This window comes from Cheilinus undulatus, linkage group 24 (assembly GCF_018320785.1).
Source record: "Cheilinus undulatus linkage group 24, ASM1832078v1, whole genome shotgun sequence".
NCBI lineage: Eukaryota > Metazoa > Chordata > Actinopteri > Labriformes > Labridae > Cheilinus > Cheilinus undulatus.
In genome coordinates, this window is record NC_054888.1 from 22,419,022 (window position 1) to 22,483,132 (window position 64,111).

The 64,111-nt window shown below is 39.5% G+C and overlaps 2 protein-coding genes across 6 annotated transcripts in view; both read right to left on the reverse strand.

Moving 5' to 3' along the window:
- The window catches only part of LOC121506172 (protein NLRC3-like), a 25,606-nt gene extending 20,802 nt beyond the window's left edge, over nt 1-4,804 (reverse strand). For 3 of the 4 annotated variants that reach the window (XM_041781816.1, XM_041781817.1, XM_041781818.1), the window contains exon 1: nt 4,631-4,804. The gene's annotated coding sequence lies outside the window, so the exon portion shown is untranslated. The remainder of the gene's footprint in view (nt 1-4,630) is intronic. The other variant, XM_041781815.1, reaches the window with a different exon arrangement.
- Nucleotides 4,805-16,133: 11,329 nt separating this feature from the next.
- LOC121506171 (protein NLRC3-like) lies at nt 16,134-46,417 on the reverse strand. 2 transcript variants are annotated; one of them, XM_041781813.1, is made up of 15 exons: nt 46,260-46,417; nt 41,294-41,404; nt 39,067-39,177; nt 38,566-38,676; nt 38,035-38,145; nt 37,517-37,627; nt 33,609-33,684; nt 33,268-33,484; nt 31,189-33,067; nt 30,939-31,106; nt 29,855-30,022; nt 29,608-29,781; nt 24,930-25,097; nt 24,409-24,455; nt 16,134-20,188 (listed from the first exon to the last, which is right to left on the reverse strand). In XM_041781813.1, the coding sequence occupies exons 2-15, from the start codon at nt 41,398-41,400 to the stop codon at nt 19,656-19,658; spliced, it is 3,981 nt and encodes a 1,326-aa protein (XP_041637747.1). In that variant the 5' UTR covers nt 41,401-41,404; nt 46,260-46,417; the 3' UTR covers nt 16,134-19,655. The 2 variants fall into 2 exon arrangements, with proteins under 2 accessions (XP_041637747.1, XP_041637748.1); XM_041781814.1 differs by lacking the exons at nt 39,067-39,177; nt 41,294-41,404; nt 46,260-46,417 and adding an exon at nt 38,833-38,843.
- Nucleotides 46,418-64,111: the final 17,694 nt, after the last annotated feature.

Here is a 64,111-nt window from a genome sequence, read left to right on the forward strand (position 1 = left end):
CCTCCAGCAGTGCTTCAGGCTGAAGTTTCTGTGTAACAAACAGAAAGAGGATCCATGTGATCATTTCAAAGAGGCAAATAATGCAGTAAATAAAGAAATGAAAGGGTAATAGATTATATCGTTTGAAAAGGATCTCTTTTTCCAGCTGGACAGGACGCTTTATGAGATAATCCATGAGATTTAACAGGCTGAATGAGATAAATCTGTCCTTGGGAAAAAAAATATTCTCAGCAGGTATGTTCATTATGACATGGGCATTTCTGTGTTTATCTGCACCGTTAAACTGCGCTGCCATGCTGTGAAACTTCTGCCTTTAAACTCCTGCCTCCTCCTGTACATCAGGCTTAAACACGCAGCAGACAGAATAAAGTTTCTGTGCAACAACAACAAAAAGGATCTATGAGATCACAACAGGCAAGAAATATAAACCTATTACTTGTATTGATATGAACATAGGCACGTTACGCTAAAGTCATCCCGTGTTCATCTGGGTGTGACGTTCCCACTGGAGCCAATCGGAGGCGAGCCGACAAAAACCCGTGTCTATTGCAGGGTCAGCCGACCCGGGTCTGAATGCTGGTTAGAGCCTTTCCCGCTGCTGACAGGAGCCGATTGTTAGCGGGTTTAAATGGGTTTTTCGGCCAGTGGGAAAGGGGTATATAAAACAGTGATGATGATGGTTGAGAAGGAATACCTTGATTGATCAGCAGTGGATCTTAAATGACTCTTTGCCAAGCCCCTCACTAAAATAGCCACTGTTCAATCATATGCAGCATTGGTATGAGTCTATTTTCAGATGCATGCTCAACTCTGATGAAATGACCATATCCACTGTTCTTCCTATTAAGGTATGTTATTTTTTTATAGGAACTTCAATTTGAGCAGAATCCATATCAACAATATTCCACCTCATCAAAGCTCAGAATTATCAACATCAAATGTCCATTTCACTGAGGTTACTCAGGTTCACACAGATGAAAAACTCAGTGTTTTCCCTCATGGACCTGAATGCAGTTTCCTGTCTTTATCCTTACTTTAAGCTAGAGCTCCATCTACTGGTCAAAGTCAAAATTACACTCAAATTTTTTTTTTCATCACATTTTGGCTGCAACACTTCTTAGTAGCTGGATCCCATGTCGCTTATAGATCGGTCCTCGATCCTACGGATTCGCGCGAACTGGAATTTGTTTCCGATCCGCCATCTTAACGACCGTGCCAAAGCGCTTACAGGGTTTTAAGACTCAAGCCATAAGACCGAGGACTGAGATTTGAAGACCGATGAGCAAAGACACATGCGAGCAGGCTTCCCGGAACTCTTCTTACTCAGAGGCACACCCCTTTATAGGTTATTACTCTTGGATTGGACACTGCTGGATGTCAGTGAAACTTCACAGCACCAGCAGAGATTAAGAATGGAGGAGAAACGGAGTTTATAACAGATGATGAACGGACTCAACAGACTCTCAAGAGTATATAAACATCAGAAGTTTTAAAAGGCTCAATAACTGATGGGCTGGGATTTAAAAGAAGTGTTTGAAATAAGCATTTACATTGAAATATTGAGAGTATATTTAATAAAATCAATAATAAAGAGTGAATCATTATGGAGTTTAATATTTGATTAGTTTTCTGATACCGTCAAACATTTTAACATGTTAAAAGCTCATAAAATCTAAAGATTGAGATATAAATCTTCCCTTTCCCACCAAACACTGGTTTAGGTATTTTTTTCTACATTTGGTTCATCATAGCCTTAATTTGGTCAAAAGATAGTCGTAGAAAATTGAGCCATGTTTTGTCCGTCTGATTTTGTCCAAATGTAGCCCAATAATAGTCTTTAAAAATATGAACATATTACAGCAACGTCTTTATAGAGACGTCTTTTCAACGACCTGAAAATGACTGCATTTCACTGTTCACTTTTCAATTAAATCTAGACGTTGATTAGACAGAGTGGAGATGTTTTTTAACGTCTTTGCGACTATTTTTTGCTGGGTGTTATGGCAGTCTATTAAGTAACTTCTGTTTATTAGATCTAGAAGAGAATTAAAGTCAGACAGCAGCATTCTGTCAGGAAGAAACACGTTTAAATCATCGCAGGGTTAAAAATTTCAATCAGTCTGATACTGAGCGTCAGGTTTGATCATCAGCCTTCACAATGAATAATTATGATAATGAATAATTTGTAATATAGCATTTGCTGGTAGAAAGAGTCCGCAATCCGCATGTTTTTGATATTAAAAAATAGTTGAAAAGACATTAAAAAACTTCTCCACTCTGTCTAAACAACATCTAGATTTAATAGCAAGGTGAAAGGTGAAAAGATGTAAATTTCAGGTCGTTGAAAAGACGTCTACGTAAATATGTCACTGTATGGTCATATTTTAAATGACTATTATTGGGCTAAATTTGGACTAAATCAGATGGACAGAATAGTTTAATAACTTTCTACGACTATCTTTTGACTAAATTCAGGGTTATGATGGACCGAATGTAGAAAAAAAAACTCTAAATATTGTCAGTGTTTGGTGGCAAAGGGAAGATTTATGTCTGATTCTGTTGATTTTAAGCGCTTTTAACATGTTTGATGTTTGAAGGTGAATCAGAAAACTAATCAAATAATAAACTCCATACTGATTTACTCTTTATTATTGAATTTATTAAAGATATTCTCAATATTTCACTGTAAGTGCTTATTTCAAACACTTTTTAAAATCCCAGCCCATCAGTTCATAAGGCTTTCAAAACTTCTGATGTTTACTGCAGGTTTCTCTTCATGCAGGTGTTTTCTGATCCCACACTGAAACCAAACACTGTAAATTTTGAGAATTGTTTAGAAAAAATACAGTACAAATTATGCAGACACAATCAGCTGTTTATGCCTCCCGACAGCTGATTGATGATCAGCTGTCACCACTGTCCAATCATATGCAGCATTAGCAGTCGTCCATTTTCAGACACATGCTGAATTCTGATGAAATAACCATATCCACTGTTCTTCCTATTAAGGTATGTTGACTTTAAATTTGTTTTAATTTGTGCTTTTTGGGAAAATTTGATATTTAGTTATTTAGTTTAGAAGTCCAGAAGGACAAACATGTACCAGTAGAAACTCATTTTGACCCTTAAAGCCTGTTGTATCCTATTTAATACATACTTATATGATACTTCTATCTAATCAATATGATCATAGATGACTAAAAAAACTTCTAAATACAATCTGATAAATTATAAAAATTCACTCAAGTGTTTTATCATTTACCAAAAACACCTACTGTATCAAATGAGATTTATATATATATGGAAAAAAATAAGTAATAAATGTAAATGGAAATTTAGATTTTTTTTTTGGGGGGGGGGGGGTTCCATTGGAAAGCAAAATAAACATTTCAGTTCCAAAAAATTAGAATTTTCTGGCTATAATTTGTGTTTTCAGGCTTTAAAGGGTTGTGCCACAGACTGCCACAGATTTTTTCTTTTTAGACAAAACTAATATCAAAGCTTTCATCAGGAGGTCAGACCATTTAAATTAAAGCACAAACCAGATAAAGACAAAAACATTTTTCATAGATTTAGCCTCTTAATTCCACTCTCCAAGTGCACTAAATTGATGTTATAACCTTTAAAATTTACACATTTTTCTCCCTGGGGAGCATGCCCCCGACACCCCAGAAAGGTCAGCGTATGTATGATCAGAAAGGCACTATCTCTGCCTCAATTTGAGACAGGAAAACCCTGGAAAATATATTTACTCAGGGCTTTTATTGTGAACGACCTCAACAGGAAACAAGCTGTAGTCAATAGAAGCTTGACTCAGCTCATCATAACAGAAGTGAAACTCAAAACTAAAGGAGCAGTTACAAAGAAATGAATATACAGAGATTTCAAAATCATTTTTCTGTCATGTTATGCTCAGATATGAGTTCTGCAGCCTTCAGTGTAAACTGTCCTTGCAGTAAATTTAGAGCATTTTATTGAGACCAAATTACAGCTTGCTCTTACCCATAAGATAAATTCAGTCGGTATTTGTTAAAACTAATTCATAAAATAAAACAAAATCATGTTTTGATTACTTCATTAGTCATTTGTGTGTGTGTTTTTAAACAAGGCTAAGAAAAAAAATGTTTGCACTGTTTTGAACGGGCACCTGTATTTTCTTTTCCATTTCTACGGCTTAAAACTTAGTTTGTGACACAAACACCTTCCTCGTGGCCTTAATGCTCTGCAGACAACAATCAACTGTTACATAGAGCAGCAAGTGTTACTGCATTTTAGTGCAACTTAGAAAGTAAACAAAAGTCGTTGGAAGCCACGCCCACTGTGTTTCAAAATAACATGGAACATGAAACTTGCTGCTCCACTGATAACAGGCCTACAATATGGCGTCCGCGTGTGACGCAGTTAATCGTGTTCATAAGTGTGTTAGAGGAAATGTTCTTATTATCCAGTGCTATATGAGTTAGGCCTCAGATAAGGCAGTTTTTCCTGGTCTGATAAAATAATGTTAGTTTTAGTGTCTGAGTTAGTGTGAATGGAGCCTCTCTGAATTATTAACTCCTCCGCCTCAGACTAACTTCCTTTTAGAAAGTTTAGTTCAGTTAGTTTTAAAATCCGACTTCTAAAATCATACCTGGCCTTCCTCTGACCCCCAGAGTGCCGTCAGACCGAGGTGCCGTCCCACACCGATTGTGTTGTCTTTTTTTAATCCGAGTTGGTCCGGTTTCCAGTAGAGGTGAATTTTTCTCACCGCTCCAAACCTTCGAGACGTTTCTGCTTGAAATCGAAACTAAGTTTAGTGTGGGGGATGGGAGGGCTGCAGTCATCTGCTGCTGCATTCACAGGTAGTCGGACATTAGAGAACAGTCTGATATGTCCCAACTTTTGTCTGAATTCAAAGCTGTCAGCTGGGGTGTAAGTTTTGTTTAATTTCCTCCTTGGTAGATACATCCTCGAGCATCCGGACAGCACAGAAACTACAGCCCTCAATAGACTCAGGACCAGGATCCAGTCACAAACCTGCTTGGACTATGTCTGTCTTATCCTGACTTTGTTTACATGGGCGTGATCATATCCCTGTAGAAAAACTGATATCCTGGTTTCTGATCACTGAATAATATCTGAGCGGGCATCTGATGTTATTTTTAAAACACAAAAAGAAGTATGTTTGATTTTGAGAAAATTAGATCACTGCTGGTTATTTTGGGGTAAACACAATTAAATGCCGACATTGTGTTGCAGAAAGGTACCCACCTTGTTCCAACAACGGGAGAAAAGAAAATTAGTTTATATTAAGAGCATGTGCTTATATATAAAGCATGTGCAAAAAGAGACTGAGAGGATGGTAAGGAGGTAAACAGATATCTTCAACGAATATGCTTAGTTTTACTTGATATTCCAAATTATTATTATTTTTATCATTAGTCACTGAAAGTTCGCAGAGACACCAAGAAAAAGCAAAGCAATCCTGCAGTGGACTGACTGCACTAAATCTGTGATTCTCAACGTGGGGGTCGGGAGACCAGGGCCAGCCCAAGCTTACTCCGGGCCCTCAACAAAGTTTGGCTGGGGGCCCCCCACTGTTACTGATGCGGTCAATGCTAGATAATCTGCACATATACAACTAATCCAAAACCCAGAGGAGAAAAATGAAGTAACAGAACTTGAGATTTTGTTCATTTTATTTCAAAGCACATTATAGATATTAAGAGAAATTCAACATACAATGCCACCTACATTACTTTAGTTAAAGCTGAAGTAATTTGTCTCAGTTGATTCTTTAAATCAGTGGTTCTCAACTGGTCGGGCCTCAGGACCCACCAGTCTGTCTTACAAAAGATCGCAACCCAACTTTCCAAAAAAATTTCAACAACACATGTTAAGTGAATTGAGTATGTTGCAGTTTGGAGCATGATTTGGTCAAAACACCTGATATAAAAAAAGAAAAGGACAGAAATGACAAATTTTATACCCTCTTTCCCCATCGTTTTTGTATGTCAATCTTTTCCAGTTTTCCAGAGAAGTTGTGCAATTACTTCATTATCATGGGAAAAGTAGCTATTTATTGCAGAAAAAGCAGGTAAATTAGTTGAAATATTGACCAAACATTTAAATTGACCAAATTTCACAGTAAACATGGTAGGAAAAAAAAAAGGTATCGATGCGCGTCCAATAAGGACTTCAGGACTTTTGCCACCATTTTTTGTTTTCAGACACCTTCTCGCGATCCACTGAAAAATGCTCCAGGGCCCACTTTTGGTCCCGACCCACCAGTTGAGAATCACTGCTTTAAATGAGTTAAACTAGACTCATGTATTTGACCAGTGTGTCTGAACTGTCTATTTAGTCCACTGATGATCATCCCTGTACATAATGGTAGTGACTATTAGATCCACACTGGGCCCACTGGCATGGATGCAGTACACTGAGCTGTGAGCTGGACTGTTGTGGACCTGGAGAGGACTGTGATTGTCTCTGGGAGATCAGGAAGTCCTCCACTCCTCTGTCGGGATGCTCTGGGTTTTACCTCTCTGCACACAGATGAAGAAAGTTTCCTGTCTCCCGTCTCTTTTCTGGACTGTTAGGAGACGGCTGGAGCCCCTTAAGGTCCTGAAGTCTGTAGGAGTGGACATTTGTGAAGGAGATGGACTTCTTCCTCTTTTTCTTATCTGTCAGCCATTCTTTTGGAGACCCGCCTCATCAGCATGCATCCAAACTAAAAAATAAAATATATTTTTTCATTGTGTTAATGGTAAAAACTTACAAAACAGAAATCAGGGGTGGAAAGTAACTAATTACATTTACTCAAGTTATTGTTATTGAGTAGCTTTTTGTGTACTTTTACTTTCTGAGTACTTTTCAAAATCACTACTTTTACTTTCACTTAAGTACATTTTGATGGAAGTATTGTACTTCCCTACATTTTAAAAAGCTTTAAGTACAGAATAAAAACAATAACAATAATAACACCAACAGCCAAAATGAGGAGATTTTAGCTTCCAGCCAACAAGAAAATGGCCAGAAGCAGAAGTTTGACTTTCACAGCACATGACAGTCAGCAGAGAGAATAATTCCACGTTTCATCATAAAACAGCTGCTGCATTTGACTTTAGGTTAAGTGTCACCTTATAAAAACAACCTGGTTATAGATTCATATTCTCTTGTAGCTGTTTTAAATTAAGAAAAGATAATATTATACTATAACTACCTTAAGATATCCAAAATAGCTACTTTAAGTACATTTTAAATGACTTACTTTTAACTTTTACTTGAGTAGATTATTATTCATTTATTTTACATGCTTTTAACCTCAACCATAAACCCTATTACAGCAACAGTCAGCTTTTTTTATGTAACATGCGTTCACTTTTACAGCTTTTTAAAGTGTTAAGGTGAACCCCAGCTCAAAGCTAACTCCGCCCGCTTCAGTAATTCAAAAGTTGTCAGTTTGGTTCTGAGAGGAGGGAGGGGAACAGGATGGAGTTTTCCAGAATAGGCGGGAGTGACAGTGACCTCCCCTTGTCAGATAGAGAGTCCCACGGCTCTGCTGCCTCATAGCGATCTTTTGAGGTGGAGGAGTTGTTCCCCTCCAGAGTCCCCTGAAGCAGGCTGTTGTACGGTGGTGGACTGTGGTGGTCCTGAGCACTACCTGTTCGGTCCGTTGGCTCCAGCAGCAGCGTTACTAAAACCTGAGCTCTCAGCTGGAGCGGTGCAGGAGAGGATGGGAGTGGTCTGAATGATAAAGTCTTCCCTTTTATATAACGTTTGTGACATAGAAAATAAGCCCCGCCTTTTCAGGAAAAGATTTTTTAAAAGCCATAAAATGCAGATTTTTATCAGTTTGGTGCAAATGTCAGAAATAACAGCAGCACTGATGCATTTCATCACAGTCCAGTCAGATACTTCAGTGAACAGATGAAAATGTTAAAGTGTTCACTACTTCTTTAATGATCAGTACTGACATGAAATCCCTCCTATAGTCAGATACATGGACTAGCCTACAGACTTGATGCAAGCTTCTTCATTAAACGCAAAAATAACAGATCTATAAAGTCGTGTCGTTACTCTAAAATTATGTTCATCATAATCTGGATAAATGCATTAAACGTGTTTTACCTGTGATCCTGCTGTCTGCAGATGCTGTCTGTGTCCATGGGGGCATGACGACGAGCCTGCTACCGTTTATCCTTTTTTATGTCCTTTTTCCCGGTCCGTACAAAAACAGTTAGATCCTGCACAGCTCAGCTTCCCGCTAAGAAGAAACGAAACTGCGTGTTGAGTCATTTGGTAACAGAAATGTGAGAAAACCACGAGTTTAACGGGACTCTAGTTTGCTCTCAGTATGCTGGTAACACTTCTCTGGTGCAGAGTCGCTGTTTGACTGTTGTGTGGTGCGTTCAAGAACATCGGGTTATATTAGTTTTGATGAACAGACTTACAAAAACAGCCTAAAACAGCGTTATAGGAATCCCCCGATGTAAAACACCGACTTAAACGATTAAATCTAAGGTGGGGCTCTGTTCCTTCCTGAGTTTTACTCTCAGCATCTCATTCCCCTTCACAGTTTGCTGTAATCACAGTAGTTTGCTTCTAAACTGCCTGTGAACATTCACTTCCTCGCCTTTAGGGGCCCCCTGGTTGCGACGGAGCCCTAAGCAGCCGCTTATGTCGCTTATGCCCCGGGCGGTCTCTTTAAAAAACGAAGAATGTGTTATTAATTACACATTTGCCACTTCATACCAATTTTGCAAAATTTCTACCTGTTTTCAACACTTTTCCTTCCAATTTTGCCAATTTAAGCACATTGTTGCCACTTGAAGCTCATTTATGTCTACTTTAAAGTCTTTCCACCACTTTTCCTGCCTAGTTTTGTCACTTTTGCTCTCTACATAAATAAGCAGAGGAGCATCTGCACTCCTCTGCTTTTCACTTAGTTAATTTTACTGGAAAAAAAACAGCAGAAATACTGAAAATCACTGCAAAAATAATAATAATAAATGGAAAAGTCATCATGAGACATGATTAAAATGTAAATGATTTGAGCTTTTATAGCCAAGCAACAGAATTTCCTTGTATTAATGATCTATTATTATTATTATTATTATTATTATTATTATTTGTATTATCTCTCCAAACAAGCACATACTAACTGATGGTGACATGATCTTAGTTGTAGTGCATCTTTCTCATCTGGAGGAGGTCTGTCTGTCTGTCTGCTATTAAATATCTAGTAGAATGATTAGATGCAGTAGCTGTGTCAGACAGGACTCTACAGGTTAAAACTTTGTGTTTTCATGTTCTGGTCAGATTAGAGGTTCTGGTCTATTTTGCATCCATGTCTTCTTCCACTCTAAAGAAAGAAAACTTCCAAAAATGCACATAGATGGTGTTTATTTTGACTTTCCTTTGTCTGTTTGCATCTATGGATTTCCACTGAATCCTCCAAACAAGCTCCTCCACATATTTAAACTGTCTGTAATTTACTGGGGAGAGTTTGATGATGATCTGTTTTAGTTCCCTTATTCACCTCCAATGCCTTGGCAAATGTGTGCAAACGAGCGCATTTTAATTTAAACGCGCATAATTAGCATATCAATGCGGCGACTTTGATGATGGATTTTTAGATACACGTATCTCTATTCACCTGTAGTCTCTCCCAGGTGGACGTCCTTCCCTCTGCAGCATCACGTGATGCGACGTTAGTTATTATTTATTATTCAGTGTGAAGGCTAATGATCAAACCTGGCGCTCTGTAACGTCAGACTGATAAAACCCTGCGATGATTTAAAACGTGTTTCTTCCTGACAGACAGACTGCTGCTGTCTGACTTAAAGTCTCTTTATAATCTAATGAACAGAAATAACTGACAACTAACCCACCCAGCAAATGTTAGTCGGAAAGACGTTACAAACGTCTCCACTATACGTCTAAACAACGTCTATATCCAATGAAAAGTGAAGGTGGGCCAAATGGGCTAAATTTGGATCAAATCAGACAGACAAGACATTGTTGTGTTTAACAGACATAGTAGGAATTTTAGGTGAAAAAGGACAGAAGAGGAACAAGTTAAAGAACAATGGCTTCCTTTATTTACACTGGTGTCCTTCTGCTTCTCTGCCTCTTTCAGGCTCCATTACTGAACACACAGCACTCTAGTGGTTGGAGTATCGATACTAAAGTATCGACATATCGATATTTACAAAGTACTCTTTTGGTATCGATACCAAATGAGTACTATAAAACACGTCTCACAACCGCTCCTCCGCCGAGCGCCTCCCTGCCTCTCTCTCTTCCAGACTGTTTTGGCTTTACTGCCAGTCTGTGTCACGTGAATTTGGAGACCAATCAAACATGTCTTGCCTGCTCGGTGTCACATGGCTTTAAGGATCAATCAGACATGACCACATGACATGTCGATCCTGCCGTACAAGGTGACTTCGAGGCTTTGAGGACCAATCATTAATGAGTAACAGATTCAAGCAACTCCACTTGCTCACATATGAAGTCATTTTATAGTTTGTGATGTGAACCTGGCTGTCTTTCTCTCTCATTGTGGTCCCTTAGTAAATTTTAAAATTGTGAGAAAACATAAAAAAATACTGACTTGTGTTTCTTATATTTTTGTATCAAAGTAGTTGGTATAGATGGCTAATATAGCCTTTCAATCTGAATTTAAAAAAAGAAAATAAATTGGTTATGTTTTGGCTATTTTAATTCTATATACAAGGTTGTGCTATGATATGATATGATGTTTATTTTATTTTTATTAATATTAATAGTATTTACTTTTTAATTTATTTTTATTTTATTTTATTTTATTTTTTACCTCCTAAAACATTTTATTTTATTGAATTTCCCCCCCAAATTAATTTCTGAATGACCTGCATACACCTTTTAACTGCCTGAAAAGTGTAACTTTTGAAAGTTTGCAAGTCCAATATTTATTCTTTCTTCCAAAGTATCAGTATCGGTATCATTATCGATAAAATTACATAAAAAAGTATCAGTATTGTATCGAATTAAAAAACACTGGTACTGCCCATCTCTACAGCACTCCACAGTGCCTTACTGCCACCTGCTGGTAGTTATAAGTAACAACACTGAACCTCAGAACAAGATTGGCATTTAACAATGCATCCTTCTGTTTTCTTACTACCACGCTTTTTTCTTTAAACACAACACACATAGCTCAATTTTCTGCGACTATCTTTTGACCATATTAAAGCTATGACCAACCGAACTTAGCCTGAAAAATCCCTCTAAATGATGTCAGGTGTTTGGTGGGAAAGGGAAGATTAATATCTGAATCTTCTGATTTTATGAGCTTTTAACATGTTAAAATGTTTGAAGGTGAATAGGAAATCAAATATTGAATTCCATACTGATTCACTCTTTATTATTGATTTTATTAAATTTATTTTCAATATTTCACTATAAATGCTCATTTCAAAGACTTTAAAAATAATCCCAGCCCATCAGTTACTGAGCCTTTTAAAATAGCTGGTGTTTATATTCTGTTTAGAGCCTGTTAATCATCTGTTATAAACTCAGTTTCTTTTCTTTCTTTCTTTTTTTTTTTTTTTTTTTTTTTTTAGATTTATTTTTGGGCATTTTTGTGCCTTTATTAAATTTTGATTGATTGATTTTGATTTTATTTATTTATCTCGAACATACAAACAATAACAAAAAAAAAAAAAATTAAATTAAATAAATTAAAAGAAAATAAAGAAAATATATTGCTCAGTGTAGTTGTGTCAACTTGCCAGTTCATCATCATACACATAAATTAAAAAAAAGAAAAAAAGAAAAATATATATATACATATATGTGCACAACCCTACATTGTTCCAGAGGGGGCAGAATGAAGCACAATGCTTATCTAGTCCTGCCCCTACCTTACATAGGGGAGGACAGTGGATAGAGTCGGAGACAGGGTCAAGAATGGGGGAGAGACATGCGGCAGAGGGCCCTAGGCCGGATTCGAACCCGGGCCGCCCGTGTAACCACTAGGCCACCTGCTCCCCATAAACTCAGTTTTTCCTCTATTATTTATCTTTGATGATGCTGTGAAGTTACACTGACATCCACTGTGTAGCAGCGTCCAATCAGAGATGGACGCTATTGGATAGTGATATCAATAGGGGGGCGTGTCTTCGATTTAAAAGAGTTCATGGAAGCCTGCTCTAATGTGTCTCTGCTCATCGGTCCTCAAATCTCAGTCCTCGGTGCTATGGTGTTGGTCTTGAAACCACTTAAGGGTCTTTGGAAAGATTTAAATCAATCACTGAATCACTGAACATTGAAAGTAAAATTAAAGAATACAAGGTAAAGTTGAACTCGTGGCTCCAAAGATACTTATCAATTTTGGGTAGAATTTATTTAACAAAGACGGAAAGCTTATCAAGGATTATTTACCCATCCTACTCAATAACCATCCCAAACAAACTGATAAAAAATCAACAGCATTAATCTAGATTTCATTTGGAAAAATAAACCACACTTCATGAAGAAAGGCAATATGGTAAAAGAAAGAAAAGATGGCGGCCTGAAAGTGATTGCCTTTGACTGTCTTATTGGTCCTCTAAAAATAAATTGGCTTAAAACTTGGATGGAGCAAGGCCAGTCTTTTTGGTACTGTATCCCAAATCATTTGTTCAGTAAACTAGGTGGACTAAAACTTCTACTTCTTTCAGACTCAGATAAACTACCTATTAAATTGTCAGAGTTCCATAAACAAATACTACTGTATTAGAAATACACGACTTCTCACCACATTCTACCATAATCTGGAATGATAGATGTATGTTACACAGAAGCAAGTCATTGTTTTTTCAAACCTGGTTTGAGAAGAACTTGTGGTCTGTTACTGATTTAATGGACGATAATGGAAATGTATCAATTATGAAAATTTTTGCGTGAAACAAAACTTCAACCCCTCAAAATGTTTCCATGAACGCTTCATGAAGTGAACATATCTGACACTTTCACAGTTTATACCACAGACAAACTGAGAGCTTTAGCATGTGAATTTGTCGCATTAACAATAAAATAAGGGTTTAACCAGGGTTCAACTCAAACTAGATTAAGTGAGACAGCCGGGGTATGTTGATATGATTTGAAAATACACCCTGATGTTTTACAAACAGATTTAACAACCACAGAACGATCTTTATACAGATTAGCCAAATTAACAAAAAGTAAATTAATCACTAAAATACAGCGCAAGAGCAAATATTACAATGTTTATGCACAATAACCACAGACAACTTCTCTTAAAAGCTATAATAAAATTTATTAAACCAAGCACAGGGTCTCTGCAGGTTTCACCAAGTCAAATTTAAGACTTTGTAAAGACCATAATAAATACAGTTCAAGACCCATTTCACATCCATACCGGCAAAAAAGGAAAAAAGACATGAAGGGAAATCGGAGGCCCAGAAGTACTTGCAAAGTATATGTAGGGCCCTATGAAATCTGTTTTATTTTTTGCCAAATTCCGTTTTTTCCGTTTTAATGTTTTTTTGGAATCCCGTTTTTAACCTTTCCACTAATTTTACCAGAAAAAAGAGTGTCTTGTTTATGTAAATGAATCAAATGTTCACTAATTAAATAGAAATAACCTTAAATCTATTAAATAAGGGCCACAGTAACCCCTTATTAACAGTATAAAAGCACTTTATGACCATCCAACAGCAAGAATTAAGATAAATGGTCACTTATCTAAACCAATTATACTTGAGAGAGGAGTAAGGCAAGGCTGCCCGTGGTCCCCACTTATTTTTGCACTTTTTTTAGAACCGCTTGCTCAACATATTAGACAAAATGACAAAATTACTGGCATTAATGTTAATGAAATTGAACATAAAATTGCGAGCTATGGGGATGATGTCCTCCTGTATTTAAAAAACCCAGAAAAATCTCTTCCAGAAGTGATGAATCTCCTTAAAAGAATGGGCCCCTTGTCAGGCTATAGATTGAATATTGGAAAAACAGAAACTCCGACCTACAATTTAAGTTTGACCGAGAATTTTAAAAAGTCATACCCACTGAAATGGAACAAAGAATCAATTAAATATTTGGGAGTAGTATTAACAAGAGACTTAACCAAAATGTTTAATGAAAACTATAAAACCTTGCATGAAAAAATTAAAAAAGATCTTGCAAGATGGAACCTCATCCCTTTTTAAGTTTTAGTTCAAGAATCGAAGTAGTCAAAATCAACGTTCTGCCAAGATTTTTATATCTTTTTCAGTCCCTCCCGTTAACAGTAAAAATCACTTCACAGAATGGGACAAGATGATATCAAGATTTATCTGGCAAGGAAAAAGGCCAAGAGTACAATATAAAACACTACAATTACCAAAAGACAAAGGAGGATGGGGTCTGCCATCCCTGAAATTATATCTCAGCTCAGATCCGCACACTACTGTGTTGGTGCAATCCGGCTTACAATGCACAATGGAAAGATATAGAGTGTAATTTAATATCTAACATTCATTTACAGGCAGTGTTACCAGATAAAAACCTGCAGAGTTACATAGACAGACAAGAAAATCCCTGGGTATAATCTGTCTTGAAGTTATGGAAAGAAGTGATAAAGGAGCACAAATTAGCTGAGGACATTAAAATCATAAGTTGGTGCGCTTATGATTCTGACTTCTCTCCAAATAACTTAAATAGATACAAATCTTGGATAAGTAAAGGTATAACAGCCATATGCAACATTGTACAGAAAGAAGAGGTCATGTGTTTTCAGACATTCAAGGAGACCTTCTCTTTGGAACAGCAAGATTTCTTTAGGTACCTCCATTAAGACTACATTACTACCAAAAAATCAAAAAGAAAGAGACTAGAGAAGCCAGTAACAATTTCTCAGTTATATAAAAGCCTTCAGAACCTAAACACTAACTCCACTAAGTATGTAACAGAAAGATGGGACAAAGAAAACACTCTGAAGATAACAGATACAGAATGGCAGGATATGTGTTCCTTTAAGTGGAAAAGTACGGAATCTTATGCATGGAAGGAATTTTGCTGGAAAAATGTTATCTGTTTCTTTATTACTCCACATATGAAAGTAAAATATGACAATGGAAGCTCTCAGTGTTGGAGGAAATGTGGTTGTCAAAATGCAAATCATTTCCATATTTTTTGGGAATGCCAAAAAATACAGAAGCACTGGAAAGAAATACATACAGCAATACAAGATATTTTAAAGATTAAATTACCTTTTGATTTAAAAATATATATATATATCTTAATTATATCTCTCCTGAGATAAAAGGTATTGATAATTATCTGATTGCTGTTTTGTTGACAGCAGGTAAGAAGGCTATTACTAAAAGATGGATGACACCTGTTGAACCCACAATTAACAACTGGATAGATGTGACAATGGAGATTTACAGGAAGGAAAAGATTACTTTTTCAGTCAACTTAAAACAGGAAAAATTTAAACGGCATTGGACAAAGTGGGTGCAATATGTTGGGCCTCTGAGACCTGATTTTGTAAACATTACACAGTGAGGGAGCGCTGGTTTCGGCAATTTTGTCAATGACCATGTCTTTTTTCTCCTCTTTTTAATACATGGTTGTTGTCTTTTGCAAATTGGAAGATGAAAACTGCCATTTCTGTTTTGATTGGACTATTTTTGTTTCTTCCTTTCTTTTTTTTTTTCCTTATTTATTACTTTTTCTTTTTTTCTCCTGCTGTATCACTTTCTCTCTGGATGTAAAAAGTTCCCTTTTCTGGTTCCTTGAGTAGCCAAAAAAAAAAAAAAAGAAGAAGAAGTCCAGAAAATGCATGTCAACAAAGACCTGGAATTTGGAGGTATGTACACAAAGCTCTGTTGGACTGACTGACTATGCATAATCTTGTGAAAATGTACCATTCCACCTCCTTACATGTAAATGTAAAAATTGTATTACTGGACAATAAAAAATAATAAAAAAATAAATAAATAAGGGCCACAGTTGGCCCAGGAGCCATTGTTTGGATAACCCTGATATAAAATAATTATAACCAGTGTAACAGTCACATATTTCCAACATTTCAAGACACTTCAGGTGTATAATCACATCCTAACTGATGTTTATAATGTAAAAGAAGAAATCCTTCTGTTTTCTCAAACACAGTGATAGTAACTTAATAAGAAGGTCACATTAAAGTTAAATGGTTAAAAGTAAACCTGTTACCTAAACTTGTATTTACTCTCACAGTCTGTAACAGTGCATGCAGTTTGATGCTGCATTGTGTTTTACTCCTGATTGTAGTGGTTCTCTCCTTACCTCTCTCCATCCTCGCTGTCTGTCTAATCCAGACATGTGTTGGGTCCTTAAGCAACCAAAGGGAACTACAGTATCTACAAGAAAATTATTAAGCTAACTGTTACTTGAATTCAACATCATTCAGACTGTTGGACTTCATAAAATCTCGACTCCGTCCAACTTGATTTTGAGCCTCTGAAGGGTGAGCGGTGTGCCTCACGTGAGGTGAGGCACACCGCTCAGGTGGTGTGATGAGGTAAAATAACTCAAAGCACAGATGAGTTTTCTTGAAGGTGCAACATTAAGTCCCACGGTACTGGCCCCGTATGGGGCTACGTGATATTTGCTGATGTTTCATGCAGCTGCTTTGACGAGCTGTTATTGTTTAGGAGGGGGCGGGGTGAGTGAAGGACAAGTTGTGCCCCGCTTTAGTGTTCCCCCGGGGGCATATTCCTCAGATACACGTTCCTCTTTCTAAAAAAAACCACAGCATTTCAGTCAAATTCATTCAATTTCCGCGTTAAATTGTAAATTCCATTTTTATAGGCAAATTCTGTAATTCCGTCCGTGATTCCGTTTTAATAATACATTAGTAATACATTTTTAAGACCTTTAAAAATCGTATTTATGACATTTATGAGATTTTAAGAGAATTTTAGACATTTTAAGGCCTTAAATTCAAATGATTGGATTCTAGACATTTTAAGACCCCACGGATACCCGGCAAGCAGCATAAATTGTAATAAATGACACTTAAATAAATTATAAAACTAAACTACAAAAGAGAAGTATTTACAAAGCAAAGTGTGATTAATGTGTATGTGAGAGTGTAAGAGAGAGAGAAGAGAGGGAGAGAAGGCAGATGAGGTTCTCAAAATGGTCAACCAGAACAAAGAAGACAATATGGCCAAAACACATATGTGACTTTAAAGATGGTGGACTGAGAAGAAAGAAAAGCTCAGACTAAGGAGTCTACAAACTTAAGAGACCCAGTGGCTGGACTTTGATTTTAACGGAAGTCACACCGGTTTTTGTTTAAGTGAAGTGCACTGTAGTGGACATAAATGGACACAGCAAAGTAAATCAACGATGCATACACAGAGACAAAGACAACAAATGTAGCTTCCAATGAATTGACATGAAATTCTTCCTACAGCTAGTTCTGCTCAGATACAGCCTCTACCTTGTGATCACTGTGTGTGATTATAGTCTGGTGTCCATCTGAGACCAGGAGTGAGCAGAGATCAGTTCATTAACTTTCCTTCCACAGTTGGGCTTGTCTCCAACAAGGGACAAGTCTTGTGGCATCAAGATTCAGATTTAGGATGATAGCAGGGCTTGTATCGTCCTTCTAAGGAGAGAGAAGAGTTGTGTGTTTCAGATAGTGATGGGCTCTCTGCAGCACCCCTGTCTGGATGACGTCAAAGGACGGAAAGGAAACTCTTTGTAATCGCCAGGCCAATCGCTGACTGTGCCAAACATCACACAGGCTACGCGCTCTTCCACCTCAGAGTGTCTGATCAGCTGTTTTTATGTCTGTGGGCTTAGTTAGACCAAACAAGAAGTATCTGAGCTAAAACAACGCTAAAATGAGCCATTTTACACTTGATCGTATACAGTTGAGGTCAAATTATCAGTCCCCCTGTAAAATTTTAAGTTTTTTTCAAGATTCATGCAAGTGTTTTTTTAACAGAGCAAAGAATTTTTAACACAGCATTTCTGAACATAATAGATATTTTTCAAAGGCAGACATTATTTTCATTCGTACACATTAACAGCTTTTTCAGAAAAAGCAAATATGACCAGGGTCAATATTATTAGCCTTTCAGAAACTGATCTTTTAGTCGGGCCATAGCACAAACCACTGTTGTGCAATGACTTTCTTTAAGTTTGAAATGCTCAAAGCTTGTAAAATGAAGTTAAAACCAAGGGTCATTTCCTAGTTTTCACATAGTATAAAAGCCTCAGTAAGGGTTTGAGCTGTCACTTGAGAAGGCACAATGCCAAAACCAAAGAAATCAGTTTAGACTGGAGAAAAAGAATTGTTGATGCTCACAAAGCAGGAGAAGGATTTACAAAGTTATCACAGCATCTCCAACTGTCAAGAACTGAAGTGAGAAGTATAATTAAGAAATTCAATGAGAGCCACACAGTCCAGAACAAGCATGGCAGAGGCAGGAAGAGAAAGATTTCAAAGACCCTGGAAACAAAACTAGTGAGAGATGTGTCTAAAGACCCCAGAACAACTGCCAGCACACTGGTAAAGGACTTGACAAAGTCATGAATTGTAGTCTCACTAGAGCCCTGCACAGGAATGGACTGTGAGGTTGCAGACTAAGAAAAACTCTCCCTTTTGCAGAAGAGACACCTTCAATCCAGACTTAAGTCTGCTAAGGACAACCTGGAGAAGGATTATGAATACTGGAAGTGTGTCCTTTGGCCAGATGAAGCTAAACTAGAGCTCTTTGGCCATAGAGACATTGGTGATGTTTGGAGAAAGAAGGGAGAGGCATGTCACCCAAAGAACGCTGTCCTAACAGTGAAACATGATGATGGGAGGTTTATTCTTTGGGGACGCTACAGTGCATCTGGAACTGGAAACCTTGTCAAGGTGGAAGGAACTATGAAGAAAGATAGGTGGAGATTTTGAAAGAAAACCTGAAGCAGTCGGCAGCAAAACTGGGACTGGGTCATCACTTTTTTCTTACAACACGACAACCACCCAAAACATACGTCACTCCTGGTGAAGAACTACCTTCAGAAGACCAATGCGAGTGTTACTGAGTGGCCTGCACAAAGCCCTGACTTAAATCCCATTGAAAATCTGTGGGGTGAACTGAAGATGAAGGTCCATGCCAGTAGCCCATCGAATCTGGAGGAGCTTGAGAGATTCACCAAAAAAGAATGGGCTGGGATTCCTCAGAGGACATGTCAAAGGCTTTTTGAAAATTACAACAAATGACTGCATGCTGTTAACCAGCAAAAAGGAGACACTGTTGACTACTAGCACCAGAGGGGCTAATAATTTTGACCCTGGTAGTTTTTGGTTTTTGTGGAATATTTTCATTTTTTTGTGCAAAGTAACACAATTTTAGCATCCATAATGAAAGTTGGATGTTTGAAGAAGCTGTGTTCAAATTTCTTTGCTTTATTAAACAGCACTTGAGAAACCCGTTTAAATCAGCGACATTTTCATGGGGGGGTTAATAAATTTGTCCTCATGTGTAACAATAAGTGCTGAGCAGTTAAACAGTGATATATACACCAATACAAGTTCAACTAGTGAAGAAGAATTACTGTCGAGCTTTAAATTAAAATCAGATTAATCAGAGATGATAAATCGTCTAGTGTGTAGTGTGACTAAGCCTTGGATTCAGACAGCAGAGTTTGAGCTACAGAGAACACAGAGACACTGAGGAACCTGACCACAACCTAAACCTGAACCCAGGATAGAGCGGTTCAGTGAATGTGGTGTTGAAGGTGTGGAGGTGGATCAGTCTGTCAGAGGAGATTCTGTAGAAGGACAGAGAGCCAGCAGGATGGTCCAGATACACCGCTACTCTATCAGAGGATGAAGAGGAGGAGGAGGTGTTTGTTTGACTGTTGTTGTGAAGGACAGAGTAACCATTATCAGAGCAGATCAGACTCCAAGACTGATCATTAAATCCAAACACACATTCATCTTTGTTTCCTCTGTGTGGGTTTCCTCTGTAACTCACTGATACATAAACCCATCCTCTCCACTCGACCTCCCAGTAACAGCGACCAGTCAGACCAGTCCGACACAGCAGCTGATGACAGTCAAATCTGTCTGGATGATCAGGATATGGTTGATCCCTCTTCACACATGTCACCATCCTGTTGTTGTCAGACAGATTGAGTCTTCTGTTCACTGTGTTTGCGTCCACTTCCAGCTCACAGGCGTCTGATGGAGAGAACGAGACACAACACAGCTCACGGTTATCATCTGATCATTCCTAAACAAGGTTACTGACAGAGTCAAACTAACATTTCATATTCAGCCCTGAATCCCGTTCATCAGCCCTGAAATTCAACTTCCTGTTTCTATTTGAATGTGAACAGACCACAGTGAGCTGCAGCTCCACAATCACAGACAGACACCAAACAGTTTAAAGTTCAGACATTTCTATGGCTTTGACTTTAGATTCATGTGTTTCATTTCACCCCCTGTGCCCACTGTGTGGCGCTATATTACATCCACCAATACTCAACAGCACACATGATGGTGCTGTATGTGGATAATGAGCAACAGGATGAGATAGAAGCGTCTGAAATGAGATTCTTCAAGAGGGAGTCTGTGCCTAGGGTATAGTCACACTAGGCCATCCGTACCGTGCCTGGGCCCGTTTCAGCCTAAAGTCTGGTACGTTTGGCTAGTGTGAGTGCAATCGTTCCGTACTTCGGCAGGGCACGCTTTGTGGCCCCAGCACGGATGGACAAGTTGGACCTAGGTACGGCACGGACGCAAATGAAGGAGCACAAGCGCGGGAATGTGACGTAGCGTGAAGTAACAACAAGAGGACCCGCTTGAGAGAGCCCACCAGGCAGCAGCTGCATGCTAGAGACAGCAGGATCCCAGTCCAGTCCACATTTCTGACCAGTTTCTGGCAAAGTCAGGCTTTAACGACTGTAAGAGGTTTTTTAGTTTGTGAAATAAAGCTTCTTCCCTTGATTGAGTCACAAACAGCAGCTCACAGGATAACAAACACCTTTCATCCTCCGTGCGTAAAGGAGAGTGCCAAATATGCAGACAAGTGTGTGCCGGGGTTAACCACACGTCTGATTTAACCTCTCTTATTATAAAATTATAATGCCATACTATCATCCACTGAATTAACTTACCTCTAATTCTATACCATGTTATCAGGAAGTGAAATTGGGGTCTTGATAGTTGACGTTTGTACGGAGCATCGTTTATTAATACTGTGGCGTTTTCATTTCCAGCTCTCATCAGATGGTTAAAATTGCTCGTGTCACCATCTAAAAAATTTTTAACTGAACATTTAATCCTGCTCTGGACACAGGCTGTCCTGTGACATGAGAGCTTGTTTGGTGAAGCAATGAACGGCATCCAAACGCAGAGAGATGCACAGTTCATGACACGTAAAAGAATTCCAAGGGGGTTCAGATAGTACACGGACATGCAGAGGAAAGACTGTAGGGGCTCATACAAGTCAAAAAAGTTGGGTTTTATTCAGCACAAGTGCCTGGAACTCTTATCAGGCTCAAGATTAGATGTTGTGAGCTATAATTCTCCACTATGAACCGCTTTCTCTCTCCCTCTCTTTCTCTCTCTCTCCTCACTTTATAGTTAATGTAGCTACTGATTCCAGGTCAGGTCAGATATCATATAAATCTGTTGCTATTTTACAGCCTAAACAACAACATGTATGTATATTGAGTCACCAACACGTATAAATTCATCAACGGTGGATACTTCATGTGATGACGTCAGCGCGTGACGTATCCATGCCCAGGCCTGGACGCGTTGAGCAGTGTGAGTGCGGGCCAAAGGGGGGACAGGGAAGGGGTGAAATGGGCTTCGGCACGGTTAGAATACGGCACCGTACGGATGGCCTAGTGTGAGTGCACCCTTAGAGAGGGGGAGGAGGTCAGAGTAGAGCTGCTGATCTTCACAACTAAAGGAGTCGGCTGATCAGTATCCTCTTGGTCTCCTCCCTGTGGAGGTCTTCAAGACCCGTCCAACTGGGAGATCAGATCAGATCAACTTTATTGCCTCACAGAGTGAGAAATGAGTCTGGGGCTCTTCACCCATGCTGCAGCCAGAAGACAAGATTCAACAACATAGACACTGGAAAAACCTCTGGGCAGACCCAGCAGTCCGACTGCGTCGGTCACAGAGAACTACAGCTGTGGTGGTGGTGCAGCAAGTGGCATACTTTAAACTTTGAGTTTTAGGTGGTGAGCACATTTCTCAGACTGTAGACACGCTCTCATAAATGAAGGTTTTAATTTAAGATTGAAGGAATAGTTGGATTTATGGTTTATTTTTGGCTCATCTGTGATCTGTGAGGATGTGATTGTCACATCCAGATGCCCTTTCTTATTTCTTTATTGTAATTCATTAAACTGCATGCAGTGTTTGTTAGTTACGCTAGACTACCAAACGTTACACTAGAATGGACTAAAGTTGTGCAGACATCTCTTGACACTCGTTGTTAAAGCGTGCCGTAACGGTCAGAAATCCTGCAGAGCAGCAAAAACATGCAGGGCTCTACAGTGTAGCCTTTTAACATATGGAGAATCAGCTATGGTCTTTAAACTACTACATCTTGATATTAAAAATATTCTTATCAAAGTCAATGATATCTTAAATGGCACAGTTCATATTTACTAGTTTGAGGACAGGGATTGTTCTCTGCTGTCACTGTGTAAAAAATGACATGAGGAGTAAATGCTGTGCTGCTGTGTTCATCTTTTCTCTCCATACCATCAAAATGCAGAACCCCAAAGACTGTTCTTTGGATCAGTTATTAAGGCCTTTACAAATTAAGGATGATGCAAATAAATGCCACGAAAATGCGAGTAATTCCGTGAATTTTGTTGCGCCTTTCTATGCACATCAGGAGCAATGCGATTTTGTGAATAAATTATGCTCTCAAGTCTCTCAAGTCATTTTTGCCAGTCCCAAACCCAGATAAAGGAGGAGGGTTGGAATTGTGATGTTATAAAAACAAGAATCGACAGAAGCAAGTTCATTTGTAGTTCTATATATCTTAAAGATCTTTTTACTCACTTTTTGTCTAATGACATTTTCCCTCTCTCTTACAGCGTCCATTACAATGAAATGCATACCCAGGTTTTGCAAATTAGGTGATGACGTCATTTAGAGACTTCTGGCGACTTTTAGGACAGCCTATAGCTACTTTCCTTACTGAGGAGTTGGCAACACTGGTGACGTCCCTTTCACACTCATTGCGGAAAAGTCTGTTAGGGCTCTGATACTACCTGTCAATCCGGATCAGAGGTGGTGCGAGATCGACCCCCCATTGCAGAACGGTCGCTTTCATACAGAACGGCGTTGCGGAATGAAGGCGTAACAGACACGGAAAAGAGAGGCAGTGTTGAAGTAGCTACTGTTTCATTCACTGTGCCAGCTACATTTGCTAAGAGGAGGGGCGGACTTTCATTCATTTTATGTTAAATAATACCAATACTAATAATAAGAGCACAGCTGTGGTTTGCTGTGAGAAGAGTTAACTCCCTCCACAGCGCACTGTTTGGCTTACCTGTTTCTGCTCCAGACTGATAACAGGAGTAATTTAATTGACTAAAGTCCCGTTAGTTTGGACACAGCTCCACCTGTGCTTTAAGCACTTTTACACTCACATGGACATGTCAGGCTGCCTGCTGCCCATCTTTCTCTTTACCAGGCTACATAAGAGAAACACCACAGGCACTGACTACAGACAGATATGAGAAGAAGACAAACATAATGTGGTGTTGGAGAGGAGCACATTTGTGCTTCTCTGTCTGCCTTAAAACTCGGCACCAGCAAGTGTTCTGATTGGCCAGATGTCTGCTCATTGGAACAAAACTTTGAAAAAAATCAACCACCGTTCGAAAAAATATCCACCTCAATTTCACTTGACGAATTTACATTGCTGGTGTGGAAGCTTGCATTGACTTGCTCCATGTTAAAAAAAAATATATATATTTTGTGCAAATTATTTGAACAAAAAAATAGCTTCTGGTATGTATGGGCCTTGAGTAGTGAAAGGGTGCTTTAGAAATTGAATTCTATTAATTAGATCATCTTTCATGATTTTATATGAACAATATTAAAGAAAGGAAATGAAAAAAGCTGATTGTAAAACAGTATGATGGAGTTTTTAAGACCCCATGGGTCAAAATGACAGACAGTAAAAAAGTCTAATCCAACCTGTGAGGGACTGAGCCGTAGTGTTTCCCTCTCCTCAGAACTCTAAAACTGTTTCTGTTTGATGAATGTCAGTGATTGTGAATGTGGACGTTAATACTCTCAGACCCAAAGACTGAGATGAATTCAGACACAGCCTCAATCATTGTTGGTTCACATCCTTACCTGATTGAAGAGTCAAATTCATCATTATGTTGTCACAAATCAAACATTCAGACACTCACACTTGTTTAGACCTGGTTTCAGTCTGTGCTGTCCACCATGGTCCAGCCTGGAGGAAGAAACAGAGCCAGTTTAGACATCAGGGATGGGTCAGGAGAGATTCAGACACTTTCATTCTTCATGTGACTTTATTTTCCTTTAGTTTTTCACTGCTGCTTGGTTGTTATGTAGGACTATCACCAGGTGGTGACAGTAACACATCTGAGAGCTGTTTGATAACCATCATTAAATCACCAAAGAAGAAGAGGGCTCATTTGAGTTTCAGTCAAATTACTGCCATTGACCTTCTAACAATGATTTTCCTCTAAATTCCTATCCCTCTCTTATACATATACTTGGGCAAAAATCAATATGGCCATATATCGACACGTGCTCCTATATATATGTTTATCAATACAGATATTTCCTACTGTTTCCACTATCCTATCAAAATGAAGGCATAAAACCCCTGTAGAGCTGAAGTGCTGAGAGCCAGCTTTAGTAGCTAGTACCAGTCCGTCTCTCTGAGTCTTTCTGTCTGTACCTCAGTGTCTCCAGTCTGCAGTGTGGATCCTCCTTTAGAGTAGACAGTAGATTCTCTCCTTGTTCTCCTGGATGATTGTAGCTCAGGTCCAGCTTTGTCAGACAGGACGAGCTCAGGACTGAGGCCAGAGAAGAACAGCCTTCCTCTGAGACCAAACAGCCAGACAGACTACAAACACAGAGAAATAAAGATGAATAATAAAGGTTCCCAAACACCATTAGATGTTGGAGTATCAGTACAAAATCCAAGAGAAATCCCTGTCCAGTCCATTGTCAGTCTTGTTTATTTGTTGCAATTTTTTTGGGCTTTATAGACACAGGAATAAACCATATTTTTAAACCTATTCAGTTTACAGCAAGGAGCCCTGAACGTCTTACCAGAGGACAGCAGTTTTTATTGTGGATGTAAAACATGAGAATGATCACTGACCATCTTAGTGGACTGTTAAAAAATAGTCTTTAGGGATGTGTGATTTTGAGTTTCTACTATTTACACAGACAGGTTCTCAAACCATACTGTGATCCCTGATTAGGCTCTCTAAAGCCAAGTTCAGACCAAAGATTCGAGAATGAACTGAATGTTGCAGCTTGAATGAATCCGTCTGATGTAGTCGCCAGTAATTCAGCCTGTCAAGTCATAGAGAGCGGGTTTTAGAACTCAGCAAGCAGAGAAATATCAAAAGGGAAATATAAATCTCATTCTGAACAGCTATATATGCCTATTCCATCAGATACTCGTGCTATTAATTTAAAAAATATCTCTTTTCTAATCAATCCTCCTGGTAATCACTTATCACCACGCAGCATGGTAACAAAATTTAACGGCCCATTTAAACACTAAAATACTTTTCTAGATCAGTCTTGTTATAAGAAAGATATCAACTGACATATTCAGCTCCTACATTCTTGAATTTCTCATCCCATAAAGAGCAGTGCTTCCTACTTATGACTGCAGCCAAATAAAGGAGAACCTTTTCTTAACCCTCGCTCCCTTGTGATTTTTATCTACATCTGTCCTTGTTTGTCCTGAAAACAGACATGCAGAAAGGTGTTACTAAAATAATCATTTTTCAACATTTTTTTTACATTCACTGCTTCAAATCTCTTCAACAACTTCAACCCTGACCACTAAAAAAAATAATAATAAAATAAAATAAATTAAATTCAATGTTACACCCTATTTATGCCAGTTATTGTACACCATGTCACTGGTATTTTTTATGGTGATAAAACACAAAAACACCATAATTCCCATATAAAATGATCTAGAAAAAAAACTCTTTTTTTCAATAAATAGAATCTGGGCAATGCCAATGATGAGTAGTAAAATTGATTTTGATGTATTGAAATTTTTCTGTAGTGCCAATTTCCATATTTTAGCTACATCTGTCCTTGTATGTCCAGAAAACAGACACGCAGAAATTTGTTAATAAAATACTAATTTTTCTTTTTTTTTTTACTTTCACTTCTTCTGATCCCTTCAACAACTTCAACCCCGACTACCAAAAAAAAAAAAAAAAAAAAAAATTTAATTCAATGTTACACCCTTTTCATTCCTTTTTTTGAGCCTCGTTCTCTTTCAAATCATATGCGAGCGAATGCATTTGTTCATGTTAGGTTTATTTTATGTACAGGCATAAAGAATCAGAGGATGTATGTAGGATATGAATCACAAACACGTGCATTTCCACCTCTAACCAAAATGTGACCACAAATATGCCAATCACGCACATATACAAATTTACTGCATCTTTGAGATATGATATATTCTTACCTATTGATCAAAAGGACCCGTGCATCCTCATGCATGTAAATCCACTTGCTATGAAGTGAGGGCAACATTGAAATTGTCCAAATGTCACCCCTGCAGAACTCAGAGGTAAAATTTTTTGCCTGTAAACACTCCACTTACATGTCCGGCGGTAAACATAGACGCAGATTCTCACCCAAGCACACATGTAGGAGCACACAAACTTTTCCTTACACATGTAGCCCACTCTCAGACATCCATATCTAGTGGCATGAATCGGTTCATTTAATTCTGATGATGTTTAGTGGTTGAAATAGCACTCCGAACGGCCTGAGTCCATGGAGGGTAAACAATGTCTGCGTTACCGAAGGGATTAAAAAATACACTGGCGCAATCTGAGGGATCACTGTGGAGTGGTGAAATTTAGATCCCTGGTGATTGACTGACTGCAGTAAAACAGTTGTTATAAGTTGTTTTGGTGCCATAGACACACAGTCAAAAAACGTGTTTTTAACGGAAGTCTATGTGTCCGATTTCAGACAAATATGGGTTGATGGAGCTATTTTGTGTCAATCAAGTTCCGTGGGTGACGTGTTTTTTTTTGTTGTTGTTGTTGTTGTTTTTTATATGAAGAAAAATAATAACTTTGGCCAAATTTTATGCCTCAATCTATAAAAATGTGACTATCAACTCAAAAAAATGATGATAGAAATGATGAATGTCCTGAAAATGGACATGGTAGGATCCGAGGGTTAACAATGTTTCTATTTAGATTTTTCACATCTATCTGCTTCTTTGAAATAATTAGGACAACACTGATCTTTTCAATGATTTAACACGAAAACTTCCACCTGCCAAACCCGTCTCCTCCATCAGCTGCACAGCAGGCTTAACGGCTGATGGAGGAGACAGCAGAGTTTTCAGACTGAGATTTACATGTGGAAACTTTAAAAAAATAATACAGTCCTATAAATTCATTTCCAAGGAGCAGATATATGATAAAGGAAAATAGAAACAACCTTTCTGAAAAGTCTCCCCGTCTTCAGCTGTGTTTGTACTCAGGAAGCGCTGCACTTCCTGTGATAACCCATGAGAAATCCAAGGCTGTACAAGCCTGACTTGTTCATGAAAAAATAATAGCTTTCAGCAGATATCTTCATTATGACAAGCGTGAGCTAGAAAAGCATTTTTGTGTTTATATGTGCCATTAAACAGGGCTGCAGTAATGCAAAACTTCTGCCATAACTCTGTCTCCTTCAGCAGCTGCATCAGGCTTTAATGCACAGCTGACTGAACGAAGTTTCTTTGGAAAAACAAAACAAAAAACAAAAAAAAAGGATCGATGTGATCATTTCCAAAAGGCAAATAATGCAATAAATAAATAAATGAAAGGTTAATAGATTATATAGCCTAGTTTGCAAAGGATCGCTCTTTCCTGCGCATGGACAGGACAAGCAGAGCTTTATGAGATAATCCATGAGATTTTAACAGGCTGCATGAGCTAAGTCTGTCTGGAAAAAATATTTTTCTCAGCAGATATGTTTATTATGACAGGAGTGAGCTAGAAAGGATTTTTGTGTTTATATGTGCCAAGAAATTGCATAGCTGCACGATGTTGATGACAAGAAGTAATCACACTTGCACACCCGCATGTGATATAAAGGCGTGATCATGTCGACAACAACAAAACACAAAAGCTGTAAATGTGCAGTACTTTTCTCTCTTTAAGAGACATATTTATTGCACACTAACTTAGATAAATCTCTTTAAAGTGAGTGACTGTGAGAGTCATTGCCATGGAAAAGATGAATCGTCTCATTCAATCGCAGCAGTATGAACTAGGAGTTGTTCAGAGCACGCAGAGTGGAACGTTGTAAGCAGTTGCAAGTTTCAACTCGTCTCATTGCGAATCTTTAGTCTGAACTGGGCTTAAGACAGCCAATTTAAAAAACTTTTGGTCAACACAATGAACTCTCAGGCGATGTAGGAAATGTACCCATTGTTGTAATCTGCTACATAAACTCTCTACATGTGTGCACCAGGCCTCTCCAAGTTCTTCACTGCAGGATTTCAATAAACCGCCAGAGATGCTGCCTGGTCCTGGTGCCTTACCAGGGCAGGTGAGTGAAAAAATCTCTCCACAACATGCTGGTCAACAGTCACTAGAGAGTTGGGTGCAGGTAAAATGTCCAGAGCTTCTTTTTGTTCCTGTGAGAAGTCTCTAGTTTCAAACCTGCAGTAACAATCCTTTAACTCATGGGGAGATGTTCCTCATCTTTTTCATTGAGTCCCACAGGTTTTTGGAGTTCCTACATCTTTCTGATTGACCCTGAATTTCCATATACAGCGTGTGCCCCGCAGACCGCCAGCAAATCGAACTGCAGAGCACTTCGCTCCCTCTCTAGTCTATCAGAGCATTACCATAGCCTGCGCTCAAGACCGGCAGCGGCGCGTGCCTGGAGCGCCACTCCGCTCCACTTCGTTTCAGATACACAGCAGGTCTACTTTCAGCGCCAGCCGCTGCCAAACCTCATAAATTCACTGTCGTTCAGAAAGCACCAACCATGGAAGTCACAAGTGTAGAACATCTGGTTCTTTCAAAATAAAACACAATGCACAGACTCCCGATCGTAAATCATCACTTTATCAACATTACGTCTTATCCTGCAGCGAGAGCAAAGGGTCACCACGCTACAGTGGCACCTTTGTCGAGGAAAAGTTACGTTTTGGGGAAATTTAGCCAAAGAATTTTACATAAAACCACTCTTCCTGATGATCAGGGCTGCACGCTGCAGCACAGTGCTCTAGACCCGCTTCCAGTGGGCGAGGTCACTTGCCTTTCGGTCGGAGCAAACCCTCGGCGCGCACGCTGTATATGGAAATTCGGAGTGAGAGACTTTGATGCAGTTGCCATTGTTGTTGCACTCACCTGAGAGAGTCCAGTCTGCAGTGTGGACTCTCCAGTCCAGAAGACAACAGCGTCACTCCTGAATCCTGCAGGTCATTGTTACTCAGGTCCAGCTCTTTCAGTCTGGAGGACTGGGAGCTGAGGACTGAGGACAGAGCTCCACAGCTTCTCTCTGAAAGGTTACAGCCACTCAGCCTGTAAAAGACTTCAGGTTAGTCTACAGAACACTTACAAAAGACATGACATTTTAGTTGGCAAACATCCTGACCTGAGAGTTTCCAACGCACACACTGGATTCATAAGGCCACCACAAAGTTGCTCAACTCCTGAATCCTGCAGGTGGTTGTTACTCAGGTCCAGCTCTCTCAGTCTGGAGGAGCTGAGGACTGACGACAGAGCTCCACAGCTTCTTTCTGAGAGGTTACAGACACTCAGCCTGTGAAAGACTTTGGGTTAGTCGCTACAGAACACTCTGAATAAAACACAAGATACTTGTACAAAGAGGATCAGCGCTCATTGAAGAAATCCCTAATCCATTACTATTTGCCTCCACTAGTCAAATGTGCAGACTGATGGGTAGTAAGAAACCCGCACTTCACCAGGGTTGTCAAGTGGGAACCCTTCTTCGTCAGTGTTTTGTCCAGTTAGTCCCACGACACCTCCAGAGGGCTGAACAGTGATCTCCAGCATCCCAGAGCCACCCCCCTCCATGCCAACTAGGACATCATAATACCTATCTTATCGCATGACTAACACAGCTTCAATAGCATGCCACCTTCAACAGACTCAGGCTCCGTACATGCAAGCTCCAGGTAGTGACAACGCTGATTCTACCTTCCTTAACACCACTCATGATTACAGTGCAACAATTATAGTTCAAAGATAACACAGAACTTAAGAGTACAAAAGAGAAAATGAGAAAGATTAGAATAGAGTGAGAGAGGGAGCTTAGCAATTGGGTGAGGGAGGGAGAGAAACACACAACCCCACCTGACGTGGCTTTGTGCTCTACCTCCCTCTACTTCCTCATTTTCACGAGGGAGAGAAAAAAGAGCGGATTAAACACACCTAATGGATAGTGGAGTTAAGGGGTTTAATCAGCCTTCATTTTTGCCCCAGCTGGCATTACTCCTTCTCATGCAAATCCACTGGTTGGTCTGAGCTGTGTCATCTCCTGACATCTCCTTAACTGTCTTTCGCAAATTCTGTACCTGCACTCCCAGCTCTCTAAGTTTAGAAACAGCTGACCTTGCTACAAACCCTCTACATCCCACTTCTACTGGACATAAAAACTTCTACTCACAAGACATGACATTTTAGTTGGCCAAATTAATAAGTTGTCACATCCTGACCTGAGAGTTTCAAGTGTAGACAGTGAATCCAGAAGTCCACCACAAAGTTGCTCAACTCCTGAATCCTGCAGGTCATTGTTGCTCAGGTCCAGCTCTTTCAGTCTGGAGGAGCTGAGGACTGAGGACAGAGCTCCACAGCTTCTCTCTGAGAGGTTACAGCCACTCAGCCTGAAACAGAAACAGAGGTAGAAATCATTTTGTTTTTCTAAATACGGACTACTTTTATCAGTGCAGTTGTGAGTTCACCTACAGAGCTTTGTTGGAGGCTTTGACCACTGGCAGCAGCCTCAGGAGAGCCTCCTCTGAAGCAGAGTATTTCTTCAGGTCAAACACGTCCAGATCTTTATCTGATGACAGTAAGATGAAGGCCAGAGCTGACCACTGAGCAGGAGAAAGTCTATTTGTGGAGAGACGTCCTGATCTCAGGAACTGTTGGATCTCCTCCACTAGAGAACGATCATTCAGTTCATTCAGACAGTGGAACAGATTGATGCTCTTCTCTGCAGACAGATCCTCACTGATCTTTGTCTTGATGTACTGGACTGTTTCCTGTCTGGTCTCTGAGTCACTTCCTGTCTGTGTCAGCAGACCTTGTAGGAGATTCTGATTGGTGGTCAGTGACAGACCCAGGAGGAAGCGTAGGAACAAATCCAGGTGTCCATTTGGGCTCAGTAAGGCCTGGTCCACAGCACTCTGGTAGAACTGTGTCATTGTAGATCTGGCTGGTGTTTGTTCTTCTGCCATCAGATTGACTCCAGAGGTCTGGTCCACAGCACTCTGATGGAGATGTTTCCGTTTAGGCTTGGTTTTAGAGATCTTGGATGGTGTTTGTTCTTCTTTCATCAGATTGACTCCAGAGTTGATGAAGGTCCGGTGAACATGAAAAGCAGCCAGAAACTCCTGAACACTCAAATGGATGAAGCAGAACACCGTATCCTGGAAAAGTCCTTTCTCCTCTCTGAAGACCTGTGTGAACACTCCTGAGTACACCGAGGCTGATCTGATATCGATGCCACCCTCCATCAGGTCTGATTCATAGAAGATCAGGTTTCCTTTCTGCAGCTGCTCAAAAGCCAGTTTTCCCAGAGACTCGATCATCTTCCTGCTGTCTTGACTCCAGTGTGGATCATTCTCAGCTCTTCCATCATACTTGATGCTCTTCACTTTGGTCTGAACCACCAGGAAGCTGACAAACATCTCAGTCAGGGTCTTGGGCAGCTCTCCTCCCTCTCTGGTCTTCAGCAGATCCTCCAGAACTGTAGCAGTGATCCAGCAGAAGACCGGGATGTGGCACATGATGTGGAGGCTTCGGGATGTCTTGATGTGAGAGATGACTGTGCTGGCCTGCTCCTCCTCTCTGAATCTCTTCCTGAAGTACTCCTCCTTCTGAGGGTCAGTGAACCCTCTGACCTCTGTCACCATGTCAACAAACCCAGGAGGGATCTGATTGGCTGCTGCAGGTCGTGTGGTTATCCAGAGGCGAGCAGATGGAAGCAGGTTCCCCCTGATGAGGTTTGTCAGCAGCACATCCACTGAGGTGGACTTTGTGACATCAGTTAGGATTTTAGTTTTGATGAAGTCCAGAGGAAGTCGACACTCGTCCAGACCGTCAAAGATGAACACGACCTGGAACCCGTCAAACCTCCAGAGTCCTGCGTTGTTGGTTTCAGTAAAGAAGTGCTGAATGAGCTCCACCAAGCTGAACTTTTTCTCTTTCAGCACATTCAGCTCTCTGAAAGTGAATGGAAATGTGAACTGGATGTCCTGGTTGGCTTTGCCTTCAGCCCAGTCCAGAGTGAACTTCTGTGTTAAGACTGTTTTCCCAATGCCAGCCACGCCCTTGGTCATCACTGTTCTGATTGGTTCATCTCTTCCAGGTGGAGCTTTAAAGATGTCTTCTTGTCTGATGGTTGTTTCTGGTCTGTGTGCTTTCCTGGATGTTGTTTCGATCTGTCTGACCTCGTGTTCATGGTTGACCTCTCCAGTCCCTCCCTCGGTGATGTAGAGCTCTGTGTAGATCTGATTCAGAAGGGTTGGGTTTCCTGCTTTGGCGATCCCCTCAAACACACACTGGAACTTCTTTTTCAGGTTAGACTTGAGTTTATGTTGGTAAACTGGATCAGGAGTTCCTGAAAGAACAAGCAACAAATGATGTGAATGAGCTGATCCTGCAAAAAGTTGTAATCTAAAAGACCGTTTCATCCAAAAATCTCATCAGATGTTCAGTAGGTATGTGCACAATCTTAAAGCAAAGTATGGAAATGTAAACCTCCACTTCATCTTTCCATCATCTTAAATCTACGTTTTGTTTTCACTTAGAAAAACTTACTGTTCCACAGACGGTCAGCCAGCTCGTTCTGTTTCATTCTCCTCAGGAAGTTCTCTGTAATGTTCAGAAATGCCTCTCTGCTGCTCCTCTGCTCTTTATATTCACCAACCAACACCTCCTCATCCTCAATGAGACATTCTGGGTTATCCTGACTCAGAGCCTTCTGAAATCTCTTCAGTTCCTTCTTCATAAAGGTGATGATTTTTTCCTCCAGCAGCTGGAACACAAAGAGAATGTGAATATTTAGAGGACAGCCTGTGTTTGATCAGACAGACTGAAAAACAGTTTATCATGATATCTAGATAGATGTGCTCCACTGTAAATGATGATGATGTACACACCATAAATATGGAGTCCAGGTCTGTTCTATGCTGATTGGATTGATCATCGAAGAACTCTGATGTTTCCAGCTGACCTCTGTAGAAAAATATCAGGTTTAAGGACATTTAATGACAGAGTTTGAGAGGTCAACAACATGGCCAAGTGTAAATGTAGGAGGTTTAAATGATATTCACATTTAATATGGTATGGATGTTTGCTTATTGCCAGTGATCAATAGCTCAATAACTAACCCCCTAACACCTCTTACTTCAACCCCATTGGCTCTAAGGAGGTTTCCAAACACTTGGCAGTTTGCCAAAATAGTGTTATGCCTTAGACAAGGTAGGAAAACATTAAATATTTCATGAGAACTTAAGCGCAATCATCATACTATGAAGAAATTTGTGGCTGATTCAGAGCACAGACGGGTTTGTGCAGATAAAGGCATAATAAGGGTTCTGACAGACAGATTCATCAGATTAGAGCAGATGCTAAAATGCCGTTACAAAGCAGCAAACAGGTATCTGAAGCTGCTGGTGCCTCTGGAGCCCCATCAACCTCAAGGTGTAGGATCCTCCAGTCATGTATAAACCTACTATTCGGCCGCCCGCTCCAATGCTCACAAGCAGAAACAGTTGCAGTGGACCCAGAAATACATGAAGACTCATTTTCAAACAGTCTTGTTGACTGGTGAGTGCCGTGCAACCCTGGATGGTCCAGATGGAGGAGTAGTGGATGGTTGGTGGATGGCCACCATGTCCCAACAAGGCTGTGACGTCAGCAAGGAGGGGGCGGAGTCAGCAAAGTACACAGAGTTTCTGACTGACCACTTTCTTCCATGGTACAAAAAGAAAAACAGTGCCCTCTGTAGCAAAATGATCATCATGCTTGACAATGCACCATCTCATGCTGCAAAGAATACCTCTGTGTCATTGTCTGCTATGGGCATAAAAGGAGAGGAACTCCTGGTGTGGCCCCCATCCTCCCCTGACCTCAACCCTACTTAGAACCTTTGGAGCATCCTCAAGCTAAAGATCTATGAGGGTGGGATGCAGTTCACATCAAAACAGCAGCTCTGGGAGGATATTCTGACATCTTGCAAAGAAATTCAAGCAGAAACTCTCCAAAAGCTCACAAGTCCAATGGATGCAAGAATTGTGAAGAAGATATCAAAGAAGGGCTCCTGACCATGACCATGACAATGACCATTTTCAGTTCTTTAAAACCTTTACAACAAAACTCTGCTGTGCATAATAATGTGGAACAGTACATTTATTTATTTATTTTATTTTATTTTATTTTTTTAAGTTATCATTGGGAGGTTTGTTCAATAAAATTTGAATTAATTTCTAATGGTTGATGACTTGAAAATTACTGACTGTCATTTGCATCGACCATTTAGGACAATCAGAGAAAAATATAATTTGCATAATAATTTGGGACATGGTGTAGAGCAGAGCTAAAGCAAGCCAGCCCCACCTCCAAGCACGCCGCACTGACGTCGAAGCGGTTTGCAGGGTGTGATCTGCCGAGGGGATTTACCCCTTCAGCTACCGATACTCCCCCTCCATGATAATTTTTTTCACCCCACAGGGAGAAATATTTTATTCCTGCCTCTGCTCCAGCTGTCTAACTCTGTTACAGTGGTAGTCTAATGTCAGCATTTACTGTATGACTTAAACATTTACAACACAAGATCAAAACTTTAGATTTACAGTGCCGTGAAAAAGTGTTTGCCCCCTTTGTGATTCCTGAGTTTTTGCATATTTATCAAACTTAAATGTTTCAGATGGACTCAATGTTTCAATGTCACTGGCCACACCCTGACCTGATTACCGCCAGATTTGTTGAATCAAGAAATGACTTAAACAGAAGCTGTCAGACAAAGTGAAGTAGGCAACAAGATCTCTGAAAGAAACATATCATGCCACAATCCAAAAAAATTAAAGAACAAATGAGAAACAAAATGAGTGAAATGTATCAGTCTGGAGAAGGTTACAAAGCCATTTCCAAGGTTTTAGGAATCCAGCAAACCACAGTCAGAGCCATTATCCATTTACTTTAGAGTAAACCGTTCACGGGGGCGCAGACGGTCGAGTGGTTTAAGGCACTACCCATGCATGCGGGCAGCCCAGGTTTGAATCCGGCCTCTGGCCCTTTACCGCACTCCCCACTCTCTTTCCTGTGTCCGAGTATATCCACTGTCCTTCCTCTATTTAATAAAGGCATGTAAAGGCCCGAAAACATTAACAGTAAGTGTTTTATTGTTACTATCAACTTTTTACCATTAAAGAGGTACATCTGACTAAAAAAATTAAATCTCCAGCGACTCAGGGTTTCTATCTGTCAAGTCTGACACGTCTCTGTAGTGTTTCATATGTACACAGAAGAGCTTTATCAAGAGGAGAGACACAGAGAGAGAGGACAGCATCTAGCTATAATTTAGGTAGCCAACATAAATTTGGCTCACAAAAAACAAAAAAAAAAGACAAAATAACTCTGCCAGCCAGGCATTTCAACAGGTATCCCAGGTAATTGCAGTCAGCCATTTTCAAAGGCTCTGCCCTTTCCCAGACACTGTCTATAGAAGGTTTACCAGATGGATGTGGAAAGCAAATTCATCTGACATGTCAGAGTAATAATCAGTTTATACTGGATCAAATCAATTTGAACCAAATCAATACTGAATTTTTCTGTATTTGCATGCCTCATTTGAGAACAAAATCATAGCTTGTGAATCAAGATTCAATCAAATTGTCTTGGGAAGGAGAGATTAACACTCCTCATCTACAAGTATACATACATATTATAATAAACATCAAATGTCCATTTCACTGAGGTTACTCAGGTTCATGTGGTTAAAAGACTCCATGTTTTCACTCATGGACCTGAAGGCAGTTTCCTGTCTTAATACTCACTGAGCTAGAGCTCCATCTATGGGTCAGAGTCAGAACTGCATCTAAATATTTCATCACATGTTGGCTCTAACCAGTGCTTTAAGTGGTCCAGTATGCAGCAGTACGCAGTACCAGCACTTCTAAATTTTGCCCCATGGCATACCGGGACTTCTTCCAGCTTACCGGCAAGTACCGGTACGCTCTCCTGTCCTCTCCACAGCTACAGCTTTAATGGATGATTCATGACTACATATAAATAGATGCATTCTGTGGCACACGTTGCTCTTCCCACTGTGAAGTTTTTATCTGAACACGAATCCAGGTGTGCTCACCTGCCACTGTTGGAGGGAAACCAGAGATTATTTTGTTCACCTCTCCTGGACAGTGATGCAGTGCGCGAGCGCAGCGCCTCCTCCATGGAGCTTGATGCTCCACTGACACCTGTCCGTACTGCCGCTGAACGAGACCTCAACAACAATATTCAATAACAGTATTTAAAATGGCCAAGCAGACTGTTGGTCAGAGGATCAAGAGCTGTAGTTTTGCTTAAAGAACAGCTGACTCACTGACAAAGACAAAAAGTCTGGATATACGGTGACAAAGGGCGCTCACAGACGGAGCAGAGACTCAGGGTGTCAGTGAGGGGAGGGGCTGATTAATCTCTGTATTTGGTGACAAAGAACAACTATTAAACATTTGATATTTCTAATTTATTTCATTTAAAGGCCTTTTTACTTTTTATGTACAGCATATACTTTATATGAGTATATGATTTTTGCTCCATACCGCCCAAATTAGTTCTGGGATTGTGTGAGAAGAGAGTACCGGCACTTATTTTTTTCCACTTAAAGCACTGGCTTCACCACTTCTCAGTGATGATGTTAGTCCTCATAAGCTGATGAAATCAATTGTAACCACTGTTCATTTAAAACTATCAAACCCAACCATTTTGGTTTATTTATATGATGATAAATGAGGGACAACAGTGACACGGTCATCACATCTATAGGTTTTGTTTTAGAAGTTCTTACCTTCCAACTGCAGAGTGTTTGAAGTTAATGAAGCCACTTTTAGACTGATCACTCTTCATGGACAAACAGCTGGGTTCAGTAGAGTGTGTCCTCTGCCTCTTCATCTTGATTCTAAAAAACAACAAGATATGTTTAATTATATATGTGTGTATCTGATTATATGTGTATAGACATTATGTTTATATATAAATAAAACATTTAAATAGATATGTTTATGACTCCATATTTTCATTTATGGACCTGAATGCAGTTTCCTGTTTTTATTCTCACTGAGCAAGAGCTCCATCTACTGGTAAAAGTCAGAATTACACTAAATATTTCATCACACTGTGGCTCCAACTCTTTTCAGTAATGATGTTAGTCCTCATAAGCTGATGAACTCAACTGTAACCACTGTTCATTTAAAACTCTAAAATCCAACCATCCTGGTTCATTTATATGATGATGGAGAGATGATGATGAATGAGGGACAAAAGAGACACAGTCATATCTATAGTTTTTATTTTAGAATTTCTTACCTTCCATCTGCAGACCGTTTGAAGTTAATGAAGCCACTTTTTGACTGATCACTCTTCATGGACAAACAGCTGGGTTCAGTAGAGTGTGCCCTCTGCCTCTTCATCTTGTTTCTAAAAAACAACAACATATGTTTAATTATATATGTGTGTATCTGATGATATGCATATACATAGACAATACTGTATGTTTATATATAAATAAAACATTTATATAGATATGTTTATGACTCCATATTTTCATTTATAGACCTGAATGCAGTTTCCTGTTTCTACACTCACTGAGCAAGAGCTCCATCTACTGGTAAAAGTCAGAATTACACTAATTATTTCAACACATTGTGGCTCCAACTCTTCTCAGTGACGATGTTAGTCCTCATAAGCTGATGAACTCAACTGTAACCACAGTCCATTTAAAACTCTAAAATCCGAACCATCCTGGTTCATTTATATGATGATGGAGAGATGATGATGAATGAGGGACAACAGTGACACGGTCATCACATCTATAGGTTTTGTTTTAGAATTTCTTACCTTCCAACTGCAGACTGTTTGAAGTTAATGAAGCCACTTTTAGACTGATCACTCTTCATGGACAAACAGCTGGGTTCAGTAGAGTATGTCCTCTGCCTCTTCATCTTAATTCTAAAAAACAAGATATGTTTAATAATATATGTGTGTATCTGATTATATGTGTACAGACAATATGTTTATATATAAATAAAACATTTATATAGATATGTTTATGACTGCATGTTTTCATTTATGGACCTGAATGCAGTTTCCTGTTTTTATACTCACTGAGCAAGAGCTCCATCTACTGGAAAAAGTCAGAATTACACTAATTATTTCATCACATTGTGGCTCCAACTCTTCTCAGTGACGATGATGAACTCAACTGTAACCACTGTTCATTTAAAACTATAAAATTCAACCATTTTGGTTTATTTATATGATGATGGAAAGATGATGATGAATGAGGGACAACAGTGACACGGTCATCATATCTATAGTTTTTGTTTTATAATTTCTTACCTTTCATCGGCAGGTTGTTTGAAGTTAATAAAGCCACCTTTAGACTGGTCACTCTTCATGGACACACAGCTGGGTTCAGGAGAATCTGGGCTCTGCTCCTCCATCATGATACTGAAAAACAACAAGATATGTTCAATTATAGATATATTCATATAGACATGATATGATTATATACGGATAATACCTTTATATAGAAATTATATGTTTATCTCTTGTGCAACCCTCCAGAAAATGATGTTTCACACTTTCTGTAAGAAAGTGTTCAGTTCATAAAAGGTGCTATAAAAATATTAACTATGAATAGTTCTTTCACTTTCACTGCATGAACTCTTTAAACTAACTTCAGTCCTGACCATAACTACTACATTTACATATATTTCCTTAATCATTTTAACTCTTTAATGCCATTTTGGGAACATCAACCCATGATCTTATTGTCAAAAACACAAAATATGAAACAATATGAACTAGTATATCTGACGAATGTGTGTGTGTGTGTGGGGGGATGGGTGTGTGTGTGTGTGTGTGTGTGTGTGTGTGGGGGGGTATGTGTTGGGGAAGCAAATCACCAGTTTCATCTCAATATGATTTGTTATTAATATTTTGGATGAAACGATATTGTCCAATATAACAAAATCTGACATTATACTACATTGATTCCATTCAAGATAGGGACTGCTCAATATTAGGCAATTTTATGCACAAATTCCACAGTTAACGCAAAAAAAAACTGTCTGCAATTAAATAACTGACAGGTCTCTGTATTTAATTTAAAAATCTCTCTAAAAAAGAACAAAAGCCTCACTTCATCACAGTAGCCTAATATTTTCAATGATGTTAATGTTGTCTCATTTCTTTAGAGAGATATGTTTGTATAGAGATGTTTATTTAGAGACAGCACTGACCCATGTACCTCTGTGCAGCCCCTAAGCTGTAATTATAAAGATCAAAACAAAAAGTCTTGCAATATTTAATTTAGTATGAAATAATCCTCTAATTCTGGAAGTTTAACTTCTTGAATTAAATCACTGGTAACAATTAACTTTTAATGACATTCTAATTTTCCGAGAAGCACCCGTGGATAGATGATTGTTATGACCGCGGACGTAATGTGTTTTGCTATTGTATATTGTATATTTCCGTCAAATTGGTTGTGCCTGCTGTGTGTGTGGTGAGTGGGGCGAGTTTGCTTTCTATCTGCTCAATTAGGTGTGCCATCGCCTACTGCTGATTGGCTGCTCTGGGTCCCGCGCGGACAGGTGGTAGGCTGCTGCGGAGCTCAACCTTAATATAAGGAGGAGATGTGACATCATCACCGTGCAGGGGGAACTCCAGCTCATTCATCTCCCAACCAGCCACGCCACAACATTGTTTGAGTGTCCAGCTCGTAGTTGTTAGTTTACCCATTGTATAGTGTTACTCCTGGTAGCGTAGGGGTGATATCTATTTATGTTAAAGAGTAAAACAAATTAGCTGTTACTAGCTGTTAGCTGTTAATTACTACTTTGCAGATTCATTTAAACATCTCTCCATTTTTTTAGTTGGTATCTCTGATTCACCCTGAGGTATTTACCATTATTTGTAATTGTAAACTTATCCTACGTATGTCAATAAATGGTACTATTTGTTAAATCTTGAAACTTAGTCCTGTGGCTGTTTGAGAAATGAGTGATTTGGGTCTTTTTCATTTTGTGTCCTGGCCACCCCTAGATGGGGCGTAACAATGATTTTCACTATAAGCTCAGGTTCCATCTACTGTTCAACATCAGAATTACAAGCTGATGAACTCAACTGTAACCGCTGTTCATTTAAAACTATAAAATCCAATCATCCTGGTTTATGTGTATGATGACGGAAAGATGATGATGAATAAGGGACAACAGTGACGGCACCATCAAATCTATTGTTTTTGTTACCCATGCCAATGAAATCGGCAGGGGGTTATGTAAAGGGTTCCGTATCTTTCTTTATTTATTTCTTTGTTTGTATGTGTACAAGATAACTCCAGAACGGAAAGTCGGATCTTCACCAAACTTTCAAGGAATATTGGGATAGTGACAGGGAAGAATTAATTAGATTTTGGGGATGATCTGCGCACCCGTTCGGTTTTTCTCGCAATCCGAATTTTGAACACCATAGTAATCAATGGGAGCGTGAGATCCTCGGTGGTGCTGCTTAGGCGTGGGTCTGCCGCCTCACATGCCATTCTAGTTTTATAATTTCTTACCTTCCATCTGCAGGTTGTTTGAAGTTAATAAAGCCACCTTTAGACTGGTCACTCTTCATGGACACACAGCTGGGTTCAGGAAAACCTGGGCTCTGATCCTCCATCATGATACTGGGAAACAACAAGATATGTTCAATTATAGATATATTTATATAGACATGATATGATTATATACAGATAATACCTTTATATAGAAATGATATGTTTATCTCTTGTGCAACCCTCCAGAAAATGATGTTTCACACTTTCTGTAAGAAAGTGTTCAGTTCATAAAAGGTGCTATAAAAATATTAACTATGAATAGTTCTTTCACTTTCACTGCATGAACTCTTTAAACTAACTTCAGTCCTGAGCATAACTACTACATTTACATATATTTCCTTAATATTTTTAACCCTTTTTGGGCCATTTTGGGAACATCAACCCATAATCTTATCGTCAAAAACACAAAATATGAAACAATATGAACTAATATATCTGACGAATGTGTGTGTGTGTGGGGGGGGGGGGGGGCAAATCACCAGTTTCATCTCAATATGATTTGTTATTAATATTTTGGATGAAATGATTGTCGGATATAACAAAATCTGACATTATACTACATCAATTCCATTCAAGATAGAGACTGCTCAATATTAGGCAATTTTATGCACAAATTCCACAGTTACTGAAAAAAAGTGTCTGCAATTAAATAACTGACAGGTCTCTGTATTTAATTTAAAAATCTCTCTAAAAAAGAACAAAGGCCTCACTTCACCACAGCAGCCTAATATTTTTAATGTTAATGTTGTCTCATTTCTTTAGAGAGATATGTTTGTATAGAGATGTTTATATAGAGACAGCACTGACCCATGTACCTCTGTGCAGCCCCTAAGCTGTAATTATAAAGATCAAAACAAAAAGTCTTGCAATATTTAATTTAGTATGAAAAAAATCCTCAAATTCTGGAAGTTTAACTTCTTGAATTAAATCGCTGGTAACAATTAACTTTTCATGACACTAATTTCCCGAGAAGCACCTGTGTATAGATGATATTCACTATCAGCTCAGGTTCCATCTACTGTCCAACATCAGAATTACAAGCTGATGAACTCAACTGTAACCACTGTTCATTTAAAACTATAAAATCCAACCATCCTGGTTTATTTATATGATGATGGAAAGATGATGAATGAAGAACAACAGTGACACGGTCATCACATCTATAGTTTTTGTTTTAAAAATTCCTACCTTCCATCTGCAGGTTGTTTGAAGTTAATAAAGCCACCTTTATTCTGCTTTTATTATGTGCTCTTGCAATTATCTTATCCCAGAGACGCCACAGGTCAGCCTCAGCCTCTTGAAGTTATTGATATTATAATAACTAAAAATGTATCACTCACGTATTTAACAAGCTAACGTTAGTTCGTTCATGCTTGTTGTCAGACCGACCCGCACTCATGGACAGACACACCACCTCACTCTGTCACACATACACATACACACACACACCCACACACACACACACACACACACACACACACAACAGCCATGTGACTGCAGCTCAAGCTTTTCCTCCTCTCTCCTTTTGGCGCACATGTAGAACACAAAGTGAGGCAAATATCATGGATTACATGAACGCCTGACAGTCCAGCACTGTTGTTTTTATCCAGTCTGGTATAGTAACAGAAACGAAACTTAAGTTCCACTGGAGTTTTTACGACAATGAGCTATTTTTGATATATTTACTTAATTTTTCCGCTAATTACCGGATTATAATCAGAGAAGTACTAAACCAAGCCAAAGTAAGGTTTATCAGCCGTCTGCGTGTGACGTAAACAGCTCTGTGTCACACCAAGCGATGCCATAATCGTGCAACACAACGAATCGACACATACATTCATTGCCAACTTTTTAAATTATCGATTTTTATCGATTTTATTGATTCATTGTTGCAGTCCACCACCCCTCTTTTATTCTTTTTGGCCGGCGCCAACAGCCCTTTTTACTTCACTGATTTATTTACTGTTTGATTAATTAATTACTGCATACTTAAATAAAGCTTTGAATTTTTGTTGAAACTCCTAATCTTTGTCTGTGTCCTTTTCTATAAGTTATTGGTCTCTTTTGTTCGAGCCTAATTTTTGGTGGTTTAAATTAATCATCTTTAAGAGGCTGTAACAAGGAGTAATACCCTGATTGATCAGCAGTGGATCCTAAGTGACTCTTTGCTAAGCCCCTCCCTAGAATAATCACTGTCCAATCCTCTGCAGGGTTGGTCTATTTTCTGCTATAATAATAATGTTGTAATGCATGTATGTAATGTAATGCTCCTCTCTATTATGAACAGGGTAATAAAGCCTAATTCTAGGATGACTTTTTCCATACTGCTCCTTTAACTTAACTTTCAACATTAATACCAGTCTGTTTTTCATCATAAGATCAGAATTATGTTTTGATTGAGGTTCTTCATTAGATTGTCTCTCCAAGTTCACATCAATATTCTAGACAATGCTCGGTTTCTTTCCTTAGTCTTTTTTTTTATAATTCTGACATTTTTATCTTGTTAACTGAGAAAAGAAGTTGTGCAAAATTAAAGCACAAACTAGAAAAAAAATAGAATTTTTTAAAATAGATTTAGCCTCTTAATTCCACTCTCAAAGTGTACCTGATTGATGTTATTACCTTTAAAATGTACACATTTTTCTCCCAGGGGAGTATGCCCCCGACCCCCTAGAAAGGTCAGAGTAAGCCAGGAAAAACCCTGGAAAAATATTTACTAAGGGCTTTCAATGTGAATGACCTCAAAGGGAAATATGGTGTAGTCCAGGGGTTTTCAAAGTGTGGGAGAGTGAGCCTCCCCTAAGAAGAAATTATTCTTTTGGTGGAGCCCCACCTACAAAAAAGATTCAAATTCAAATTCAAAAAAATTAAACAACTATATTTCAAACATTTATGTCTAATCTTTAAACATTTTTAACCTTATTATATTTGGGATATTTTGGTTTGCAAGTGTCCTTTTCTGCCTTTCCCTCTTATTCAGTTATAATGCCATTAAAAACCCCTTTTTCATAACTTTTGGCCACTTTACAACTTCTAATTGCCACTTTTTCCCTATTTTTTCCACTTTTATCCCATTGTTGCCCTTTTTCACCTTTTTTGCCAATTTAAGCTGCCTTTCATCATTAAATCTAGCTTTTTTTTCAAATTTGTTTTGCTCATTTTTGCAACGTCTTTTTGCCAGTTTTTCCCAATTTTTGCTACTCTGATCCCATTTTTGCCCTTTTTTTCAAAGTTTTCCCACTTTTTTTCCATTTAAGCTACCTTTTGTCATTAAATACCACTTGTTTCCTTTTTTCCAAATTTTTGCCTCTTCTTTTTGCCATTTTTTCCCTTTTCCACAATTTTTTTGCCACTTTTTGCTCATTTGAACTACCTTTTGCCATTACATACCACGTTTCCTGTTTTTACCCATTTTTGCCACTCTTGACTGCTTTTTGCCCATCTAATTCACTTTCCACTTGTTTTTTTGTCACTTTTCACCCATTTCTGTGACTTTCTGACCATTTTCCACTCTTTCTCCCATTTTTGCTGCTTTTTGACCATTTTGCCACCTTTAACCTATTTATATTGATACTTCAAGCTGCTTTTGCTACTTTACACCTCTTAGATTGTGACTCTTGCAAAGGTGTTTTTCAACAATTTTGCTCTTTGGTTGAGGGTTGAGGAACACTGCTCTATAGCTTAATCCCTATAGTAACTATAAGTCTATCCATTTTGCTCAATGCACAGCAGAGGTTTGCAGAGCAAATCACTTTTTATCAGGTTTATGGTTTCACGCCTCCCCTGAAGCTTGGTGGCGCCCCCCAGGAGAGGCCCGCCTCACACTGGTGAAGTCAATAGAAGCTTGACTCAGCTCAACATTACAGAATTTAAACTTAAAACTAAAGGATCAGTTACAAAGAATGTCATGTTATGCTTGGATATAAGTTCTTCTGTGTTGAAACAACTGTTCTTGCAGTAAACTAAGAGCATTTTTTGAGACCAAATTACAGCTTGCTCTTACCCAAGAGGAAAATCCGGCTGGCATTTGTTAAATTTAACTTAGAAAATAAAAGAAAAATTGGTTTTGATTATTTTATTTGTCATTTGTGTGTGTGTTTTTAAACAAGCATAAGAAAAAAAGTTCAAAATTGTATTTTTTTTTGTTTTTAAATGCTCAATAGACAACAGTAAAGTCTTACAGTCGAGCAGCAAACGGTGTTACTGCATTTTAGTGCAACTCATAAGGTAAACAAGAGTCGTTGGAAGCCACGCCCACTGACGTCTGCCCCGACTGTTACATGGAACATGTAACTCACTGCTCCGCTGATAACAGGCCTACAACATGGCGCCCGTGTTTGACAAAGTCAGTCGTGTTAAGTGTGTTTGAGCCAAAGGTTTTAAACATCCAGTGCTATATGAGCTAGGCCTCAGATAAAGCAGTTTTTCCTGCTCTGATAAAATAATGTTAGTTTTAAGGCCTTTGTACACTGGGTCCGATTATTTCGTCCGAATTTCCCCGTCCAACTCATCCTCTCCCTCACTTCAAACACCGTAGTTTGCAGGTGTGTAATGTGGATATCAGCTATGGAAATATAACAGATAAAGGCATACGTTTGTAGCCTACTCACAGCTCATAACGGAGACAGAATTAAAAAGTTGTTCTCCGTCTCCAACATGGCTCAGCGCCATGACGCATGAATGGTCAAGAGGGATCCAGCAGGGATTTAAAGGAGTGACAGAGACACAGGCTCGCAGTATGAAACAATTTGGCACATTCGACGATTTTTTGCAGTGAAGGCAATAAAAACGCATCGTATCCAGTGTGTCCGAGTCAGTGTGAATAGAGCCTAGCTCTCTCTCTGAATCATTAACCCCTCCGTCTCAGACTAACCTCCCTTTTGAAAGTTTAGTTAGTTTTAAAATCAGACTTTCAGTCCCATACCTGGCCTTCCTCTGTCCTCCAGAGCTCTGTCAGACCGAGCTACCGTCCCACACACATGTTGTCTTTCTTGATCCCGACTAGTCTGGTTCCCACTCGATCTGAAGTTTTAATGACTGTTCCCAACCCTCGTGATGTTTCTGCTTGAAAACGAAACTAACTTTAGAGTGAGGGATGTGGGTGGCTGCAGTTATGTACTGCTGCATTCACTGGTGGTCTGGCACCAGAGATTCACTCCCGGAAATGTCCCATATGTCCCAACTGTTGTCTGAATTCAAAGCTGTACGTTTTGTGTAATTTCCTCCTTGGTAGATACATCCACGAGCATCCAGACAGTACAGCGACTACAGCCCTTAGTGGACTCAGGACCAGGATCCAGTCATGAGCCTGCTTGGAGCATGTCTCTCTCTCTCTGTAACTGTCTTAACCTAACTTTGTTTACATGGGCGTGAGTATCCCGGTTACCTGTCATATCTTTATTTTTATCATACCCCTGTATACATGAGAAAAACTGATATCCTGGTTTCTGATCACTGAATAATATCTGAGCAGGCATCTGATGTGCACCCCATTGGGTGTCGCGAGACACTTATAAGTGGTCTCCAGATGCCTTAAAATAAACGAAGAATATTTTATCAGCTACACTTTTGCCACTTAATATTAATTTGCCAAATTTCTACCCATTTTCAACACATTTCCTAGCAATTTGGAAAATTAAAGCAGATTTTTGTGTATTTCAAACTCTTTCCACCACTTTTTTTCCTGACTAGTTTTGCCACTTTTTTTTTTTTTTTTTTTTTAGATTTTTATTTTTGGGGTATTTTTGTACCTTTATTAGATAGAGGAGGACAGTGGATAGAGTCGGAAACAGGGTCAAGAGTAGGGGAGAGACATGTGGTGAAGGGCCTCAGGCCGGATTCAAACCTGGGCCGCCCCGTGGAGCGCCTTTAACCACTAGGCCACCTGCTCCCCTAGTTTTGCCACTTCTAAACCAACTCTCGCCACTTTAAACCTATTGTTGCGTCTGTTGACCCCTTATTGCCACTAAAAACCACTTTTATGCCCATTTCAACCACATTTCATTATTTATCATGCCCATTTTTGCCAGTTTAACCCAGTTTTTCTACCCATTTCACCAATTTTTCCACCCCTTTTTTCCCACTTTAAATCCATTTTGGCCACTTTTAATTCCCTTTTGATACATTTTATGCCCATTTTTGCCATTTTAACCCATTTTTTTTCACTTTCTATTGTCTTTTTCATACTTTTTATCCCCTTTTTTAAGCCCATATGTGCCACTTTAAACCAAACATGATCACTTTTTAATCCCTTCTTAATACTTTTAATGCCCATTTTTGCCACTTTTAACATAATTTTGTCACTTTTTTATTATCTTTTTAATATTTTTTTATGCCCATTTATGCCACTTTAAACCCATTTAACCTATTTTTATTCCCCTCATAATTTTTATGCCCATTTTGGCCTCTTTTTTATTCCATTATTAATACTTTTATGCACATTTGAAAAAAAAATGCTATTTTCAGGGATTTTTAAAAAATATATATTTTCAGCTATTTTTTGCTATTTAGCTACTTGTGCTACTTATGCTATATTCAGCTATTTAAAGTTATTTTCAGGATTTTTTGCTAACCAGCTATTTCTATGCTATTTAGCTATTTTATGCTATTTACAAGGTTTTTTTGGCTTTTTCAGTTACTTAGCTATATTTTTGCTATTTTCGGTTATTTTTATGCTAACTTCTGCTATTTTTATGCTATTTAGCTATTTTATGCTATTTTCAGGGTTTTTTTTCTATTTTAGCTATGTAGCTACATTTTTGCTATTCTTAAGGGTTTTTTTGTTTTGTTTTTTTGCTTTTTTAGCTATTTAGCAGTTCTACCACAGTTCAGCTCCTAGCATTCCCCCACATTCTCAGCTGAAATTGCATTTTTATCTAGTTATAAATGAATTACAGGTTTATAAAATTGAAAATCATTGCATGTTGTTATTACATTTTACTCAGCGCCCCAACTTTTTTGGAACAGGGGTTGTAAATTGAAAATATGATCTACTGGGTCTAGTTGATCATTTGCTCTTTTGCCACTAGAGGGAGGCAAAGCTTTTCAGTCTGCATCAGTCTCATTGTGTTCAAAGCTGTGGTGTCAATTAGTTTGTTTTCTGCATGCAAATTAACAAACTTATTTTCTATTTTTGGCTTTTTCACTGACTTTATCCTCCATAAGATGGAATGTTTCACTGCATGCTCCAAACTTCCAGTCAGATATGATTATGTCTTTTTATAGATGAGTGGCTAACTCTTCAGCAAACATCCTATTCTCCTCTCTTTGGTAAATAAATCTTTCCTAAAGCAGAGAAAAGCAAACTCTGAAGTATTTACACACAGTGTTTGCTTTAAGTCTGCAGGCCTTAAACTGCACAGTAACAACCTTGGCAGATGCACAAACAGAAGCTGTAATTCGTTTCTCTCTCCACTAGGGGGCAGAAAAGAACAGAGTTTTCTTTGAGGGTTTTAAATTGGATTTAGAGCTCATTAATCAGAGCTTCCTGCAGCTTTCCTTCAACTTTTTGGACTCAAACTTTTAAACACAAACAAAATTACCATACTGCACAAAACGCCAGACTGGGCGACAGATGTTAAGTTAGACTGTGCGTGCAGATTAATGTGCTGCACATTTTATAATTGGTATGCGGGGAATGGTATGCACTCTCTGAATGCTGCACTAGTTATCCTGTGTGCCATCACATGCAACATGTGACAGAAAAATGCCAGCTGCAAGGACAAGAAATGAACAAATTGCCCTGTAACAGTGATTTTTCTGTACATCGTTGGGGATATTTTCACCTCTCAAAGACTTGACTCGGGAGAGATCCAGGATGAAAAGTCAAATAGTCCTTTCACTTTTGAAGCTTCATGAGTTTGAATGATCGATCAGGAAGGTGAGAAGTCTTGTTGGTGTAACCCTTCTTTACAGTGATAATCCCTTCCTTCTTTATTTCTGTTGATTTGTGGTGTTTGCTCTGTCTGGCACTCGCAGCTCATCCTCTCTGAGTGTTTGCAAGAGTTCACACGTCAATCAAAGAACGTGGGCGGGACAAAAATGTGTTTTCCTTTGGCTTTCAGAGAAAAAAAAGTTTTGTGTGGTCATCTTTGAGCACAAAAAATGGATGTAGAGCCCCAATTCCAAAAAAAAGTTGGGGCACTGTTTAACATTTGACAACTCAAAACAGTTGGGGCAGGGCTGTGTTTACTATTGTGTAGCATCCCTTCTTCTTTTAACAGTCTGTAAACATCAGAGAGCAGATCCTGGAGTTGGAGAGGAAGTTGTCCCATTCTTGTCTGGTGTTGGACTCAAGCTGCTTAACGTTCCTGAGTCTTCCTTGATTTTACTTGTTATAATGCTTGAACTTGGTCAAATCTGGACTGCAGGCAGAGAAGATGGTGACGTTGCTCATATATGACTTCTTCTGTGCACGATACAGCTTTAAGTTGCATTTGTGGATGGCCAGCCAACTGTATTGATGGACAGTGGCCCCTGAGGGCCCCAAGTTCTCCAGCATCTAATAACGACCTTCAGCCTGGTCCCTTGCTCACAGAGATTTCTCCATTAGAGACTGTACAAGGTGTAATATTCAAACTCTTGAATTTTATGTTAAGGAACATTTTTCTCCTGCCTGAGCTCCTAACCCTCGAACAGGGGTGAGAAGCTCAGACATCTGAAAGGATCTCAAAGTAGAGCCACTGTTCCTTCATGTTGAAAGGAGACAGTTGAGGTGGTTCAGGCTTCTGATCAGGATGCCTCCTGGGCACCTTCCTTTGGAAGTCTTCCGGGCACGTCCAACTGGGAGGAGACCCAGAACTTCCTGAAGGAATTATATATCCCACCTGGCCTGGGAGCACCTGGGAATCCCTCAGTAGGATCTGGAAAACGTTGTCGGGGAGAGGGAGGTCTGTGTTGACTTACTTCAAGTGATGCCATCGTGACCCAACCCAGGATAAGTGGAAGAAGATGGATGAATGGACAGATTCATGGATGGATGGATGAATGGATGGATTTACAGATGGATGGATTCATGGATGGATGGATAGGCTCAGGGATGGATGGACGGATGGATGGATGGACGGATGGATGGATGGACTCATGGATGGATTCATGGATGGATAGATGGATAGATGATGGATGGATGACTGGATGGATTTACAGATGGATGGATTCATGGATGGATGGATAGACTGATGGATGAATGGATGGATTTACAGATGGATGGATTCATGAATGGATGATAGGCTCAGGGATGGATGGACGGATGGATGGATGGACTCGTGGATGGATGAATGGATTCATGGATGGATAGATGATGGATGGATGGACTGATGGATGGATGGACGGATGGATGAATAAATGGATGAAACATTTTTCCGAAATTGTTTCAAAATATTTAGACACAGTTTTCCAGGAATTGTATAACCTCTGCCCATCTTAACTTCTAAGAGACTCTGCCTCTCTAAAATGCTCCTTTTATAACCATTCATGTTACTGGCCTGTTGCCAATTAACCCAATTAGTTTTAAAATGCTCCATAACTTTTCTTGAATTTGGGTTGTACATCAGATTTTTTTCATTAAAAACTTGAGCATAATAGTAGTAAAAGCATGCACACTTGTTAGTCAATGTCAAAACCAAAATTTAGAGCACATGGAGTAAGGGTTGTTTAACACTAGTCATTTTAGTGACAAAATTCTACATATTGTACCTTTAATGTAGAATATCCTGACACAGTCTTATTATGTTTCCTGGTATTTATCTCTATTTATCGTCATCTTTATTCAAAGTTGTGCAGTGTGGTTATAATTTGAACTTACATGTGTGTTGTCCTCTTTAAATTCCACATTGAAATAGCCCACATTGTGACTCAGATGATGAGTCCTTGCCTTCTGACTGCGCGTGGGCCGCACAATCGGCTCTGATTGCATCTACAGTATGAAGTCACCAACAGCTACACTGCTCACAACACTAAGTTAGTCATGCACTTTCTGCTGATTTGCTTTTCATCTTGTTACAATGTTTTCATGGGTTCGTACAGATGGTGGAGTAAGTAAAAACACAGTAGCAGCTAGGGTATCACTGATGTGAATGATAGCAACACATCTACAGCAAATGTTGTTCGATAGCACACCATGCAATGCAGGAAACGTCTTGAAGTTGACATAAATGTGACTCAGGGGTGGTGTAAGACACCTGGAGGTCCAAGTTTAAGATCAACATGGAAAAAACAACCATAGCAAGGGCACAGAGAAACTCTAGAGCTGGGCAATACAGAGCAATACTTACACTCTTTAGGCCAAGGGTGTCAAACTCAAGGCCCGGGGCCAAATCCAGCCGTTGGTACAGTTACATCCGGCCTGCAGGATAATATCATATTCTCATTATAACTGGCCCTAAAATATAAGGACTGCAGATTTCCTTCAGTATAAAAATGTAAACTTAACCTTGATGACATCAAATATTCTTAGGTCATAAAAAAGTAAAAAAAAAAATATAAAGACAAAAAATTATTGAATAAAAAGAAATGTGCGAAATTCATTTGTGTTTTTCATTTCATATTTTCAGTTTTGCATAGCAAAATTATGACTTCTATCTATTATTTTGAGTTTTTATCCCATATTTTGACCTTTCACATTTATTACTTGGACTTTATGCTAATATTTATGCTTTTTCAATTTATTTTGAGTTTTTATCTCATATTTTGACCTTTTACATTTATTATTTGGACTTTAAGCTAATATTTAGGCTTTTTCAATTTATTATGTTGATTTTTTTTAAACTCATATTTTACCTTTGTCAATTTATTAATTTGACTGTTGTCTAATATTTTGGCTTTTTCTATTTATAATTTACTTTTTATCTCATATTTTGACCTTTCAGGTTCACGATTTTAAATTGTAAATCATATTTTGGCCTTAAAAACATGATTGTGACTTTCATTTTATATATTTGCCTTTTGAAAGCATTATTTAAACATCTAATAAGTTTGACCTTTTATCTCAGATTTTAAGCCTTTTAACATATCATTTTGACTTTTGAAATCTCAAAATCATTTATCATCAGTGCTTATTTTTTCCCCATAATTTATTACGTGCGAAAATGAGGTTGACAGTTTGGTTTAATGTGGACGTTGTTGGGCCCTCTGGTTAGACCTTAATTCAGAATCCGGCCCCTTCTGTGATTGAGTTTGACACCCCTGCTTGAGGTAAATGGTGATACACCATAAATACAGATGCAGAGTCATACAAGACATTATTATTATCAGCCATCACAATACCAGAATGAAATATTGGAAAATATTAGGCTAATTTTCATTATCTATGATCAAATATTGCAGTTAAACTCATCCAAATTGCATAAATACATTGGCAACATTTGAAAGAGTGTATGAATTTTGCTCCTTCCCAATTCTGCCCCCATTCTAATGTTGCCAACTTATTTGTGAAATTTAGATTGTTTTCTGTCTTTGTTTTACAACCATAATTCCAAAAAGTTGGGACACTGTGTAACTGTAAATAAAAACAGAATGCCTCTAACCAATAGAAAAGATTAGTGCATCATAAAACAGATTATCCAACAAATAAGAGCAACTTGAATTCTATATCAGACAAGAATGGGACAACATTCCTCTCCCAAAACTTGGGACTCCATCTCCTTGCTTCTAGATGTCTACAGACTGTTGTTAAAAGAAGTGTGAATAAAATATGGGTTTGCAAAACATTGCAGTCTGTTTTTGAGATTTTACACAACTTCCCAACTTTTTGGGACTTTGGGATGTGATTAACCATCCCCAGCGCATTCTCTGTTCCATTTCCTTGCAAGTTGAAGCACTTGAATATTTGGAAACAAGAGTGAGTGGAGTCAACTTTGCCCTTATTTTGCATTTTGAAGGAGAGCAGCTGTTTGGGTCGTCCACATTTGCACCAGTGACTCCGACGATGTCAAGAGGACAGCTTTTCTGTCTTGAACTATGTGACCACCCACACATCAGCTGAGTCTCACCGGTCACTCAGCTTTAAAGATGAAAATTACAACTTTTAAAGCTTTGCCTTTGCAAAATCACAGCTTTGGAGAGGTAAGCATGTTTATGCACAATGTTGGAAGTACTTCCACTGGTGACAAATCCACATTTTCTGCACAAATCCACATTTTCTGCAGAAATCCAAAGAATTCCCAGAAACCGACTATTCCTACATATCAGCCTTGCAAGTTCCCTTCAGTTCAGTCAATTCCAGGTTAATTCAGCTCACGTGAAAATAGAAACTTCATTGTTTTAAGCGAGCATTCTTAAAGCTGACCCCGGCCCTGCATGGTACTGCTGTTATCTTGTGATAAGCCCTGACACCAACACTGTTTCCCCTCCTCAGCCTGTTTGGCCGTGGGGGGGGGGGGTTGTTAAACCCCCTCTCTATTTGCTTTCCCCCTCAAAGGGACTATGCGAGGAATGCTGGGAATTTAACTGATCCCCGAGTGTCCCGGTATGGCTCCCGGCACTCCTGCCCAGCTCACGTTCTGGGAACAGCCAAGCTACCTGAAACTGGACACCGGGCGACCACCCCGCCGTGGGAACCACGCAGAACGAAAATACATTCAAGAAAACGCCTTACTTGAGGAGTTCTTGAGATCACAGAGAATTTGCAGCGACTCAGCAGCGCAAATATCACCCGGCTCACCTTGGAATTCACTTGAGACGATATATTGAATAAAGTATAACTCGGAATTTGTTTCCTGGCATCTTCAGCTGAGAAACACAATATGCAGGCTCTAAGAGCACAGCACAATAAGCTAAAGCATGTGTTTCTGAGTCATATAAAAAAGGGGAAAATATCCTCCTGCAGACCAACAACAAGTCATAGACAAAATTACTTTGGGGATGTGGACAGCCTCGCAATACTGAATGAAATCAAAACACAGGAAAGGCTGAATGTAATAGAAAAGCTCAGTGAGTAGAAGTGATGAATTCTCCTTGATTAGTCTGCGTAATAACCTGAAAAACAAATTAAAATGTGGCGGCAATCACTGCAAATTACAGAGGAAAGGTCTGAGCTAGGACTGGAGCTAATGAGGATTTATCTGAAAGGATGGATGGATGGATGGATGGATGGATGGATGGATGGATGGAAAGATTTATTATTTGCATGGTTGGATGGACTCAAGGATGGATGGGTGGATGGATTGATGGACTCATGGATGGACTCATGGATGGATAGACTAAGGGATGGATGGATAGATTTATAGATGCAAGGATGGATGGATGGATGGATGGATGGACTCGTGGATGGATAGATGGACTTGTGGATGGATGGGTAGACTCATGGATGGATAGACTGAGGGATGGATGGATAGATTTATAGATGCAAGGATGGATGGATGGACTCTTGGATGGATGATGGATGGATGGATGGATGGATGGATGGATGGACTCATGGTTGGATAGATGGACTTGTGGATGGATGGATGGACTCATGGATGGATAGACTGAGGGATGGATGATAGATTTATAGATGCAAGGATGGATGGATGGATGGACTCATGTATGAACGGATGGATGGATGGAAGAATGGTTGGATGAATGGATGGATAGATTTATAGATGCAAGGATGGATGGATGGACTCTTGGATGGATGGATGGATGGATGGATGGATGGATGAACGGACAGATGGACGGATGGACAGACAGACAGACAGATTTATAGATGGATGGGTGGACCCTTGGATGGATGCATGTGCTTATGGATGCATGCAAGGATGGATGGATGGACCGACAGATGATTGAACAGACGGACAGACTGACGGACAGATAGATTTATAGAGGCATGGATGGATTGATGGATGGATGGATTTATAAATGCAAGGATGGATGGATGGATGGATAGATGGATGGATGGACTCTTGGATGGATGGATGGATAGATGGATGGATGGATGGACACATGGATGATGGATGGATGGACTCTTAGATAGATGGATGGATGGATGGACTCTTAGATGGATGGATGGATGGATGGACTCATGGATGGATGGATGGATGGATGGATGGACTCATGGATGGATGGATAGATGGATGGACTCATGGATGATGGATGGATGGACTCTTGGATGGATGGATGGTTGGATGGATGGATGGATGGATGGATGGATGAATAGATTAATAGATGCAAGGATGGATGGATGGATGGATGGATGGATGGATGGACTCTTGGATGGATAGATGGATGGATGGATGGATGGATGGATGGATGGATGGATGGACTCTTGGATGGATAGATGGATGGATGGATGGATGGATGGATGGATGGACTCTTGGATAGATTTTTAAATCGATGGAGTGTTAAACGCATGGATTGATTAATAGTTAGATCAGTTATCAATCCTGCACTCAAATGTAGAAATACTTAAACATCTCTCCTGTTTGTGGGTTTTTAGTGTTGACATGTCAAAATAAAAATATTACTACATCAAACAGCTGTTGTGGGCATCGCTCTCTTCAAAGCTGGCAGATCCTACTAACTATAGATGTGAGTGAACCTCACAGAACATGAAGGTTGAGTCTCTACCACTGGCTTTAACAGGTTATGATGTTAGAACTAATCACTACAAAACACCTTACAAACCTGCTCTTCAATCCAAACATCCTCACTTCCTGTGCCAGTATTTTCCTCTAAAGTCGCTCTACATCTGCCCCATCCTTCCCGTCACATACGGATCAGTCCTGACTCCATGTGAAACCAGATTATCACACCACCTCTGCCTAAAAAAACACATAAAAAAATCATAAAATATCCCCCACTCACGCTCACTCCTCTCTGACCTCCTCATAAGGTCACTCTCAGGGAGGGGTGAGGGAAGAGTTTGTAGCAGCGAAAAGGATTGTGGGTAAGCGTGGAGAGGCCAATGAGAGCCCTCCAGACGGATCGCTGCCGGGCATCGCCACCCACCTATGACTGCTCTCCAGCCGTTGCCGTGGCAACAGCAGCGCTTGATGGGAGCAGAATCTACTTTTTTCTCTTTTTTAAAAGAGAGAAAGTGTGTTTATTTAAATCTTGAAAGAAAAACTCCTCACTGTTTGACCTTGATACTTAACAAAGAGGAAGAAGAGCGTGTCATGACCTGTGAGTTGGATAAAGTTGTGAAAAAGAAACAATTCAATACTGGCCTGAACGCTTTTATTGATTTTTTGTCTTAGATTTTTAAAATAATCCTGGAAACGGTGAAGAAAACTGATTGATTTGGGGTTTTAACCATCACCTGGGTAACGTTTGAAACCATGTTGGGGAAAAATGTGCAAGAAAAGGCTGAATTCACTGCAGAATTTGAGACAATTTTCAAGACAGAGTGCATGTTGTGATATGTTTGCGTGTATTTAACAGAGGTAAAGAGGAGCGTGGGCGGACATGTTTATTCATAGCACTGTTGATCTCTTGCAGGTTTGGCTTTCATATGCTCTTTTCTCCCATCTTTGCCTCCCTCTCTCCATCTTTTTTATCATCGCCACATCCTTTTATTTCTCCCAAGTCAAAGTGATGGAAGATTATCCTCAGTTTCCCCGTCTTTTAAACACAGTGACGCTGCTGTTTTCACTCACTCGCACAAATACAGGTGTGGGTAGCTACACTGGGGGGGGCGGGCATGTAGATTTGAGTCGTGACTGGTGCAGAATTGACTTGGTAAGAGCACTAAATGTGCTCCTAAAAAATGGCTCCTGCAGCCAAAATTTGATGAATTTTCATTTTGCCGTGTTAATTAGAGATGGAAATTAAATAACAGCAAACAAATAAAGAAGCTGCTGACAGCCTGCATGAGGCATCATTCTAATTCTGGTGCTCTAAAACCAAGAAAAAGACGTTTTTGAGCTTTTATGCAGTTTTCCTTTGAGCGATAAGGCTCCCAGAGTCGTGGTTTTCTAACACTTAGCATAGCTTATGTTTAAAGATGTCACTGAATATGCAAAGCGCTATCACTACCAAAGTATTAATCATTCTATATGAGCTGAAACAATGGTAGAGGGTGCAGAAGGCCCGAACTGCAGGAAACTGGCAAACACAAGCAAACAATGTTGCACTTCTGGGCATCAAGTCTGACTTTTAAACAAGTTTAGTTACTTATTAGAGTTGGATGTTTTACTCTTTTATCCATCATCCATCCATCTTCTTCCACTTATCTGAGGTCGGGTTGCGGGGTCAGCAGCCCAAGCAGGGAAGCCCAGACTTCCCTCTCTCTGGCCACTTCGTCCAGCTCTTCCCGAGGTATCCAAAGGCGTTCCTGTGCCAGGACATGCTGGAGAGACATAGTCTCTCCAGCATGTCCTGGGTCTTCCCCAGGGCCTCCTCTTACCGGGACCTGCCCGGAACACCCCACCAGGGAGGCTTCCAGGAGGCATCTGGACCGGATGCCCGAGCAACCTCATCTGGCTACTCTCGACGCAGAGGAGCAGCAGCTCTACTCCGAGTCCCTCCCGGGTGGCCAAGCTTCTCACCCTATCTCTAAGGGAGAGCCCAGACACCCTGCGGAGGAAACTCATTTCGGCCGCCTGTATCCGTGATCTCGTTCTTTTGGTCACTACCCACAGTTCGTGACCATAGGTGAGAGTAGGAATGTAGATCAACTGGTAAATCAAGAGCTTCGCCTTATGACTCAGCTCTTTCTTCACCACGAGAGGCCAATGCAGAGACCGCATCACTGTTGATCTGCCTATCAATCTCCTGCTCCATTTTTCCCTCACTTGTGAACAAGATCCTGAGATACTTAAACTCCTCCACTTGGGGCAGAATCTCATTCCCAACCTGGAGAGGGCATTCCAACCTTTTCCAACTGAGGACCATGGCCTCATTTATAGATCAATTTATAGATCAATCATGGTCAATAGAATTTGGCTTTTTAACACCAATTAAAAAAACAGATTTCTTCTTTTATTTAGTAGAGTCACCTTTGGCTGCAATCACAGCTCTGAGTCTGTGCGGACAGATCAAAATCAGTTTTGCAAGTCTGGACACTGCAGTTAACTTTGTTGCAACATTGCTCAAGCTCAGCTCTGAACTCAGTCTAGTCATTAATTCTCAACTGGATTGAGGTCTTGGCTTTGACTCAGCCACTCCAGATGTTGTCTTTAAACCATTTCTGTGCAGCTTTATCTGTATGCTTTGGCTCATTGTCTTCCTAGAAAATAAATCCTCTCCCAAGCCATAGTTCTCTTGCAGACGGAATAAGATTGTCCTGGATTCTCCTATATTTTGTCATTTTGCTAAGAAGCATCCCCACAGCATGATGCTGCCACCACTTTGGTGAAGCTTTAATCCGGCTGACAGTTGTTGTCTGCAGAGTCTCTCCTATCTCAGCAGCTGAAGCTCCTTCAGAGTAGTTCTAGGCCTCTCTCACTAGTCTCCTTGCTCAGTTTCTCACTCAGTTTGTGATGACGGCCTGATCTAGGCGTCACATGGATTCCCCCATCAGAAAGCCCATGGGGTTTTTGGATCATTGCTGACAATAAGATGTGTCCAATAAAATGTTATGAAATCTCCATAAATCACTAATATAAGTGTTATATTTGGTTTGTAAATATGATTGATGAAAGTGAAAAGCTTATGTCATGCTATACTGAAGTGCAACAGCGTCGACTGAATTTAACATCATCACCTGTGGAAACGGGTGAGCAGCAGGCTCAGATGCATCTCTCCTTGTCTTGGCAAACGCTGTAGTCCTTATTAGCTGCCCTCTAATAACCGCTTTTATTAAGATGTGAAAAGATATACTATTACCTTCTTGAACTTGTGTTCACCACAGACCTTACCTCAGGGAAAAATCCCAGATACTTTCAGACACTCAGGACTCATTCCTGCATCACTACATTTATTCATGATGGATTTAAGTGAACTCTGGGGGTTGTTCAGAGCCTTGAAATTTTCTTTCTATCCATCCTGTGACTTACACTTTTTAATAACATTTTCTCTGAGTTGCTTGGGGTGTTCTTTTGTCTTCATGGTGTAATGGTAGCCAGGAATACTCATCAAACAGTGTGTGAACCTTCCAGACACAAGGTGTTTTTAAACCAGAGGTGGAAAAGGTACACAACTGCTGTACTCATGTAAAGGAACAAGTACTCCAGTTCAAATTTACTTAAAAGTAAAAGTAAAAAGTATTTAAAGTTTACTTTAGGAGAGTGATACTCAACGCGTGGCTCTAGAGCCACATGTCGCTCTTTTATGTCTTAATTTGAATATTATTCCCACAGAAAACCTTTATAAAGAGAAACTATGACCTCAGATATTATCCATTGCAAGTAACAATCAGTTTGAATCCCCACATTAATACAGTTGACTTTAATTTTTAACCTTTGTTTTTTGTCTGTACATTTCCATTACCCTAATTTGCAATTGTTTTGCCTTTTTTCAAATGTTGCTACTTTTAACCCATTTTTACTGCTGCAAGCCCACATTTGCCATCTCTTTTTGCCCATTTTTACTACTTCTATTCCTTTTTTGTCACCAGTTTTTGCCACTTTTATCCTGCTTTTTGCTATTTCCAATTCTATCCCTTTTTTTGCCATTTTTTTTGCCACTTTTCAACCATTTGAGCTGCATTTTGCCATTAAATGCCACTGTTTTCAGCATTGTTGCCATTCTTCGCTGCTTTTTGACCATTTTTGCCACATTTTGCCCATTTTAGTCACTTTTACCCTCTTTTTTTGCCATGTTTTTTCTGCTTTTTGACCATTTTCCCCACATATTTGCCCATTTTAGTCACTTTTACAATCATTTTTGCCATGTTTTTGCTTTTTTGGCCATTGTTTGCTATCTGTAACTCATGTTTTGGTAACTTCTAACCCTTTTTGCCACTTACTGCCCTCTTTTTCTCCCTGTTTTTCCACTTTCCACCCACTTGTTGCCCTTTCATGCCTACTTTGCCCCTTTTAGCCACTTTTTTGCTGCTGTTTGACCAATATTTGCCAACTTGTTCTTATTTTTATAGCCACTTTAATCAATTTTGCCACTTTTCACCACCTACATTGTGGCTCCTGCAAAGGCATTTTTCAGCAATTTGGCTCTTTGGTGGAGCAGGGTTGAGTAAGGCTGCTTTAAGTAGTGAGTAGATACTGAGGACATGGTATGGTAAAATTTGGCAAGAAAAACAAGATAAAAGATCTTCAAACAGGTTTTTCAGGTAAAGTCACACCTCTACAATAAAGTCAAATATACTGCAAAATAAACAGAATTAATTTAACACATATAGAGTTAAATTTAACACTTTATAAAAGTGTCTACAGTTAAAGTACACTTTTGAAAGTGTTACATATCTTAGAATATGACAGAACCTCAGTAACTCTTGGCAATGCATACTGATGAAGAATACACACTACGCCCTAAGTCACAGAAAGGAGCTCCAACTCAGTGGAGAACTTCACTCATGGTGCACATATGTCTAACAACAAAAATGTCAACATTGCATTGGGAAAAGTACCAAAAGAACTCCAGCGACAACAGGTAAAAACATATAAAACATGATGGGAAACTCTGCAAACACATCCCCCAGATCTGAAGTGCAGCGTAGTCAACAGAGGCGGAAAAAGTACAAGAGTATAGAACTCAAGTTAGTTACTTTCCAGCCCTGCTTTATACTGCAGCACTGCACTCAGGTGATCCCTGTTTCACTATTTGTGAGACTACTAGCACCAATTAGCTGGACCTCTGTTGATTTAGGCCAGTCTCTTTAAGTATTTCTGCAGCCACTTTAGCATAAAGTGTTTGTATTACTTTGTAGAAAGCTGTTTTGGCCATGGCTGAATCAATTAAAGGGTAAATCATCCAAGGGGTTGAATTCTCTTATATAGCCACTATAAATCTCTTGTCTCTTGTTCGTTCTAACCAAATTAGAAACTGAAAGAGTTTATGGCGTGGTTTAGCTTTAATACAAGGTGAAACTTTAAGTGGAACAAATGCAAATGGAGAGTTTAACTTTGCTTAACAAAAGGAGAAGATGATGTAAAAAACATCTCCAGTTACGCTCATCTTTCTGACGTTTTTGGTTTAACTTCGACAATCTTTCATAAAGCCAGTCCCTGTTTGTTGGATAATGCTCGGCCTCGGCATCAAACCTGCTCTGAAAACAGTGGAGCAGCCTTTCTTCTCCATCACCTGCCTCCCCCTCCTTCTCCTCCTCCTCCTCCTCCTCCTCCTCACCACTTCCTCCCACGCTCCGCTTTTGTTGACTCTTGTCCTGACTGAGTGAGCTTGTACTTGTGTTTGTGTGCCACTTTATTACATTTCAACCCTGTTTTACATAGTCTTTGATATTTTGATAAAAAGCTCAGGGTTTGGGCTCTCATTGCCTTCTTTAGGAGGTGATTTAACGCTAGAAGAAAAGCAGACAAATATGCTAATTATCATCTTTAAAGGGATCTGTAAATAGCAGCATAGAAATATGTGACATCCTGGGAGTGATGCCTCCTAACCTAGTATGAGAAAACAAAGATGTTTGCATGGCTTAAAAGTTGAAATTCAAGTCGATTGTTGTTGCAAGTTGGAAGAATTTGTTGAAAAAGTCAGATTTCAGCTTGGATTCTGCAGAATTGTGACTAGAAAGTGCATATTTTCCCGCATTGTGAGCTGTCTTTGTGCACCAACAATGACCGTCTTTTGTATGAGGTTTTAATTCTCTATCTGCAGTGCGTTGGCAGCTTTTTCTCAGCAATCGCAGCACACTCTGTGCAGGAATTAACCAACCAATTTCTGCAAAGCACAAACACACTCTTCTCATCAGCGGGATTCACACTTGACTGTTGCCATGGCTCTACAAATCTGCCGATGTCTATCCGTCAAGGCCGGCGTGTTTGACAAAGATATTGTTTGGAACGATGATTCACTTTGCACTCAATAGCCAGGAAGTGAGTGCTGCTGCCTGTGTGTGTGTGTGCCAGCATGCAGACTGACTGTTCGAATTTGTGTTTGTCCACCCTCTCGAGGGAAAAAAGCATATGAAAGTTCAACACTATGTCTTTCTGGACGAGCGGGAGGTCCAATAAAAGAGGATTAACGAAGGATTTGGCCTTGAAAGTTCTGATTCGTACTGTACAGAAAGTCCAGTACGAGACACAGGAAACTAAACCCGGAGAAACACATCTAGAAGCTTAAAAAGCACCTAAAACTGTGAAAATCTCCACTTGGACCCCCTTCTGTGAGGCGTTATAGGTTTAAACAAGCACACAGGTTCGTTTTTCACACAGAAATCCAAAAACAGAAGCTGCTCGCTGTTACATTTTAGAACAAATCCTTCAGAAATCAGATGGACTTTGTGGCGGATTCCTAACATTCTCAGTTTCATGTCGACAATCTTACTGGCAGATAGGAAATGTAGCGTTTTCTGGTCTTTGTTGTAAAAGAGGCAATGTGGCTCTTCTTTGCCAGCAGACACCCACGCGGCCCATGTGTTCCTCGCTCTCACACACGAGCTTCAATATACATGAAATTCAAACACCGCTCAGTGATTAATCGGACCTCATAGTGGGAGGACATGATGCTGGAGGAACAGTAATAATGTATGAGAGCATATTTATCGATCTAGCCAATCTAACCATTCTCGCCTTCACAGTGAATTACACTGGCTATACAAAGTATTCACCCCCTTGGATGTTTTACCCTTTTATTGACCTTACGAATCATTAATGTGGTGTTTGACCCCCAAAAAACTCTTTAAATATTCATCCGCATAAATATTCATCCCTTTAAAGTCAGTATTGAGTAGATGCACCTTTTGCTGCAATCACAGCTCTGAGTCTGTGTGGATAGGTCTCGATCAGGCTCAAACATCTGGACAATTTCTTTTCTTTCTTATTTGCAAAACTGCTCAAGCTCCGTAGGTGCATTCCACAACTTTCCCCCACCAGGGAGGCTGTTGTGCTACCTTACATAGACACATACAGCTCTAAGCACCACTACTTCACACCTGGTCTGATCCGCATCACATCCCAAAGTCTCAGCGACCACCTTAACACTTTCCCTCTGATTATGCACATAAACACAGAGCCCCAGTCACCTTCAATAGCCTTTAAAAAGAGGAAATAATGGCGACATACTTCATAGAACTTCACACTATTAAACAGAGTGTTAAGCATGTAGAAACAGAGCATTTAAAGGATAAATCAGGCATGTTTGGCTGAATCCTAACAGTGAAGACAGGAGCCAGGTTGCATGGAGCCTAAACAGAAACAGCAGATCCAGCTATATTAACAGTGAGGATTTATCTTATTAGCTTTCTTACATAGACACTCACAAGATAAATGCTGGCTTTTAATATCTCTGGATGGTGTGACTCACACCAACTAGGCTTTTTAATACTGACATGCTTTACACAGTGCTTTCTAAGGTGGGTCTCTCTACATGAAAGGAAGTTTGTGCTCACGGTAAGTCGTCATTATTTCCTGTCGTTAAAGGCTCCTTTGAGTGAATGGGGCTCTGTGTTTATTTGCATATGAAAGGGGAAAGCCTTCAGATTATCAGTGAGACATTAAGATATGAAGTGGATCAGACCGGGTGTGAATGGCAGTACTTAGAGCTGTATGGTGTCGGCTCACCCAGGTAGTCTAATTTCAGCTCTACCCACCATCTGTTTGCCGCTATGACTACATTTACCTTCAATTACACTGAGAGGAGCATCTTCGTGATTTTCTCTTCACTACCAGTACGATCAAGTTCATCGTACAAAGATGTAATGGGCGACTAATGCATTGTAAAAGTACGGAGGAGAGGATTGCTGTTGCCTCATTATGTCACATTACCCAGAATGCAGTGCGGACTAAAACA

Bases quoted from the DNA above. Each gene is read 5' to 3' on its own strand.
- LOC121506171 (XM_041781813.1), bottom strand. From the start codon at position 41,400: ATGATGGAGGATCAGAGCCCAGGTTTTCCTGAACCCAGCTGTGTGTCC. The intron at 31,107-31,188 runs GTAGGTGAACTC...TTTCTGTTTCAG, and splicing joins AAAGCCTCCAACAAAGCTCT to GCTGAGTGGCTGTAACCTCT. The intron at 29,782-29,854 runs GTCAGGATGTTT...AGTCTTTTACAG, and splicing joins TGTGCGTTGGAAACTCTCAG to GCTGAGTGGCTGTAACCTTT.